The sequence below is a fragment of the Budorcas taxicolor genome, chromosome 24, assembly GCF_023091745.1.
Source record: "Budorcas taxicolor isolate Tak-1 chromosome 24, Takin1.1, whole genome shotgun sequence".
NCBI classification, from domain to species: domain Eukaryota; kingdom Metazoa; phylum Chordata; class Mammalia; order Artiodactyla; family Bovidae; genus Budorcas; species Budorcas taxicolor.
The window spans coordinates 21136011-21208099 of record NC_068933.1 but is presented as its reverse complement, the minus strand read 5'-3'; positions in this window follow the sequence as shown (position 1 = coordinate 21208099).

The window sequence follows — 72089 nt, the reverse complement described above, 5'->3', positions numbered from 1 at the left end:
AACAAAGAGTAAACACAAAGAAAGAATATTAAAAGCAGCAAGGAAGAAGCAACAAGTAACATACAAGAAAACCCCATATGCTTAACAGCTGATCTTTCAGCAGAAACTCTTCAGGCCAGAAGGGAATGGCAAGATACATTTAAAGTATTGAAAGGGAAAAATCTATAACCAGATTACTGTACCTGGTAAGGATCTCATTCAAAATTGATGGAGAAATCAAAAGCTTTTCAGAGAAGCAAAAGTTAAGAGAATTCAGTACCATCAAACCAGCTTTACATCAAATCTTAAATGGACTTATATAGTCAAGAAATACAAGAGAAGAGAAAAGATCTACAAAAGCAACCCCGAACAATTAAGAAAATGACAATAGGGACATATATATCAATAATTACTTTAAATGTAAATGGATTAAATGCTCTAACCAAAAGACAGAGACAGGATGAATGGATAAAAAAACACAACCCACATATATGCTATCTACAAAAAACCCACTTTAGACCTCAAGACACACATAGACTGAAAGTGAGGGGATGGAAAAATATATTCCATGCAAATGGGAAGCAAAAAACTGGAGTAGCAATCCTCATATCAGACAAAATATATCTTAAAATAAAGAAGATTACAAGAGATAAGGAAGAACACTGCATAATGATCAAGGGCTCAATCCAAGAGGAAGACATAACAATTGTAAATATCTATGCACCCAAAATAGGAGCACCTCAATACATAAGACAAACACTAACAGATATACAAGGAGAAATTGACAGTAACACAGTGATAGTAAGAGACTTTAACACCCCACTCACACTGATGGATAGATCATCAATATAGAAAATTAATAAGGAAACACAAGTATTAAATGATAATTAGATGAGATGGATCTCATTGATATCTTCAGGACATTCCATCCAAATGCAGAATACACCTTCTTCTTAAGTGCACATAGACCACATCTTGGGTCATAAATCAAATGTCGGTAATTTAAGAAAATTGAAATTGTATCAAGCATCTTCTCTGACCACAATGCTATGAGACTAGATATCAATTACAAGTAAGAAACTGTAAGAAACACAAACACATGGAGATTAAACAACACATTTCTAAATAATAAACGGGTTACTGAAGAACTCAAAAAAAGGGAAATCAAAAAATTTCTGGAAACAAATGACAATGAAAACATGACAACTCAAAACCTATGGGATGCAGCAAAAGCAGTTCTAAGAGGAAGTTTATAGTAATACAATCCTACCTCAAGAAACCAGAAAAAAAAACATCAAATAGACAGCCTAACTTTACACCTAAAACAACTGGAAAAAGAAGAATTAAAAAACCCAAAAAATTAGTAGAAGGAAAAAAATCATAAAGATTCAGCAGAAATAAATGGAAAAAAAAATGAAAGAAACAATAGTAAAGATTAATAAAACTAAAAGCTGGCTCTTTGAGAAGATAAACAAAATTGACAAACCTTTAGCCAGACTCATCAAGAAAAAAAGAGAGAAGAATCAAATCAACAAAATTAGAAATGAAAAAGGAGAGGTTACAACAGACAATGCAGAAATACAAAGGATTATAAGAGACTATTATGAACAACTATATGGCAATGGTTCTAATAGAGTTTTGCCAAGAAAATGCACTGGTCATAGCAAACACCCTCTTCCAACAACACAAGAGAAAACTCTACACATGGACATCACCAGATGGTCAACACCAAAATCAGATTATATTTTTGATTATATTCTTTGCAGCCAAAGATGGAGAAGCTCTATACAGTCAACAAAAACAAGACCGGGAGCTGACTGTGGCTCAGATCATGAACTCCTTATTGCCAAATTCAGACTTAAATTGAAGAAAGTAGGGAAAACCACTAGACCATTCAGGTATGACCACAATCAAATCCCTTATGATTATACAGTGGAAGTGAGAAATAGATTCAAGGGATTAGATCTGATAGATAGAGCGCCTGATGAACTATGGAATGAGGTTCGTGACATTGTACAGGAGACAGGGATCAAGACCATCCCCATGGAAAAGAAATGCAAAAAAGCAAAATGGCTCTCTGGGGAGGCCTTACAAATAGCTGCAAAAAGAAGAGAGGCGAAAAGCAAAGGAGAAAAGGAAAGATATAAGCATCTGAATGCAGAGTTCCAAAGAATAGCAAGAAGACATAAGAAAGCCTTCTTCAGCAATCAATGCAAAGAAATAGAGGAAAACAACAGAATGGGAAAGACTAGAGATCTCTTCAAGAAAATTACAGATACCAAGGGAATATTTCATGCAAAGATGGGCTCGATAAAGGACAGAAATGGTCTGGACCTAACAGAAGCAGAAGATATGAAGAAGAGGTGGCAAGAATACACGGAAGAAGTGTACAAAAAAGATCTTCATGACCCAGAAATCATGATGATGTGATCACTAATCTAGAGCCAGACATCCTGGAATGTGAAGTCAAGTGGGCCTTAGAAAGCATCACTACGAACAAAGCTAGTGGAGGTGATGGCATTCCAGTTGAGCTATTTCAAATCCTGAAAGAGGATGCTGTGAAAGTGCTCCACTCAATATGCCAGCAAATTTGGAAAACTCAGCAGTGGCCACAGGACTGGAAAAGGTCAGTTTTCATTCCAAACCCAAAGAAAGGCAATGCAAAAGAATGCTCAAACTACTGCACAATTGCACTCATCTCACATGCTAGTAAAGTAATGCTCAAAATTCTCCAAGCCAGACTTCAGCAATACATAAACTGTGAACTCCCTGATGTTCAAGCTGGTTTCAGAAAAGGCAGAAGAACCAGAGATCAAATTGTCAACATCCGCTGGATCATGGAAAAAGCAAGAGAGGTCCAGAAAAACATCTATTTCTGCTATGTTGACTATGCCAAAGCCTTTGACTGTGTGGATCACAATAAACTGTGGAAAATTCTGAGAGAGATGGGAATACCAGACCACCTGACCTGCCTCTTGAGAAATCTATATGCAGGCCAGGATGCAACAGTTAGAACTGGACATGGAACAACAGACTGGTTCCAAATAGGAAAAGGAGTACGTCAAGGCTGTATATTGTCACCCTGGTTATTTAACTTCTATGCCGAGTACATCATGAGAAACGCTGGGCTGGAAGAAGCACAAGCTGGAATCAAGATTGCTGGGAGAAATATCAATAACCTCAGATATGCAGATGATACTACCCTTATGGCAGAAAGTGAAGAGGAACTAAAAAGCCTCTTGATGAAAGTGAAAGAGGAGAGTGAAAAAGTTGGCTTAATGCTCAACATTCAGAAAACGAAGATCATGGCATCCAGTCCCATCACTTTATGGGAAATAGATGGGGAAACAGTGGAAACAGTGTCAGACTTTATATTTTTGGGCTCCAAAATCACTGCAGATGGTGATTGCAGCCATGAAATTAAAAGATGCTTACTCCTTGGAAGGAAAGTTATGACCAACCTAGACAGCATATTGAAAAGCAGAGACATTACTTTGCCGACTAAGGTCCGTCTAGTCAAGGCTATGGTTTTTTCTATGGTTATGTATGGATGTGAGAGTTGAACTGTGAAGAAGGCTGAGTGCCGAAGAATTGATGCGTTTGAACTGTGGTGTTGGAGAAGACTCCTGAGAGTCGCTTGGACTGCAAGGAGAGCCAACCAGTCCATTCTGAAGGAGATCAACCCTGGGATTTCTTTGGAAGGAATGATGCTGAAGATGAAGCTCTAGTACTTTGGACACCTCATGCGAAGAGTTGACTCATTGGAAAAGACTCTGATGCTGGGAGAGATTAGGGGCAGGAGGAGAAGGGGACGACCCTGGATGAGATGCCTGGATGGCATCACGGACTCGATGGACGTGAGTTTAAGTGATCCCCGGGAGATGGTGATGGACAGGGAGGCCTGGCATGCTGCGATTCATGGGGTCGTGAAGAGTCGGACACGACTGAGAGACTGAACTGAACTGAACTGATATGGCAATAAAATGGATAACCTGGAAGAAATGGACAGATTCTTAGAAACATTCAGTCTTTCAGGACTGAACTGGAAAGAAACAGAACAACCAGTTACAACCCAGTTACAAGCACTGAAATTGAAGCTGTGATTTAAAAAAAAAATCCCAGAAAACAAAAGCCCAGGACTAGATGGCCTCACAGGAGAATTCTATCAAACATTTAGAAAGAAGCTAATGCCTATCCTTCTAAAATTCAAAAAATTGCAGAGGAAGGAACACTTTCAAACTCATTTTATAAGGCCACCATCACCCTGAAACCAAAACCAAAGACAACACAAAAAAAGAAAACTATGGGCCAATATCACTGATGAACATAGATGCAAAAGTCCTCAACAAAATTTTAGCCAAGAGAACTCAGCAACACATTACAAAGCTCATACACCATGATCAAGCTGGGTTTATTCCAGGAAGGCAAGGATTCTTCAATATATGCAAATCAATCAATGTGATACACCATACTAACAAACTGAAATATAAAAACCACATGATAATCTCAATAGATGCATAGAAAGTCTTTGACAAAATTCAGCACCCATTGATGACTAAAACTCTTCAAAAAAATGGGCAGAGAAGGAACCTACCTCAACATAGTAAAGGCCATATATGATGAGCCTGCTACAGCAAACATTATTTTCAATGGTGAGAAACTGAAAGCATTCCCCCTAATATCAGGAACAAGACAAGGGTGTCTACTTTTCACCATTATTATTCAACATAGCCCTGGAAGTCCTAGTGACAGCAATCAGAGAAGAAAAAGAAAAAAAAGGAATCCAGATCAGAAAAGAAGAAGTAAAGCTTTCAGTGTCTGCAGATGACATGATACTGTACACAGAAAATTTTAAAGATAGTATTAGAAAGTTACTAGAGCTAATCTGTGAACTTAGCGAAGTTGCAGGATACAAAATCAATACACAGAAATCACTTGCATTTCCATATACTAACAATGAAAAATCAGAAAGAGCAATTAAGGAATCAATCCCATTCTCCATTGCAACAAAAAGAATTACATATCTAGGAGGAAACTTACCTAAGGAGCCAAAAGAACTATACACAGAAAATTATAAGACACTGATGAAAGAAATCGAAGATGACACAAACAGAGAGATATTCCATGTTCCTGGGTAGGAAGAATCAATATTATGAAAATGACTATACTACCAAATGCAATCTACAGATTAACTACAATCCCTATCAAATTACCAATGGCATTTTTCACAGAACTAGAACAAAAAAATTCACAATTAATATGGAAACACAAAAGACCCTTAATAGCCAAAGCAGTCCTGAGAAAGAAGAATGGAGGAATCAATCTTCCTGACTTCAGATTATACTACAAAGCTACAGTTATCAAGACAGTATGGTACTGGCACAAAAACAGAAATATAGGCCAATGGAACAAGATAGAAAGCCCAGAAATAAACCCATGTACCTATGGGTACCTTACTTGTGACAGAGGAGACAAGAATGTACAATGGGGCAAAGACAGCCTCTTCAATAAATGGTGCTGGGAAAACTGGACAGCTACATGTAAAAGAATGAAATTAGAACACTTCCTAACACCATACACAAAGATAAATTCAAAATGGATTAAAAACCTAAATGTAAAACCAGAAACTCTCTTAGAGGAAAACATAGGCAGAACACTCAGTGACATAAATCAAAGCAAGATCCTCACCTCCTGCTGCTGCTAAGTCGCTTCAGTAGTGTTCGACTCTGTGCGACCCCATAGACGGCAGCCCACCAAGCTCCCCTGTCCCTGGAATTCTCCAGGCAAGAACACTGGAGTGGGTTGCCGTTTCCTTCTCCGTGACCCACCTCCTAGAGTAATGGAAATAAAAACAAAAGTAAACAAGTGGGACCTGATTTTTTGCACAGCAAAGGAAACTATAAGCAAGGTGAAAAGACAACCCTCGGAATGGGAGAAAATAATAGCAAATGAAACAACTGACAAAGGATTAATTTTCAAAATATATAAACATCTGATACAACTCAATACCAGGAAAACAAACAACCCAATCAAACAGTGGGGAAAAAACCAAAACAGACATTTCTTCAAAGAAGACATACAGATGGCTAACAAACACATGAAAAGATGCTCAACATTGCTCATTACTAGAGAAATGCAAATCAAAACCACAGTGAGATATAACCTCACACCAGTCAGAATGGCCATCATCAAAAAGTCTACAAACAATAAATTCTGGAGAGGGCATGGAGAAAAGGGAACACTCTTGCACTGTTGGGAATGTAAATTGATACAGCCACTGTGGAAGATGGTATGGAAATTCCTTAAAAAACTAGGAATAAAAACACCATATGACCCAGCAATCCCACTCCTAGGCATATACCCTGAGGAAACCAGGGTTGAAAGACATATGTATCCCATTATTCATTGCAGCACTATTTACCATAGCTAGAACATGGAAGCAGCCTAGAGGCCCATCAACAGATGAATGGATAAAGAAGTTGTGGTACATATACCCAGTGGAATGTTACTTAGCCATAAAAAGGAATGCATTTGAGTCAATTCTGATGAGGTGGATGAACCTAGAACCTATTATACAGAGTGGAGTCAGAAAGAGAAAGATAAATATCATATTCTAGTGAAAATAAACAGAATCTAGAAAAATGGTTCTGAAGAATGTATTTATAGGACAGCAATGGAGAAACAGACAGAGAATAGACTTATGAACATGGGGAGAGGAGAGGAGAGGGTGAGATGTATGGAAAGAGTAACATGGAAACTTACATTCAGTTCAGTCGCTTAGTCGTGTCTGACTCTTTTCGACCCCATGAATCATAGCACGCCAGGCCTCCCTGTCCATCACCAACTCCCAGAGTTCACTCAGATTCACGTTCATCGAGTCCATGTTGCCATCCAGCCATTTCATCCTCGGTCGTCCCCTTCTCCTCCTGCCCCCAATCCCTTCCAGCAATAGGGTCTTTTCTAATGAGTCAACTCTTCGCATGAGGTGACCAAATATTGGAGTTTCAGCTTCAGCATCAGTCCTTCCAATCAACACCCAGGACTGATCTCCTCCAGGATGGACTGGTTGGATCTCCTTACAGTCCATGGGACTCTCAAGAGTCTTCTCTAACACCACAGTTCAAAAGCATCAATTCTTTGGCACTCAGCTTTCTTCACAGTCCAACTCTCACATCCATACATGACCATACATTACCACGTGTAAGATGGATAGCTAACCAGAATTTGCTGTATGGCTCAGGAAACTCAAACAGGGGTTCTGTAACAACCTAGAGGGGTGGGATGGGGAGGGAGATGAGAGGGAGGTTCAAAAGGGAGGGGGTATATGTATACCCTGATTATACCCATGGCTGATTCATGCTGAGGCTTGACAGAAAAGAACAAAGTTCTGTAAAACAATTATCCTTCAATTAAAAACTAAAAGAAGTTATCATCTTTTAAAAAAATGATGTATATTTCAACAAGACTCTCAGTTGAAATCAGAGAAGGCAATGGCTACCCACTCCAGTACTCCTGCCTGGAAAATCCCATGGACAGAAGAGCCTGGTAGGCTGCAGTCCATGGGGTCGGTAAGCGTCGAACACGACTGAGCGATTTCCCTTTCACTTTTCACTTTCATGCTTTGGAGCGGGAAATGGCAACCCACTCCAGTGTTCTTACCTGGAGAATCCCAAGGACAGCGGAGCCTGGTGGGCTGCCGTCTATGGGGTCGCACAGAGTCGGACACGACTGAAGTGACTTAGACTTAGCAGCTCAGTTGAAATATAAAAGCTAACTGTGTCTAGGAAACAGAGAAAAAGAGACAGAGGGAGGGAAGAAGAAAAGAAGGAAGAGAAAGGAAGAAAAGAAGGGAGGAAGGAAAAAAGGAAGGAAGAAAAAGGAGTTCAGTGGCCAAAAATTAGTCGAGAGGGCTGGAGAACCATGTTTAGCACTAAACTTCCAAAAGCAGGGAGTGCTCTGAGCTCCTCCACTGAAACCATCACAAGAACAGCATGGCCCCCGCACTGCTACTCATGATCTGTAGGGACCACAGGTGTTTTTAATTTGGTGCAAAGAGCTGGCGTCTCCTGCAAGGCTCCGGACACTTGCCAGAATGGACTCCTGACCAGGATCCAGACCAGACAACCACCACCGCCACCCAAGCCAGGGGCACTTGCTGTCCCTTCCACACAGAATGGACTCTGCCCAGCACATCCTTCCTGAGACCACTTACTTCCAAGTGGGAATCTCCAGCTGACACTCCTGGTGGACAGAAGGACACATGTCTGTGCTCCGGCTTCAAAGGAAGACAGGAAGCAAGTTCACTGGCATCTCCACGGGAAGGTAAGACTCCAACATGGGAGTCTTTTAGACTTTTAGTCTTTTAAAAGTATCTTAGTCTTTAAGACCGGAGAAGGCAATGGCAACCCATGCCAGTACTCTTGCCTGGAAAATCCCATGGACAGAGGAGCCTGGTAGGCTTCAGTCCATGGGGTCGAAAAGAGTCGGACACAACTGAGTGCTTTCACTTTCACTTTTCATTTTCATGCATTGGAGAAGGAAATGGCAACCCACTCCAGTGTTCTTGCCTGGAGAATCCCTGGGACGGGGGAGCCTGGTGGGCTGCCATCTATGGGGTCGCACAGAGTCAGACACGGACACGACTGAAGCGACTTAGCAGCAGCAGCAGGGGCCTTTAAGACATTTTTCAGACATGCAGGGTTATAACTCCGAAGTTCCTGGCAGCAAGAAACCGCAAAGCTCAAAGACATCGAGAACATTTCAAATGTATATACTGCCTTTTGGTTTCAAAACTCACAAGCTTCTCAGGTAAAATCTGAAAATGCCCCTGCCCCGCTCCAGGAGGGCAAGGAAGAACCAAAGAAAGACACAAACCGCGCCAGGCTGGCGGATGGCTGGTTTAATAGAAGAGGAAATTTACAAAAGAGGCTCATCCTGGCGCCACAAGCCTTTTAGGTCTCAGAACCAGCCGCCAAAGTCCTCAAAGTTTCTAGGGCGGGCTTCCCAGTGTTCAGTCTGGTAGACTGTGCAGGTGGTCTCAATAACACATCACTCTCCCTAGCCTGCATCCTGGAAAACGGCTCCAGGTGCGGCAAGGATGGGTAGAGTGTGCTTTCCAAGGAGTGGGAGTGGGGGGCAGGCGGTTAGTTCAGGGGTCGACGGGCAGTCACGTGCTGCCCTCTTAATGACCTCCTCCAACACCGCTGGCAATTCTAGAGCTCTGGCCCCATTTCTTAAAAGAAAAGAGTATAATATTTCAGTGTCCATGCTCCAGATTACATAAAACATGAAGAAGGTGGGGGAGGGGGGCGGGGAAATTGTTACACAAAAACTCACCACGGCTTCTTCTTAATGACTGCCCTTAAATTGCCTTTAACCAGCATAATGATGAAGTTACAGAAGAGTGGATACATAAAAGCACAGCATCCAATAGCTAAAGGCTGAAGGTATAAAATAATTCTTTGTCCACCTTTCTAGTACCAAACGTTTCACTGTGGATCAGTGTCTATGCGTTGAAACATTTACTTGCAGAAAAAATGTTTTTAAGAGTCAATAGGCAATGTACTTAGAGTACACAGGAAAACATTATATCTGTTTCATAAAAATGAGGGTTACATTCTTAGTCACAGGATCCAAACTGCTATTTCTGTTTCTTAATAGATATACTGTGGTCTCAAAAATTACATGCTGCTTTGAAAGGGGCTTAATTTATAATCAGAGATTATTTTCTGGTTTGAAAGAATCTGTTTCAGAAATGTAAAGTATCACAGATAGGCATGAAATATAAGGTTAATTGAGATATTTCTGTGTGAACTGCTAACTAGTTGGAGAACTTGAAACCTCACTGATAATAGATATTTACTAAATATGTGTTATGATGTCCTTAAGTAAACAAAATCTAGAAATCCTTCATATGATTGCAATATGGCATAAAATGAAACAAGGCCTTAAATGAAAACTGGATGAATTTCAAATCCATTCTGTTTCTTAAAAATATATGAGAGATTAATATAATATATAAATTTATTTTCCTAATCTAACTATAGTCCCATAATCCAATGATAGATTGGTTCTGACTTTATAAAGTTACCAGAAGTGTATGTCAAGGTCAATAAATTTTTTGAAACAAACCGACCTGATTTTCTCTATAACATCACTCAGATTTCAGGGCTGCAGGAGTATTAGTTTAACCAGACTGTGGTCACAGAACAGTTTATGACACACCCAAGCTGACAATCCTCAAAATCTCACAAAATGAGAATTTGTGCACTAATCAAACTGAATTTGTGTGTAGCAGAAAAACAATTATGTAAGTAAACTATAAAACAAGGAAAATAGGTTTGGTTTTTTTCCCCATTTTTAACGCTATTAGCAAAGGGACCTGTGTTATGATGAGCCGAATGCTCTAAGTGAATATAACAGTCTCTGGAAATAAATTAGGTGCATTGGGAAGCTATATTAACTCTTTCTGCACTCAGGAGTACCATTTGTTGCCGGGGGACATCCATACAGGATAACTTGGATACAAAAAGTGCTAGGGGACACACTGATTGTCACCATTAACCACTATCTTTCCATTATGGTATTTTTCTGGAGCAAATGTTCACTTTTCCATGTTGACAGTTTTTCATGTGTTATATTTTATTTGATTCTATAATAAAAACTTTTGGTCATCTAGGAGTTCAGAAAGTTCAGGGAACCCATACTGATGGAAAGAGTTGAAAATAATAGATAAAATTCTAGAAGAACTGATCAATTTACTCAAAAGATAAGAATGTTGAATGCAATTTTAGAACAGTCCTGAAATACCTGAGGTTGTAATGTATAGGTGATATTCTGCACAGAAATAGTAATTAGCTGTTCTTTATCTCCACTGTGGATACAAAAAAGGAAAAAAAAATCTTGACAGTAATATGAGGGGTTTGGTTTAAAAATACGGAAAAAATTTCTTGACAGTGTTTTCATGAAGCTGTTATTATTTTCTTCTCATCAAAAAAGATATATATAGTCTATGCAGAAAAGTTTTTAAAGTGGAAAAATAAAATCAAGGAATAAAAATCACACAAAATCTTATTACCTGAAGATAACCCTTCCCTTTTCGGTCAGCTGGTAAAGAATCCACCTGCAGTGTGGGAGACCTGGGTTCGATCCCTGGGTTGGGAAGATCCCCTGGAGAAGGGAATGGCTACCCATTCCAGTATTCTGGCCTGGAGACTTCCATGGACTGTATAGTCCATGGGGTTGCAAAGAGTCGAACACGACTGAGAGACTTGCACTTCACTTTGACCCTGATAAGATGAAACGTTGGTGTATATTTTTTCAGATATACACCTATGCATACACACATTTGTGACAGTTTGGTTGTGATTTTTTCATGGGAAGTGTCTTCAGATCTATAAATATGCTTCTGCATGTGTGCGTGCTCAGTCACTACTTCATGTCTGACCCTGTGACCCCGTGGACTGTGGCCTGCCAGGCTCCTCTGTCCATGAGATTCCCCAGGCAAGAATGATGGTTGCCATTCATTTCTCCATGAGATGGTCCCCACCTAGGGATTGAACCTGCATTTCCTGCATTAGCAGGTGGATCTTTACCATTGAGCCACCGAGGACATCCAAATATGCTTCTACAACATGATTTTTTTTTTTTTAGCTTTTTGTTTTTAAAAAATGTATTTGGCTGTGCCGGGTCTTAGTTGCTGCACCTGGGATCTTTTCGTTGTGCCATGTAGCATCTAGTGCCCTGACCAGGAATCAAAGCCAGTCCTCCAGCCTTAGCACCTCAGAGCCTTAACCACTGGACCATCAGGTAAGTCCCCAATGTGATGTTTTTGCTTCATCATTATATTTCATAGATGTGCCATAAAGAATATCATGTCACATATCTCACATTTCTGCTATATATTGTTTTGCTAATATTTAATACCATGATGAATAACCTCCTACAATAAAATGCTTGTGCACTTGTTTGAACTTTTTCCTTGGTGTAAATGCACAGAATATGCAGATTTGATGGGGATACATATTTTGTTTCATTCTATAAAGTTAACCTTTAGAATGAGTGTTCCAATTTAACTCCTAACAACAAATGTAGGAATATTCTTGGTCTACCTGGGCGTGTATTTCTTTAATCTTTGGTTTACTCTGTATTGTTTCAGTAGTTGTTTTAACTCTCTTTAGTAAACTGACCACTCATTTTGCCAATAGTGCTCTGATCCCATTGTTAGGATTTTGTAGATGTTCACTATGTATTTAATTTCCTAATTTATAGTTTACTTTTTCCTTTATTAATCATTTTAATATGTTTTTTCCCTGTTTGTAGATTCTTTCTCTTTTCTATTCTTTTCAGCCCATGTTCTAGTTAATATTCAGCTATATTTTCAAGTAATTCTATTCATTTTTAATATTGAATTATCATTGTGTTGAGAGACATGAAGCAGAGTTCTAACTTCATCTTTTCAAATAGCTAACTGCGGGGGACCGCCCGTAAAGGGTTAAGTCTTGGGAGCTGCTCAGCAGATATGCAGAGCCTTAGGCACGTTCCTAAGCTCCCTGTCCCGCCACCCTCAAGAATTTTTATAGCCCTTAAAGCCCCAAGATGTCTTGTTTCTGCAACATGTAAGACAGATAATCTTATAGTGCTCTGTACACAATGGTAAGGGTCTGGTGATTGTATCCTGAGGTTAAAAAATAATCCTGTGCATGTCTTAAGTCACGTATTTTATCCTATAAATATTGTAGCCTAATAAAGAAAGGCATCAGCCATTTGTGGTCTGATCCTCTCAACCCCATCTTTTGTCTCTATCTCTTATTTTTCTTAGCGGGGACGCTCCGTTCTCTCCCTGTGCAGGTGCAACTCTTGCTTGTGCTGGCCGCGGCAGGTGGCGCCCAACGTGGGGCAGATCGACAGTTTTCCTCGCCACTACTCTTATTAAGCTGAAAAGAGTGAGTATATAAGTATACAAGTGATTTAAATTAAGGAGGAGTAGTAAGGTATATAGTTGAGAGTATAAATATGGGACAGACGCATAGTCGTCAATTGTTTGCACATATGTTATCTGTAATGTTAAAACACCGGGGAATTACTATTTCCAAACCTAAATTAATCAATTTTCTTTCATTTATTGAAGAAGTCTGCCCTTGGTTCCCCAGAGAAGGCACAGTAAGTTTAGAGACGTGGAAAAAGGTAGGGGAACAAATTCGGACTCATTATACTTTACATGGCCCTGAAAAGGTTCCTGTAGAAACTTTATCTTTTTGGACACTAATTCGTGATTGCTTGGACTTTGATAATGATGAATTAAAACGTTTAGGAAATTTTTTAAAACAGGAAGAAAATCCTCTTCATGTTCCTGATTCGGAGCCCAAGTATGCTGTTCCCGAGGGAATTAAAGGTGACCCTCCATTTTGTAACTTATCGCGTCCTTCGGATAATGATGATTCACTTTCCTCCACAGATGAGGCGGAATTAGACGAAGGGGCTGCTAAATACCATCAAGAAGACTGGGGTTTTTTAGCACAAGAAAAGGGGGCGTTAACATCTAAAGATGAATTGGTTGAATGTTTAAAAAATCTCACTGTTGCTTTACAGAACTCAAGAATTAAGTTTCCTAATAACAATTTAAAATTTGCTTCTGCTCCGCCTCTTCCCCCTGCCTATGCTCCTTCTGTTGTTGCGGGTCTCGATCCCCCTCCGGGGCCTCCTCCTCCTCCGCCATCTGAAATTGTGTCTCCGCTACAAAAGGCATTAAGACAAGCACAACGACTTGGTGAGGTTGTCTCCGATTTTTCTCTTGCTTTTCCTGTCTTTGAACATAACAACCAGCGTTTCTATGAAGCGCTGCCTTTCAAACAATTAAAAGAGTTAAAGATTGCTTGCTCACAATACGGTCCTACCGCTCCATTCACTGTTGCTATGATAAAAAATTTGGGTACTCAGAATCTACCCCCAAATGATTAAAAACAAATAGCTAGAGCTTGTCTTTCGGGGGGAGATTATTTATTATAGAAATCTGAAAATGTTAAACAGTGTGCTCATATAGCCGATGTTAATCGGCAGCAAGGTATACAAACCTCCAGTGACACCTACAAATATATTGATCATGTTATTATTATTGTTACAGCAGATACAAAACGGAGAGGCTACGGCTTTTTGGGCATACATTCCTGACCCGCCTATGATTCAATCATTAGGATGGGATAAAGAAATAGTACCTGTCTATGTCAACGACACAAGTCTTTTAGGAGGAAAATCAGACACTCATATTTCCCCTCAGCAAGCCAATATCTCCTTTTATGGTCTTACTACGCAATATCCTATATGCTTTTCTTATCAATTACAACATCCTCACTGTATACAGGTGTCAGCTGATATATCCTATCCTCGAGTGACTATTTCTGGCATTGATGAAAAAACCGGAAAAAGATCGCACCGTGACGGAACTGGACCTCTCGACATTCCGTTTTGTGACAAACATCTAAGCATCCGCATAGGAATAGACACTCCTTGGACTTTATGTCGAGCCCGGGTTGCGTTGGTATACAACATCAACAATGCAAATACCACCTTTTTGTGGGATTGGGCACCTGGGGGAAAACCTGATTTTCCTGAGAATCGAGGACAGCATCCACCCATTCTCTCTGTAAACACTGCTAATGTATATCAAACAGAACTGTGGAAACTTTTGGCTGCCTTTGGTCATGGTAATAGTCTATATTTGCAACCCAATATCAGTGGGAGTAAATATGGTAATGTAGGAGTTACGGGGTTTTTATATCCCCGAGCTTGTGTCCCTTACCCATTCATGTTGATACAAGGCCATATAAAAATAACATTGTCATTAAATATTTATCATTTAAATTGTTCTAATTGCATACTTACCAATTGCATAAGAGGTGTTAAAAAAGGAAAACAAGTTATAATAGTAAAACAACCTGCTTTTGTAATGTTACCAGTTAAAATAACTGAAGCTTGGTATGACGAGACTGCTTTAAAATTGCTACAACGCATTAACACGGCTCTTAGCCGCCCTAAAAGAAGTGTAAGCCTGATTGTTCTGGGTATAGTATCTTTAATCACCCTTATAGCGACTGCTGTTACCGCTTCTGTATCTCTAGCACAATCCATTCAAGCTGCTCATACTATAGATTCCTTGTCATATAACGTTACTAAAGTAATGGGAACACAAAAAGATATAGATAAAAAAATAAAAGATAGATTATCAGCTTTATATGATGTGGTTAGAGTTCTAGGGGAACAAGTTCAGAGCATTAACTTTCGTACGAAAATTCAATGTCATGCTAATTATAAATGGATTTGTGTTACTAAAAAGGCCTATAATGCATCTGACTTTCCGTGGGATAAGGTGAAAAAACATCTACAAAAAATTTGGTTTAATACTAATGTTTCTCTAGATCTATTGCAATTACATAATGAAATCCTTAATATTGAAAATTCTCCTAAGGCTACTTTAAATATAGCTGATACTGTCAACAATTTTTTACAAAATTTATTTTCTAACTTCCCTAGCCTGCATTCACTGTGGCAAAGCATAATTGCTGTGGGCGTGGTTTTGACTGTTGTACTTATCGTGATTTGTTTGGCTCCTTGTTTTATTCGTAGTATTGTTAAAGAATTTTTACATGTAAAAATTCTGATACATAAAAACATGTTGCAACACCGACATCTTATGGAACTTTTAAAAAAATAATAAAGAGAGGGGAGCTGCGGGGGACCGCCCGTAAAGGGTTAAGTCTTGGGAGCTGCTCAGCAGATATGCAGAGCCTTAGGCACGTTCCTAAGCTCCCTGTCCCGCCACCCTCAAGAATTTTTATAGCCCTTAAAGCCCCAAGATGTCTTGTTTCTGCAACATGTAAGACAGATAATCTTATAGTGCTCTGTACACAATGGTAAGGGTCTGGTGATTGTATCCTGAGGTTAAAAAATAATCCTGTGCATGTCTTAAGTCACGTATTTTATCCTATAAATATTGTAGCCTAATAAAGAAAGGCATCAGCCATTTGTGGTCTGATCCTCTCAACCCCATCTTTTGTCTCTATCTCTTATTTTTCTTAGCGGGGACGCTCCGTTCTCTCCCTGTGCAGGTGCAACTCTTGCTTGTGCTGGCCGCGGCAGCTAACCAAATATATTCACTTATGAGTAACCCATATTTGTTCTGCTAACTGTAACTGCAACCAAGAATGTTTCCAAAATATTTCCATGGACATGAGTCTATGTCTGAGTTTTGCAGTTTGTTCTACTAATTTGTCTTTTTGTCAGTATTACATTATTATAATAACTAGATTTTGAAATACATTTTAATATCTAGCTATTCATGTTAATTCCGTTCTCCTGTTGTTTTTATTTTTTCAAAGTTACTTTGATTATATGTGTTGTATGTGAACTTTAGTTTCAAAAGTGTAATTCATTTAATATTCTTAGTGCAATTGAACTAGGAATATGCATCAACTTGGTGTTCATATTTCAAAGTGTCTTCTTTACACCCAACATGTTGTAACTACTGGGAAAAAAATGGAAAGACAACTGAAAATACATTAAAAAATATATATATAGTTGAAGCTAAGAATCTGCTCCACTTTGGACCCAGGGTCAGCTCTTGTGAGTTGAAGGTAACCAAAATGTTCCATTTGAGATGAGGGTCTGAAGTTAGGTTTGTAGTTTGAAGTTAAAATAGGGAAGTTAAAAAAGATAAAAGCAGGATGTTTTCCAGGAAATTTTCTGTGGGTGAGTGTTATGGATTGAGCTGTGTCCCCTCCCACAAAATGCATACTCTGAGGTGCTAAGCCCTGTGACCTTTAAAGAAGCAGTCAAGTTAAAATGAGGTCAAGGTGGGGTGTCCCTGATCTGACTCACGTCCCCATTAAAAAGGGGCAGACTTTGGAGACACATGCATGTGGGGAGAGCACCATGTGCAGATGAAAGCAGGGATGATCTGATGCTTGTGAAATTCAAGAAATGCCAAAGATTTCCAGGAAACCACAAGAAGCTAGGAAAGAGGCATGGGAGAGATTCTTCCCTAGAACCTTCCTAAAGAATCATCACTGTCAACATCTGGGTCTCAGACGTCTAGAACCCAGACCTGTGAGGCAATAAACCTCTGTTTACTTCACCTAATCTGTAGTAATTTTCTTAGGCAGCCCTAGTAAATAAATACGCTGTGATATAGAACAAATGAACAAAGCTAGTGGAGGTGACGGAATTCCAGTTGAGCTGTTTCAAATCCTAAAAGATGATAATATGCCAGCAAATTTGGAAAACTCAGCAGTGGCCACAGGACCGGAAAAGGTCAATTTTCATTCCAATCCCAAAGAAAAGCAATGCCAAAGAATGTTCAAGATACCGCACAATTGCACTTATCTCACACACTAGCAAAGTAATGCTCAAAATTCTCCAAGACAGGCTTCAACAGTACATAATATGAACTTCCAGATATTCAAGCTGGATTTCAAAAGGCAGAGGAGCTAGAGATCAAATTGCCAACATCCGTTGGATCACTGAAAAAGCAAGAGAGTTCCAGAAAAACATCTACTTCTGCTTTATTGACTACTCCAAAGCCTTTGACTGCGTGGATCACAACAAACTGTGGGAAATTCTTCAAGAGATGGGAATACCAGACCACCTGATCTGCCTCCTGATAAATATGTGTGCAGGTCAGGAAGCATCAGTTAGACCTGGACATGGAACAACAGACTGGTTCAAAATTTGGAAAGGAGTATCTCAAGGCTGTATATTGTCACCCTGTTCATTTAACTTCTATTCAGAGTACATCATGTGAAATGCCAAGCTGGATGAAGCACTAGCTGGAATCAAGATTGCTAGGAGAAATATCAACAACCTCAGATATGAAGATGATACCACTCTGATGGCAGAAATCAAAGAGAACTAAAGAGCCTCCTGATGAAGGTGAAAGAGGAGAGTGAAAAGGTGAGCTTAAAACTCAACATTCAGAAAACTAAGTTCATGGCAAATGGTCTGATTACTTCATGACAAATAGAAGGGAAAAAAGTGGAAACAATGACAGATTATATTTTGTTGGGCTCCATAATCACTGCGGATGGTGACAGCAGCCATGAAATTAAAAGACACTCATTCCTCAGAAGGAAAGCTATGACAAACCTAGACAGTGTATTAAAAAGCAGAGACATTACTTTGCTGACAAAGGTCCATATAGTCAAAGCTATGGCTTTCCCAATAGTCGTGTACGGATGTAAGAGTTAGACTGTAAAGAAAGCTTAGCACCAAAGAACTGACGCTTTTGAACTATGGCGTTGGAGAAGACTCTTGAGAGTCCCTTGGACTGCAAGGAGATCAAACCAGTCAGTCCTAAAGGAAATCAGTCCTGAATATTCATTGAAAGGACTGATGCTGAAGCTGAAGTTCCAATACTTTGGCCACCTGATGCAAAGGACTGACTCAATGGAAAAGATCCTGATGCTGGGAAAGGTTAAAGGCAGGAGGAGAAGGGGACGACAGAAGATGAGATGGTTGGATGCCATCACCTACTCATGGACATGAGTTTGAGCAAGCTCCAGAAGTTGGTGACGGACAGAGAAGCCTGGCGTGCTGCAGTCCATGAGGTCACAAAGAGTCAGACACAAAAGAGTGACTGAACTGAACTGATGACTGTAGAAAGCTAAACCTACAAAAGTTGGAAGACAAAGACATAGCCTATTGATCAGAAACCTAGCCAGGCCAGCTGAGAGTTTGGTGACTCTATTGATGATATACCCAGAGCCAGAAAATAGCGTTTATAAGATGAGACTCTAGCTTGAGGGTCAGAGGGGAAAGGGAGGAAGGGAAGCATACGCAAAACTAAAAACCAGCTAGATAGCTGAGAAAGCAGGAGAGAAGAAAATGAACACTCAAGATGACTCAACAAATGAAAACTTCAAAACGTTATACGATCAAAACCTGATAAAGACAGGTAAAAGAATTTAAAAATCAGATCATGAATTCTGCTCAACTGAAATGGAAATGTACATTACCATATGTAAAATAGATAGCCAGTGGGAATTTGCTGTATGATTCAGGGAACTCAAACCAGGGCTCTGTAACAACCTAGAGGGGTGGGGTGAAAAGGGGGTTGGGAGGGAGGCTCGGGGGGAGGGGACATATTTGTACCTTGGTTGATTCATGTTGATGTTTGGCAGAAACCAACATCATTTTGTAAAGCAATTATCCTTCAATTTAAAAAATTAATTCATTAAAAATTTTTTTAATATGTACATAAAACTCAACAAGATAAAATTAAGCCAAAATCCTTAAAAAGTCAACTTTAATGAAGAAACAAAAAATAGGTATAAAAATTTAGAAGTCTTAAATATGAATAACAATCTTTGAATTAAAGAACTATGTAAGGAAAAAATCTCTAAACTAGACTTGATTGAAGAGAGAAGAAAAACCAATAAAATATGTACTCCCAAATCAACTCACAGATAAACAGGTAATAAATATGAAAGGTCCAATTAGGATATATAGGTTACAAGACTGAAAGACTGCAAAGTATGTTCAACCAGGTTCAGAAGGAAAAAAGAGAATGGCAGAGAAACTGTACCTGTCAAGAGTGGAATTGAGAATTTCCAGAATTTTTAAAAAACATAACATCTCAGATCGAACATTTGCTACAGGAACTGAATGGCATAGAAGTGTAAATTCAGACTTAGGCACAACCTTGTAAAAATTCAAATCATCAAAGATTTTCATTAAAAAATTTTAAAATTTACCAGAGGGAAAAAGATTATCTACAAAGGATTGCAAATTAGCCTAAAGCTGACTTCTTAACAGTAGTAATAAAAGCTAAAAAATAATAGAACAATATTTTCAAAGTACGAAGAGAAAGAACACAGTGTTACACTCATCTAAATAGTCATTTTAGAGTAAAAGGCCAAAAAAAAGCATTTCAAATACATGAAGATAAGTAAGAGTTTACAGCTCACAGATCCTCATTCAAATAATTTTTTAATGATGTAAGCCCAGAGGGATAATAGAGACTAAAACAACATCAGTAAGTGAAGATGCTGATAAAATTATGTTAGAAATTTTAAGTAATAGTTGATACTAAAACTAATAATTTTTTGAAAAAAGTAAATCTCTAGGAAATAGTATATATATATAAGGATTTTAAACAGGGAGTTAAAGCTGCCTAAAAACTTTGTTGTGTTTAGTAAGGAGATAAAAACACTAAATGTTTGTAGATTTTTAATAATAATTTGTGTTGATGTTTGTAGCATGAAATAGAATGTAGGCAGGACAAACATTTAGGGAGCTATTCAATAATCTAGAGAAAATGGAGTGATAATAAGAATTTCTCTTTTAGTCCACAGTTGTACACATTCTACTAAGGTTCTGTCCTAAGGTGTCTTTTTCTCTTTTCATTTTCCCTTTGACAATTTATATTAAACAGCTTTAGATGGATGAGTTCTGAATGTTTATTCATAACCTTATCCTTTCCCAAGACATAATCCTTTATTATCAATTTCCTACTGGACATTTTCAACTAGATAACATATGAGCATCTCAAACTCTAAAGCACAGCTGATCCAACTTCACTGTAACTAATCAATATTAGTCATGAGTCTTTCAATCACCCAGTGTTGAACCCTGAGCATCAGTCTGAGCTTCCCCCTATTTGTTCTTCACATCCAATCAGATAACAAGCTCCTGCTGTATAATTCTACAATATCTCTTTTGCTATCTATTCCTTCATATTTCCATGGCTATCACTTATTTAAATTCTCATTTCATCTCCTCTAGGCAAGGTTTTAGCTCAAAAATCTTCATCCCTTGGTGTTGCACTGTTTACATTTTGTGACAAATTAGACTTTCCAGATGGAATTAAGGTGGTTAATGCACCATCCTTAAAGAAATGGCCTTGATTATATGAATGGACCCAACATGATCACATGGGCACTAAAAAACAGGAGAAAAAAAGCAGAAGAGTCAGTCAAAGAGATGTCATAGATAAGAAGCAGGACAGATTCAAACCATGAAAAAACTTGATCCACTATTACTATCTTTGAAGATAAAGTCAGGAAATGAAGTTGGGTTCCAGAAGATGAGAGTGACTGCCTGAGCAGCAGCCAGCAAGGAAACAGGGACCTCAGTCTTATAATCCCAAGAACTACAATTCTTGCCAACAACCTGAATGAGCCCAGAAGCAGACTTTTCACTGGATCCTGTGGAAAGAATGAAGCCTTGATGACACCTTGATTTTGATTAATGGAATTTCTGACCTACAAAATTGTGGGATAACAGATTAATGTTGCTTTAGGTTGATAAATACATTTGCTGTATTTGTTACAGCAGCAAAATTAAGCTAAATCTCCCAGCTTTTCTTATCCTCATGCTCTTCTGCCTTTAAGTCAATTTTCTCCACCAGTTCAAGATTAAACATACACACACACACACATACACACAAATCATAACATACTGCTACTCTGATTAAAACTTTATATTGCTTATCATATTTATTATTCCTCAGCCTCAATGAAAGCCATCAAAAAAAATGACAAAAACACTTCTTTTTACATTTCTCTTTGCCAAGAATATACATTCAGTTCAATTCAGTCGCTCAGTCGTGTCTGACTCTTTGTGACCCCATGAATCGCAGCATACCAGGCCTCCCTGTCCATCACCAACCCCGGAGTTCACTCAGACTCGAATCCATTGAGTCAGTGATGCCATCCAGCCATCTCATCCTCTGTCGTCCCCTTCTCCTCCTGCCCCCAATCCCTCCCAGCATCAGAGTCTTTTCCAATGACTCAACTTTTCGCACAAGGTGGCCAAAGTACTGGAGTTTCAGCTTTAGCATTCCTTCTAAAGAACACCCAGGACTGATCTCCTTTTGAATGGACTGGTTGGATCTCCTTGCAGTCCAAGGGACTCTCAAGAGTCTTCTCCAACACCACAGTTCATAAGCATCAGTTCTTCGGTGCTCAGATTTCTTCACAGTCTAACTCTCACATCCATACATGACCACTGGAAAAACCACAGCCTTGACTAGATGGACCTTTGTTGGCAAAGTACTGTCCCTGCTTTTGAATATGCTATCTAGGTTGCTCATAACTTTCCTTCCAAGGAGTAAGCGCCTTTTAATTTCATGGCTGCAGTCACCCAGCTAAAGGAAGAGACATATAGAGCCAAATCTAGGAGCATTCCAAGTGCAAAGCTCCAGTCAGCCTTAGGGTGAGTTATCTTCTGGCATTGAGGTGTGAGAATACACTCAGAGAACTAGCAAACCAGAGAGCTCCCAGGAACTTTAGTGTCCAGAGTTTTTATTGAGGCTTCATAATGCAGGCACAATTGACTGAATCATTGCCCGTGTCATTGAACTCAATCTCTAACCACCCCCGCCCCGTCTCTGGAGATCAGGCCAATAACATGTGCTCCCACGTAGAGAAGATCACCTGGAGAAAGAAATAACAATCCAGTCCAGTATTCTTGCCTGGAAACTCCCATGGACAGAGAAGCCTGGCCGGCTACAGTCCACGGAGTTGCAAGAGTCAGACACGACTTAGCAACTGAACAACAACAGCAACCAAGTCTCAACCCTCTAATCTCATTGTTGGGTTTTCTGGTGTGACAAGCCCCATCCTAAGTCATTTTCCGAGCATAAACTATCCAGGGACCTACTATAAGTTAACCCTTAGCATAAACTATCAAAAATGATCTACGAGACCCACCATGAATAGTAAAGACACTCCTTTTCAAGGGCTAGAGGTTACCTCCAGGAGCCATGGTAAAGATCATGCTTCTCTCTGGGGTCCAAATTTCTCACTACCCAGTCTCCCTCCACTCTTTGGCGCCCTACACTCTCACAGAACTGGAGTGCTCATTGCTCTGCACTTATCCTGACACCCACCTTTGACTCACGGTATTCCTCAATTTAGAATGACCTCCCTCTTATGTCTTTCCTAAAAATATGTATTTAAGTAGTCTTCAAGACCTAGATAAAATCCTCAGTTCTTCATCAATTGTTTCTAATGCTGACAATGAGAAGCATCACTGTCTCCTGTGTATCCCTACCACATTTTTCTGGCAATTCGTTAAGTAGCTTTCCCCTTCCCTTTTTTTTATTTTAGTGAACTCTGAACTTGTTTTATCTCGTCTCCTTTTACACCCACCTTATGTGTATACTGTAAGCTTTTCTAGTATATCAAGTTGGGATATATCTATCTTACTCATTTGTTTCCTATACAGTTGCTGCATAATTTATAGTTGTCGAATTGTATGCACAACATAGACACTGCTCAGGAGGCATGCCATTCTAATACCCACTAAAACAATTCATCATTGAATGGAGCAAGTTAGATTGCTGTCATCTTGAGAAGCGGAACTAAAAGATGTGGGGGTGGGGATGGTGTCACAAAAAAGAGGTGCTGAAAAGTCTGTAGAAAGATACTTCCACGGAAAGTTGATATCATGATAGACTAGCCTCTGGGGTATGAAGCCACTTAGCACACACCATGGTACACTGAGGTACACCAAGTGATGGGTGATGGCAGTGGAGGTTTTTGATGATTGTGGGGTATATGTGTCTCAAAGAAAAGGGGGAGAAACACTTTAAATGTGTTTGTCCAATGTCCTGTAGTTCACGATTTACCTGCAGTGTTCTGATAGTGCAAAATTATTTCCAAAGCATGCAAGTGAAAAAGTTTGCAAATGGTAAAAGTACTCCAGCATGACAGCTTTATGGAATTTCGTGAGTAGTATGGAGGGTATGGCAAAGCCAGCATCCTCATTCCTCTCCCGCATTTTACTGTCTGACCCACTCAGTCACAGCTGTTCTTGTGGAGGGGTGTTCTGGCCCCTCTGCAGACTGCACTGCCTAGTTCTGTATACAGCTGGGCGAATGTTAGGACCGAAAGCAACCAACAGACAACACGGCAGGACTTGCAAATATAATTTCAGAACAGCATTGTTTGTGGAGTCAATGAAGTGTTAGTTGCTAAGTTGTGTCTGACTCTTGTGACCCCACGGACTGCAGCCCACCAGGCTCTTCTGTCAGTGGGAATCTCCTGACAAGAATAATGGAGGGGGTTGCCATTTCCTTCACCAGGGGATCTTCCTGATCCAGGGATCAAACCCAGGTCTCCTGCATTGCAGTCAGTAATAGACACAATTAAATGTTCACTGTAACTGGAGATTAGCTAAACAAACTATGACAAATCTATTAAATAGAAAACTAGGCGTGATTAATAGAAGCTAGGGTCTATATCTGATAGAAACATTTTCCAAAACATATTGACAAGTTAAAAAAGGTAAGGAATATTATGTACACCCATGTGTGTAAAAGATATTTTGTATACTTGCATGTCAAATGTTTTGAAGCATTATAAATATGCTCTTAATAATGACTGTCCCCCGCAAAGCAGTGCAAGGGGACGTGGGACTGTGGAAGGTTTTCCCCTTTCTATATTTCTGTACTGTGTTGTTTTTAAATGATGAGTGTGCATTATTTTGCTTTGTAAAAGCTTTAGTCATTTTACAACTTCGCTTTATTGCACTAGCCCTTAATTTCCATTTTCCTCATTTTTCTGTATTTGACTAATTTGCCCATCAAAAATCCCCATATGAATTCTGTGGCAGCAAAGATGAAAACAAATTACTTAGGCATAATCTTATTTTACCTCTAAGGTGCTTGTAATAATGGAAATAGAAGGTGTGAAACATGTTAATACTGTATGTTTAAGATTCAAATCTTTTAGACAGAAATCTTTATGATTCCTTTAAATAGGTCCCTTCTAAGTTATGTGAAAGTATTTGTTTTGACAGATAATTTTCTGTTCATGTTTAAAATCTACTCCATTTCTAAGGTTTTTTTTTTTTTCTCTCAATCTGTGGAAAATGAGTCACTAAAAAAGTTCACCTAACATTTTCTTCTTGAACACATTGAAAGATTAATAATCTTTACTTTTGTCAAGTAAGAAAGTCAATCTAATTTAGATAACTTAGGATCATATTTCTTTCTATAGAATAACAGACCAAGTGATATTCTATAATTATGTTTAGAAAGTCCTCTACATTTACTAATAAATGTCTATATGATTAAAACTCCACTTTCAGAAAAAAAAAAAAAAAGTTACTCTAGAATTTTATCTGAGCCCAGTGGTGATTTGCTTAGGATGCCATTTGGTGGGGAAAAAAAGAATTTATCTTTTATTATGGTATTTATGCATCTTATAGCTTTTTTGCTTACTTTTCTCTCCCTGATATTGCTAGTATAAAATCAGATTTTATTAATAATAACATTAAGTGATTACAACATGAACAGTGTTAGCAGTAGTACTTAGTAGTAGAAACTGGTAAACAATGCAGATATATACCACTAAGCACTAAATGTTTTCTATCTCAATGAGTTTAAATGTGAGAAAGTGAAAAGAAAGTAACAGGTTCTGAGTATCTACATGTACTAGACATTCTGTCTGGCTCTTTTTAAAAATCTAACGTCTCTCTTTTATTTTATTGAAATATAATTGCTTTACAATGTTGCTGTTTCTGCTGTACAAGGACATGAATCAGCCATACATATATTCCCTCCCTTCTGAGCCTCCCTCTCAGTCCCTCATCCCACCCCACCCCTCTAGGGGATCACAGAGCATCAAGCTGAGCTCCCTGTGATATACAGCAGCTTCCCACTAGCCATCTGTTTTACTCATGGTAGTATATGGCTTCCCAGGTGACTCAGCGATAAAGAATCTGCCTTCATGTACACCCGTGGTGGATTCATGTCAATGTATGGCAAAACCAATACAGTATTGTAAAGTAAAATAAAGTAAAAATAAAAATTAAAAAATTAAAAAAATTAAAAAAAAAAAAAAAAAAAGAATCTGCCTTCCAATGTAGGAGACATGGGTTTGATCCATGGGTCAGGAAGATCTTCTGGAGAAGGAAATGGCAACCCACTCCAGTATTCTTGCTTGGGAAGTCCCATGGACAGGGAAGCCTGGCAGGGTACAGTCCATGCGATTACAAAAGTATCAGACACAACTGAGGAAATAAACAACTCCAACAAGTGTATACACGTCAAAGCTACTCTCTCTATCCTTCCCACCCTCTCCTCTCCCCACTGTGTCCGCAAGTCTGGTCTCTATGTCTGTGCCTCCTTTTCTGAGATGGGTATTTTAGCCATCCTCTCAGGTCATGGCAGGAGGCAGAGAGGGACTTAACAGCATTGTTGTTGTTGTTCAGTTGCTAAGTTGTTTCCGACTCTTTGCGACCCCATGCGCTGCAGCATGCCAGGCTTCCTTGTCTTTCACTGTCTCCTGGGGTTTGCTCAGACTCATGTCCACTGAGTCAATGATGCTATCTAAACATCTTCTCCTCTGTTGCCCCCTTCTCCTTTTCCCTTCAGTCTTTCCCAGCATTGGGGTCTTTTCCAATGAGTCAGTGCTTCACATCAGGTGGACAAACTATCAGAGCTTCAGCTTCCCCATCAATTCTTTCAATGACTATTCAGGGTTGTTTTTGTTTAGGAGTGACTGGTTTGATTTTCTTGCTATCCAAGGGACTCTCAAAAGTCTTCTCCAGCACCACAATATGAAAGCATCAATTCTTTGGTGCTCAGCCTTCTTTATGGTCCAACTCTCACATCCATACATGACTACTAGGGAAACCATATCTTTGACTATATGGCCCTTTGTCAGCAAAGTGATGTCTCTGCTTTTTAATACTCTGTCTAAGTTTCTGATAATTTTTAAGTCTCCAGTTTAGGGCATATAACTGAAAAGATACTAGGGTTCTTACTGATTGGCTTATTGGTTTGTGTTGAATTAGGATTTATTTTAGCTTATTCCATGTTGGAGTCATGAAATCCCCTACATACTCATTTCACCTCAGTAAGAGAGTAAAGAGGATATCAGAGGTCACCAGCATGCTTAGCAATAGCACCAACATCTATATCTACTCCTCAAAATTACCTACTCTCTGGCTGTCTATTCACAGACATGATTTCATGTAATGCCCATAGCAGCATGACCAGGATTTCACATGAGAAGATTCTGAAGCACAGAGAAGTGATTTCATGGTAGTTAGTGGAGTAATTGTGGCTGTGGTAAAGAAGCTGCCTACCGATGTAGGAGATGCTAGAGTTATGGGTTCGATCCTTAGGGGATCAGGAAGTGGCAACTTCCTGGGGAACAGGAAATGGCAACCCACTACTGTATCCTTGCCTGGAAAATTCCATGAACAGAAGAGCCTGGCGAGCTATAGTCCATAGGGTCACAAAGAATCAGATACAACTGAGTGACTGAGCACACCATGAATGGAGCAATTAGGATCCAAGCCTACCACTGACTGACCCCAAATCACCTTGTCTTTCTGTTCTGCCAGGATCGCCTGCCATTTTTCTTTAATTTGTAAGCAAGGGAAAGGGGAAAGTTCAGTGCTCTGCCTCCAGACAGCATTGCTTGGCTCTGCAGTGTCAGCTGCCACCTAGTTGGCTGGTTGCATACCACACATCTTGGAAATGAGGCATATCTTTAAGGACAAATCAATATAAAAGGACAAGGGAAGAATCTTGCTGGAGTTAAGAGCTAGTAAACCACCATGATGTCCCTTTCCTGATGCTTCAGAAAAAAAAATCACAACATATAATTTTATATAATGGTTACTACATGTCAGAAAAAGTAATTGTTATGTTTCCTTAAAGCTTTGTTAAACCTCAAGCAAACTTGGCAGGTGTCTGTAGCTTGGACCTACCACCTATGTACAAAATGCACTGTACAGAGTTTATGTCAGTTTCTGTGTCTCCTTGTTTTTCAGTTAGAATAGATATGTGTCTGCTTGATTTTGAGCCCCATATAAGATTTGAGAGTTTATGACACAGGGCCCTTACACTGGGCATAGAGCAAACATTTCAGCAAGTTGTAATTATATAGACATTCATGGAAAATTTGTGTAAGTTAGTGGATATAGTCAGTTAAGATTGCATCAAAAGAAAAAGAATTAGTGGAAGTATGTTGAATTGTACAGAACTCATGACTAATCAGAGAAATTTGGTTTATCTAGAAGGGCAAACTTCTTACTCGAGCTGAATTTCAAGGAGGAATGAATATTTTAAATAGGTCCCTTATATAAAAGGTTTCTTAACAAATTAATTAACAGACTTTCCACTAGGAATGAAGCCTAGAGCAGAGCAGATTCCGAATTCTTTGTTCTTAATATATTCTAGAATGCTAGTCATGAATTGATTACCAAAGGATATTTTCGGCGACAGTTGGAAAGTCAAGTAATAAACAGATCTGGTCCATTCCTGTCTAAAGACCCTTTGAGAATAATCTCAACCTGAGCCATTTATTGGCTTTAATAATGAGAAAAGTGAGTTGGGAAATAGCATATGTTAATGAAAACTTGTTCAAATCTCTGCCTTGAAAGGGAGGTTGACCAGTTTATTCAAGTCTAATTTAGCCTAGAGTTACATTATTTAATAATTATCCAACAAGCTCCCTCCAAAGTGTGCTATAGTAATATTCTGAATAATAATCTCTTTTCTAAGACTATACTTGTATGTTGACATCTTTAGAATAGCCTTTCCCCAGACTCCATTATTTCTGGGTAGTGTGGATTATATAGGAAATTTTATAGGCTGCAAACTTTTTCTTTTGGTCTGAAGGAAATCAAATACTGGATAATAGTAATCACAATAATCCTTTAAATTTGCATAGTATTAACTAGATACAAGGTACTTTTTCATGTATTATCTCAGTTGGTATTTACAATTTAAATATACTTTAAACCATGTTTCTTTGACATTTTAAAATGTGCCTTTTTTAATGAAAGTTGAGCCTTTGAGATTGTCTAGTGGTTCGATTACTTAGTCTTTTTCTCATATCTTCCACAAATATTTATTGGACACTATGCTAAGTTCTAGGAATACAGAAGTAAATAAGACAGAATTTTAGTTGGACAGACAACAGTGACTTGCAAAATTAATTATTTCATGATAATTATGATAAGTTCTCTGAAAAAGAAGGAGTTAACAACTAACAGGAAGGCTTGACCTAATCTTGTAAATTAAGGAAGACTTCCCCAGGGAAGTGGTGTTTTATAGGAACTCTGAAAGACAAGTAGTTATTAGGAAGTGGAAAGACCAGTCCAAGTAGATGAGAAGGCAAATATGAATGCCTTAAGACAGGGTAAAGTAGTCCAAGTTCCATGATCCAAGAATTTAATGAAAGCAGCTGTGGCTGGGCTAAAAATGTGTGTGTGTGTATATATATGTGGAAAGAATCTGGAGGAGTAGGGTTTACAGGAAAATCAAGATGAATTAAGTAGCGGCCAAATCACGCAAAATCTTGCATAGATTTTCACTGTGTCCACTTAACAACAATGCTTTTTAAGCACTTACTGCATACCCATCCTTATTTTACCAGGTGAATAGAGTGCAAAGAAGGTTAGGTCATTTGTCCAAGATTACACACCTGAGAACTATGCAAGTTGGTATATGACCCAGGTGGTCTTGCTCCAGAGTCTTGTCTCTGAACTCTAGACTGGGCATCAAACAACCAGTGAGGGCTTGGAGCAGGGAATGGACATATCCACTCCTGCACTGGGGTTACAGGTTCCTGTAAAGAACATTTATTGAACAGGTAGTATACAAAGCTGTAATATATGCTTTGATATCTTATATGTCCATTTGCACACCTTATTCTATCAGTGTGAACCCCTAAAGAAATCATCCAGACACCAAGATTAAAGGGACAGTGCATAAACATAAAGTTTACATAGAAATAAACTGTGACCAAGCAGTTTTAATTAAAGTGGTATTTGGATAGGCATGGAGTGGTCGAGACTGTGAAAGAGTTGTAAAACCATAATAACACTATGAAGACACATTTTCATAGTGTCTTAATTTACAAAGTGCAACAATTTCATTGGATCCTCACAATACTCGGTGATGTAGTCAGGCAGGACAGGGATTATTTCTACCTTATTTTAAAATTAATTTTTGCTGGAGTATAGTTTCTTTACTATGTCATGATAGTTTCTATTGAACAGCAAAGTGAATCAGCCATATATATACGTATATCCCCTCCCTTGTGGAGTTCCTCCCCATTCAGATCACCACAGAGTGTTAAGTAGAGTTCCCTGTGCCATGCAATAGGTTCTCATTAGTTATCTATTTTATTCATAGTATCAATTGCATATATGTGACAATCCCAATCTCCCAGTTTCTCCCACTTCCTCCCCTTATCCCTTCCTATCCATACATTTGTTCTGTATGTCTGTGGCTCTATTTTTACTTTGCAAATAAGAAGATCATCTACACAATTTTTCTAGATTACATATATATGTATTAACATAGGATATTTGTTTTTCTCTTTTTGACTTACCTCATTCCATGTGCCACTCTCTAGGTCTATCCACATCTATACAAATGTGCTTTTGTTCCTTTTTTGGCTGAGTAATATTGCATTGTATATGTGTAGCACATATATGTTCCCTTGCATTGTTGTTGTTCAGCAGCTAAGTTGTGTCCAACTCTTTGAGACCCCATGGAGTGCTATATTTGTGTGTATATATATATATATATATACACACACACACACAAATATATATATATGTGTGTATATACAAATACACACACACACACACACATATATATATGTATATATATACACACACACACACACACATACTCTCCAGGTCGGTATAGTTAAAGCTAAGGTTTTTCCAGTAGTCATGTACCTATGTGAGAGTTGGACCATAAAGAAGGCTGAGCACCAAAGAATTGATACTTTCAAACAGTGGTGCTGGAGAAGACTCTTGAGAGTCCCTTGGACTGCAAAGAGATCCAGCCAGTCAATCCTAAAGGAAATCAACCAAAATATTCATTGGCAGAATGAATCTGAAGCTCCAGTACTTTGGCCACCTGATGCAAAGAGCCAACTCGTTGGAAAAGCCCCTGATGATGGGTAAGATTGAGGGCGGGAGGAGAAGGGGCAACAGAGGATGAGATGGTTGGCTGGCATCATCAACCCGATGGACATGAGTTTGAGCAGACTCTGGGAGATACTGAAGGACAGGGAAGCCTGGCACACTGCAGTCCATAGGGTTGCAAAGAGTCAGACACAGCTGAGCAACTGAAGAGCAACAACAAATATAAATGTATATAGCCTTACAGACTAGGGAACTAAAATTAGGAAAGAATGAAATACGACTGCCAAACCAGACTGCCCTGAAATCTGCTTTTACACAGTGTTGTCTAAACAGAAGGAAGAATCTGTGGAGACCTACAGAGGAAGGAAACACAAAATGCTGTATGTGACAAATAGAGCAAAATATTTATAAACCTTTTGTAAACTAAAGGAAATAAAGAGTTAAAAACAATGTTGTGCATTTCATTTTCTCTTCTAGTAAACATATGCTTAAAAGATCCTTTACAGAATAACTGTTATGGCCCCTAACTGAAAACCTGCTCTTAAAAACATATCTCTTGGTTTCTTTTATTTCCCTACCATATGCAAGTATTATGAGATTATCAGAGATTATGAAGAAGGAGTAATCTATATTTTTAGATTAAAAGCTAAGTAAGTTAGTTGAGTTAGTAAATACAATTAGTTGCCTCTGCTTGATTTAATTTTTTTTCTGTAGAGAAGTAACTAATTATTTGAGAGTGTCAAGAAAAATTGAGTCATTTTTCAAATGTCTTTTTTTCTACCATGACTCATAAAAAGGAAAGTGTAATCAATCTTGGATTGCAACTCTTGGGCCAATATACTAGTAAGAGACAGGAAGTTGGCTGCAGCTAGGCTAGGCCAATGTCACTATCAAGAAATTACTGTGTGTGTGTGTGTGTGTGTGTGTGTGTGTGTTTGTAATTTATTTTCTATCTGAGTTGCTGATGTGGATAATGCCCAAGGTGACACCTCTGCTTTGGACTTGACCCACCCCAATTTCGGTCTCAAGTTCTGATATCTCAGGGTTATGAACACTATGAATAAAATCAATTAAAGGACATGCAGTTGCCCCTTTTGAATTATTGTTCCTTTTGGCCCACCTTCTTTTTCCTTCATTAGTCCTAGGCATAAAGCCAACCGGAGATTTATTGCTCACTCATGGCCTGCCTTTTCTCAGTTGTCTTTCTGTTATTTATGGACAGTAAAACTAATGCCTGAACAAATGTTGAATTCCACTTAAACCCTTATTCACCTAGAAAAACAGATGATCAAGTCACCTGACAGCTTCAGCACACATTTCAAATGAGATTATGACCACTCACCTGTGTTGAAACAACTTTCTAAGTCCAAGATAAAGCTGCTCCTGCTTGGGGTGGCAGGTCAGCAAACCAGAACTTAGAAAACGGTTGTGTCCCTGTAAATGCTTCCCTTGATCAGAAACACATGTCCAGGTAGCTAATCCCCCCAGTGCCAAACCAACTCTGGGCCTTCTCACCCAAAACAAGGTTGACTCTGTGATCCCAGCCCATTGGACATTTACTATTTGTCTCTTTCTTTTCCTTGATTCTTTACCCTATAAGGGTATCCTGCCTTCCACTTCATTTTTCAGTTTTCCACAGGAGACTGTCCACTTCATGAAGTGTTAATGTTTGTTTGTATCACCTAAATTGCTTCCTTTTTTTTTTTTTTTTTTTTACAGTTTTTGGCAAATGTTTTGAAGAATGGCATTCAAATCTGACTGTTAACAGCCTATGACACCTGGGCAAGATCTCTTTGAGTTCACAGTTCCTCTCATCATTTTGGAGGGCTGGGGTAAGTCACTCAGATTTGAGTTCTGCTCCTTTGCATGATGTTCTCTTATCCAAAAACCTTTATTTAAAAAAAAATATGTATCTACTTATTTCTCAAGAAGTTTCTGGGGCTCCAAAAAGATTCTAGGGTTTGTTAAAATTTCCAGCAAAGTTCTGGGAGAGTTGTATGGGAAGTTCACAATGGGTGTCAGTCCTTAGGGGACTCACAAAGCCTCAGAGTTAGGTCCATAACATAAACTGCTGGGAAACTGGGAAAATAAGAAATGAAATTCAGACTGTTTTGACAATCAAATCCTAAGTACATACAAGTCAGTCTATAAAAGCCATCAGGGCATCCACCATCATAAAGAAATCCCCTGAAAGAAATATTAGATGTCCTGCTAATGGGAATCTTCAAAACCAAAGCTGTAAAATTGGTGAACACAGATTGAGCACTTAAAGCTGTTGGAGGGCTCAGCACCTGAATCCAAGACTCTCACACTCAAATATGTTGGACACAGAGTGGGTTAGATCAACGGGTTGGTCACCCTCCGACCTTAAGGAAATTTCATGCAATGACTTATACTGTAAAGCCCCACAAAAATCCCCAACCCAGTGGTACATCCCTTTCAGGTATTAATTTGGCTCCAAGACTCAACACTTAGCCAAAGAAATAGGATTCTCGGGTTTCAAAGAGGTGACTATGCCACCTTCTGGCACACCTGCTTATTTTATGTCAAAGAACTGTGGTCCAGGAAGCTATAGATAACATCAACAACAAAAATGGCAAAATTTTACTAAGACAGTCCAGAATTACAACAGCCATTATGGGAAACATCCCAATTAGATAAGATTATTCATTTAAAAAGTACACTTGAAAGTGAGTTTGCCCAAGGTAAACAGAGAGAATATTTTATTTGGCATGCAGAAGCTTCCAGTAGGCTTCAAGATTCCAAAATAGTTTCACTGAAAGTTTTATTACAAAGACTAATGAAAAAGATGCAAGAGGGACCTAAAACACAAAACTCTAAGAGCAACCTGTCTCCAAGTTCTCCCTCTCTCCTTCTTTACTTGATGTTCATCCTACTGGTCCTCTATCTGAATTGCCTTCCCACTTTGAAGAGACCCTAAGATTGAAACAAGGGTCCCCCCTGTAGTGGCCCAAAAAACCACAACAGCTCCAAGGCTAGAAACCTAGAACACTTGCCTCCCCTGTTCACCCTTTCAGGGCTCCATCATCAAAACACTGGACCAGAAATTGGCCTTTCAGCTTCAAATGACCAGGACACAGGAAGAAAGATTGTCCTCAAAGGTTTTGTCAAATTCTTCCTTGAATGCCCCCATATGAGCTCCTCCCAGGGTTGATGGAACTCCATGGGATCCCCTAGCAACTGGTTAAATAGTCAAAGGGAAACTAAAATTAGTATTAAAGGAAAATCTTATTCTGGAAGGTACCAGAGTTACACTCTCCACTTTAAATCCCACTCTCTCCAGAGCCTACATGGGATCCTGGGAAAACTGGCAGAAGCTGGCAAAGGGTGAGAATTCTCATCAAAGTCAGCTCTCCCAGATATCTGTGGTGTCCCATTAAGACAGGAAGGTAAAATTTCACATTGTTTCCTCCTTTCTCAATCCAGACTCCTGTGCATTTGGTTTTGGGCTACCCAGTCCTTTGAGAAGGTTGCCGATCCTTTCTCTCCTAGGGAAGGCTGCTGCCTTTTTGTTTAGCTCCTTTTGTGTCCTGAGAGCTCGGCTTGGGTTTCTGCCTGCCTGGGACATGCAGGTTGTCATGCATGTTATGTCTTTATGTATACAGGTAGCTCACCTGTCATGTTGGGGGTCCAAAAATTTGGTTGAATAGAAGTGTGGGTTCCACTCCATTTGTGGTTAAGGTCCTACCAGCTCTCAGGGAAATCATCTAAGTCTTTCCTTTCCCTGTTTGGGGGAATGGCTCTGGATCTTAGGAGAGTAGTCTTTTGAATTCTTTTGAGGAATGCCTCTTTGGCCCATAAGCTCATTGAGTGCTTCCATGAATATCTACTATTTGTACTGGCTAAAACCTAACAAGATACTTAAAAGGATTTTTTAAAAGCAGCTCTATGGTCAGAGTTGGCCATTTTGAAAGGTGATATTCAGAACCTGATAGGAATGTGTCTGTGGCCCTTCACCCCAAACTAAATGAAGTCATGTACCCAGAGAATAAGAAAATGTTTACTAACAGCTCTAATTCTAGAATGTAGGAATCTTGATTTCAGTCTTAGTTGAAGAACTCTCTTGATAAAAAAAAAGCAAATTGAAGATAATGTAGTTGGATGGATGGGTCAGTGCCTTAATATTATTCAGGCTACAACCCAGTTCTTTGAGGATTTGAAAACAGCTGTCCTACAAATAGAGGAGAATTAGTACAACTTGACTTACAAATTGAGCCTTTATAAGAATGCAAGAAGTCCACCTACTCTTTTTACCAACCCCAATACCTCCCCTATTCATATCAAAAGGTTTGTAGGTATTGTATGCCAAGTAAGTCTGGACTGTATCCTGGACATTCTAAACATTATGTTTTGAGGCTTGTTTTAATCCTCTAGAGAATGTTGATATTTTTGTTTAAGCCAACCGTAAACGCAGTTTGGTTCCAGCCACAGATTCAAATCAGTCCTTTCTGTGGAATATTGTTTCCATGTCATTTCTATTTTGGATGGCTTTGAACGGTTTTACAATCTGTCCCATGTGTGCACCACCTGTGGCCATTCTGAGGCTTGAGTGTGAGTCTATTGCTTATTACAGTTCTCAAAGGCTTTGGTACATTGTGTGCAATTAGATCCATGCATGGGTAGCTCTGACTGAGCACAAAAGTTCATTAACAACTTTATTGGGTCACTTCTCTGAGTTCTCTGATCACCCTGGTATTTTTGTTTCCCTTAGGGCTCCCCCTTTTGGGCCTTTGGTCCAAAAGCTGGGACTTGATTTACCTTGCTCTGCTATGCACTTAGCTTAAATGTACTCATGTCTGAAGCCAAGGAGCAGCACAGAGGAAAAAAAAAAATAATTGCATTCCTGTCATCTTGGACCACAGCTTCTCTGAATGGAGTGGCTGCTTCCTTTCCTTCAGAATCGTAGATGACTGCTGCCCTGCTGCCCCCATTGGCATGGGCAGAGGACCCCTTTCCTGCTCCCCAAGTGTAAACTAGAGGGCTTCACTTAGACATCCTTTAGTCCACACAGAAGTCCCCTTCAGGGGTCCACGTGCCTTGTTCAGGCCAGTAGTCACAGAATGAATGAAAATGGTAAACTCCCAGCTAGTTCAGTGGTCCTTTGAGTCTGGCCTTCTTCCCCAATCCATCTGGTACTGTTTACTTTCAAGAAATCTCCAGTAGCTGCTCCATGCATTCTGCCGTATTGTTGAAGCTACATTCAGCAAAGAGAGACAGGATGGGAGTGCTCACATTCACACCCAGAACCCACACACCCGCTCACTAGCATTTTAAAAGTTCTAAGTCCTGCAAGAGACCACTTTCACTTTTTTAACCCATGCTTTCTCAAACATATTTATCCTCAGAATCCAGTTCTCACCTAATGTTTACTAGAATAACAACTTACAGAATCATTATTCCTCAAGAATTACATTTTCAAAACCACTGTTCTGAAATAAGACTAATACTTTTTTTTAAATCCATAAACTATCAGTAGTTGTCTTTTACTTAATGGCTGGGAAAATAAATACATAGAGATCATGTGACATTATCCACATATTCTGTTCTTTCTATGTTTAGCAAAGTAATGCCTTCAGATAGAGGCTCTATTTGCATCCCAACAGTGCATGTCATTTATCTATGAGCCACTTATTATAATCCTCATTTTCTAAACTCAAAATGGATGTAGGATCATTAATTATTTATCTCTCTCTGTTACTTCTACAGATTTAATGTACAACCTCCACCTGACTCATTTAATCATGTTATATGAATCTTATTTATGTAGAGACTACTATGGTCTGAGCATTTGCGTCCTCCCAAAATTAATATGTTGAAACCTTAATCCCAATGTAATGATACTAGGAATTGGGAGGTGATCTGGTCAAGAAGCAAGTATTCCTCATGATGGCAAGTATTCCCTTGAAACAGAGGTTTCAGAGATCCCTCACTCCTACCATGGGACATTATAGTAAGAAGATGGTCATCGCGGATATCAGGTCTGCTAGTGGCTTGATCTTGGATTTCCTATCCTTCAGAACTGTGAGAAATAAGTTTCTGTTACTTGTAAGCCTCCCACTTTATAGTTTTTGTTTCAGCATCCCAAATGGACTAATATAGGGTTATAGTGACAGATTTAGTGCTAAAATCTAATGAAGAAAAGCAAGACCATAAATCCGTACATTTAAATGGGTACACCCAGGGTGGTCTTAAATGTGTGTAAACAGTGGATTCTCTAATTTTAGGTCTCTACGATACAGGGGGGCCTATCAATAGACCCCAATAGTTTGTTCCATTTTATGATGTAACACATACAAAGACAGATAAGCAGACATCATTTAAATGAACAACACGAATTACTGAATGACTTCTGTTGACCAAGACACGTAAAATAGCCCTTGCCTTCTTTTGACAAACCCTGCAAACATCTGCTGCATTGATTCCCTTACTGACCTCTCCAGAAACGTCATTGTTTGACTTGGGCCAATTTGTGGTTATAATTATCAGTTCAGGAATGGTGACATAAAATATGGCTTTATGTAATATCATTTCACCATAAATCATGAGCCATAATTCCTCTCTTTGGCAACTAAACATCTGTTAATACCAGATGGATTCACTCAGATGCAGTGTATAAGGCGATAGCACATAGCAAGTGTTTTCTTCAAGTGGTTTTGTAAAACTTGGTAGCTTCTTGGATGTTCTTATTTTAGAGCACTTGAATAGTAAAAATTCTACTTTTGTATTATGCTGGAGATTTTAAATTTTGCATTTCTGTCTCTTTAAGAAATACTGATGTCCAGTTTTCTTGTCCCTCTTTTTGGAATTCTAACTATACAAAACACAATTTGCATGTGCACTTGTGCATGGTATGTCTGTGAGAGAGTATGAAGCATTTTTTAAAAAGTATTCAGATTAAAGTGAATAGCAGGATAATTGTTTATACAGGAAAGCTTCTTCATTGGTGGACCATAGGTCATCTCTTATTAACCCTACTTTTCCTTGGCTTATACTGAAACATAGAGAAAAACAAAAGAGGAAATAAAATACTTAAGACTTATCACAACATTCTTTACCACATCTTGCAGTATGATTGGAAAATACTGTCTGTGTGATGACATAAAAATCTTTAGAGTTTAGGTACACTTATATTCATATCTAATCTGGCACTAATTTGTATGCGTTTTAGTGTCTTGTTATGTCTAATGAAGATAACAATATTTTCATTGGAAAGTTGAGATATTAGCGATAGATAAGTAAAGCATTTGGTAGCACTTATAACTCATTAATATAAGGTATGTAATATAAAATACTAAGAAAAGTGCCTGATACAGAGTAGAACCTCAAATATTTAATATTATTTTAGTATTTCTCTTTGTTATTTTGTTGTTGTTCAGTTGCTAAGTTGTGTCTGACCCATATTTTTTTGTTGTTCAGTTGCTAAGTAGTGTCCCACCCTTTTGCGACCGCATGGACTGTAACCTGCCGGGCTCTTCTGTCTATGGGATTCTTCAGGCAGGAATACTGAAATGAATAGCCATTTCCTTCTCCAGGGGATCTTCCCAACCCAGGGATTGAACCTGAGTCTCTTGTGTCTTCTGTGTTGGCAGGTAGATTTTTTTTTTTTACCACTGAGCTACTAAGGAAGTATTACTTTTTAGCATGTGTCTAAACTGAGATTAGAAATAATATAAAATTTTGCTTGTCAAGAGGGATATTTTTATTAAATCTTGGGGCTTGAAACAAGTTCATAGATACTTTTTATTACTATTTCCTTAATAACATGTCACTTAAGATAAGTCTCTTTTATATTTTTTCCTAGACTTGCCTTTTGATGGATATCAATTTTTTAAAGAATAAAATGAAATATTGGCTGAGGTATTTTGTCAAATATATCATTTTGTCTGTTAACAAAACAACCCTTATAAGGCATAAATTTTCCTTTAATAAGAATTTTAAGCAACCAGCTATACTTACTCATATTTTCTTCATTTCTCTCCTTAAGATCTCATTATATTCACCAAAGAAAAGTAATTTAAAAGTTAGAGCACTCTAGTGTCTAGAATAAAACTACACTCCATTGTTGATGATTAAAATTATGATTTTCCAGGCTTCAATATTCTAATAAGTAAGAGAGAAGGATACGATATTTTGTTAAATAATTCTCAGAATGAAGTATGAAATTATGGTATCTGCCCCCAAGCCTTATAAATGAAGAGGATCTTACTTTATATTCAAGTAGGAAAAATTCCCCTAATTCTGTAATTAAGGAAACTATGTGGAACTTTATTTTTTAATCCAAATTGCCTATTCATTCAATCATAATAGAAATTTCTTTAGTCTCAACTATGTACCATAAGGGCTTCCCAGGTGGCACCATGGTAAAGAATGATGCCAATGCAAGAAACACAGGAGACGCTGGCTTGATCCCTGAGTCGGGAAGATACCTCAAAGCAGGAAATGAAACCTGCTCTAGTATTCTTGAGTGGAAGATTCGTGAACAGAGGAACCTGGAGGGCTACAGCCCATAGGGTCACAAAGACTTAGGCACAACCGAGCAGCTGAGCACACACACACGTATGCTAAATGATGTGACCTGGGAGATGCAGTAATGAGTAATACTTGCCTTCAAAACGTTTATCAAGGACTTCCCTGGTGGGTCAGTGGTTAAAAGGGGACTCAGGTATCATACCTGGTTGGGAAACCAAGATCCCATATGCCTTGTGGCCCAGCCAAAACAAACAAAGTTTTTCATTTTGTATAGAGGATAATGTGCCCTCGGGAGTATTTTGACTTTTGAGGGGTGGGGGGAGAATTGAGTGTGTGTGGGGAGAGGGGGTTGCACACTTTTAATCTATGACCATTACACCTTCACTAAGATTTGGATATGTTCCCTGCTATGAAGATGCTACTGACCCATTCCTGTCTCAACCAGTGAGAATCCCTGCCATGATGGGTCACTGATGGTAAATTAAGATATCAGAATTTTTTACTCTATTATTGTAAAAATGGGAGGCAGGGGGATGAAAACAAGGATGACGCAGTTAACCAGGATTCAAGACAAGACATCAACATCATCTCTGTTGCATTATTTAGTTTACTGCTTTCTCATATTTATTACCAATACAATAGAAGTAACTGCCCCCATTTAGTATTTAGTTTCTTATGTTTGGGCTTCCCTTGTGGCTCACCTGGTAAAGAATCCACCTGCAATGCAGGAGACTTCAGTTTGATTCCTGGGTTGGGAATATCCCCTGGAGGAGGGAAAGGCTACCCACTGCAGTATTCTGGCCTGGAAAATTCCATGGACTGTATAGTACATGGGGTGACAGAGTCAGACACAACAGAGTGACTTTCACTCACTCATCTTATGTTTGCGAGATCAGTAATTGACCTTCAGTTCAGTCGCTCAGTCATGTCTGACTCTTTGCGACCCCATGAATTGCAGCACGCCAGGCCTCCCTGTCCATCACCAACACCCGGAGTTCACTCAAACTCATATCCATCGAGTCAGTGATGCCATCCAGCCATCTCATCATCTGTCGTCCCCTTCTCCTCCTGCCCCCAATCCCTCCCAGCATCAGAGTCTTTTCCAGTGAGTCAACTCTTCGCATGAGGTGGCCAAAGTACTGGAGTTTCAGCTTTAGCATTGTTCCTTCCAAAGAACACCCAGGGCTGATCTCCTTTAGGATGGACTGATTGGATCTCCTTGCAGTCCAAGGGACTCTCAAGAGGCTTCTCCAACACCACAGTTCAAAAGCATCAATTCTTCGTTGCTCAGCTTTCTTCACAGTCCAACTCTCACATCCATACATGACCACTGGGAAAACCATAGCCTTGACTAGATGGACCTTTGTTGGCAAAGTAATGCCTCTGCTTTTTAATATGCTATCTAGGTTGGTCATAACCCTCCTTCCAAGGAGTAAGCGTCTTTTTAATTTCATGGCTGCAATCACCATCTGCAGTGATTTTGGAGCTCAAAAAAATAAAGTCTGACACTGTTTCCACTGTTTCCCCATCTATTTCCCATGAAGTGATGGGACTAGATGCCATGATCTTCGTTTTCTGAATATTGAGCTTAAAGCCAACTTTTCCACTCTCCTGTTTCACTTTCATCAAGAGGCTGTTTAGTTCCTCTTCACTTTCGGCCATAAGGGTGGTGTCATCTGCATATCTGAGGTTATTGATATTTCTCCCGGCAATCTTGATTCCAGCTTGTGCTTCTTCCAGCCCAGTGTTTCTCATGATGTACTTTGCATAGAAGTTAAATAAGCAGCGTGACAATATACAGCCTTGATGTACTCCTTTTCCTATTTGGAACCAGTCTGTTGTTCCATGTCCAGTTCTAACTGTTGCTTCCTGACCTGCATATAGGTTTCTCAAGAGGCAGGTCAGGTGGTCTGGTATTCCCATCTCTCTCAGAATTTTCCACAGTTTATTGTGATCCACACAGTCAAAGGCTTTGGCATAGTTAATAAAGCAGAATAGATGTTTTTCTGGATCTCTCTTGCTTTTTCGATGATCCAGCAGATATTGACCTTGATTTTACCATTTATCCTTCCAGATCAGATGATCACCCAGTTTACCAGTCAGCATATCTCTAGTTTCTGCCTTGCTTTTCATTAGAAAGTGGCTTTTTCAAGAGAGGCAAACACAGTTTCAGAAGTCAGGAGAAAACAGGGAGGGCTCCACACAGAAGGGTATTTTTTAAATTTCAGTAAATAGAGACAGAAAACAAAATGTACCAGACAGAGGAAATTGTATAAGAAATTAACAAATGAGTATGTTTCAAAAAATGAAAGGAGTATTTAGACTTTGATGCACATTGTAATGTGAATGGAAAATACGCGCATACACACAAAAGAAGTAATGGGAAGTAAGCTTGGAAAGGAAAGTTGAAATCATAATTTGGATTGGATGTATTTAATTTAATTTATTATGAAATAGAAAACCATTTTGATTTGGAGAATTATGTGCAAAAAATTGGAATGGATATAAAAATTATATCATGAAGTTATGGGAATATCAAATATAACCCAGGAAGCAGTGCAAACATTCAAGCTAGAGGGACTAGCAATTGGCAAAGATAATAGACAGGCAAGACAACATCCAGAGGTAAAGATGAAAGGACTGTGAATCTTAAAAAGTGGCCACTTGTTGGTGAAATGACTAGAAAGTGTGAGCAACAGCTAAAAACACAACTGTGTCTCCAACAGTTTCTGACCCAAATCACTGGAAGAATGATGCTGTCATAAATCAAAATTTCAAAGTCAAGAGAAAGAATTAGTTTGGGGAAAATAGAATGAGTTCACTTCTATATCTGTTCACTTTAATGTACTAGAAAAAAAATCCAGCAGAATATAGAAATAGATCTGACGGCTGGAAATGCAAGATAAGCACTCCACAGAGAACAGGTCTGAGAAGAGGAGACCTCGAGGGTGAACAGATTGTGAACAGAGAAAAGAGAAGATAATGATGACGACAGCAACAGTCACAGTTAAACTTCAGCAAAACAGAATAGAGTAGAAAAGTAAGATCAAGCAGAAGAAAGAAACAGTGGAAAATACAGCTTACTGTTCTGGAAACGAGCGAAACTTAAGAAGGAAGCGAAGGTGGTTACCAGGCGTACGAAGGAAGGAGGAGGAAAACGTGGAAAACTAGGGGAGATTCGGGGAGATGAGGGAGATTGAAGTGACAGGAGGTGGAAAGGTGGCAAGGAAGTGCAGGCAGCAAGCTGTAATCTACTTTTTCAAGATGTGTGGCAAGGAAGACAAGAGGTGAGGAAGGGTGCCTTGAAGGAGAGATTATTTCCAGAGAGAGGACTACTTGTGTTTGCAGGCAGAGGGTGGCAATACTCGTACAAAAAATACACACATATATATATATATACATACTAGACATGAGATCTGCAAGAGTCATTCACAAAGCACATTACTAAGAAAAAATAAAAGATTGGAAATATACGTGCATGGGTTGAAACTGGTCAAAAAGAAAGAATACCAAAAGAATGGAAGGATTTGAATGGAAGACACAAAAAGTTATAAGAGTCAGAAGAAATGTTGTCATGATCAGATTAAAACAGAAGCAATATCTTCTTCTGAGAGTGAGAGAACAGGTAATTGAGACGGAGCTAAAAAATAGTAGGATGTATCTTTGGAAAATGACATTGATTGGTAGCATTGACAACTAACTGATAAGAGGGAAATAGAAAACTGCCTAGAAATGGACAGAGCTCACACTTCAAGTTCATCAGTTATGTTCAGATACCATGTATTGGTATGGGCGCTCCAGGATGCTATTATGAATTACTGCAGGAATGCTCATCAGTTTAGGAACAGTGAAATCAAGTGATAAAACTCATCCAGAGCTGAGGACTCTGGGGCTGCACAAGAGAAATTCAGGAGTCAGGAAGTCTCCATTTCTGATAAAGGTATTGTTGTGATCATGCCCAGAGGGAGGCGAGACAAACTAGAAGATAACATGAAAACCATTAGTAATGGAGAGAAACCAAGAGCTAAAACATTATGAAAATGGTGGAAAATTCATGAGGGGTGATCTTGTGAGTGAGCTTGAACCTTGATAAGTTGCAGTTAGAAGTAGGGTCTTCCCACTCCTGGGCCAAGACCCAAAGTGATATCACAATGCAATTGGGAAAAAGTGAAGAGAGAAGGGGTGATGCTACTCAACTCCTTTGCTGGCTGCATCCACTTCTACTTAACTACTAAATGTTGAAGTGACCCCAGGCATGGTCCTATGCCACTTTTGCTTGCCTATATCACTTTCCCTTTAAATAATATCCAATGCTAAAGCTTTGCATATCATCTATTTGGACATAACTCTCAAAGCTATTTCTCCAGTGCTTTCATCACCTCTTCATTTCATTATTTATATGTTCAAATGTATATCTGTCATCTCCATTTCAAAACCCACCCTTTGATCCTGCTCCTTCCCTGAATTCCCTGCCATCCCAAGCTGCTCAAGCCAAGAGTCTAAGAACCATCCTCAATACCTCTTCCCTCTTCTCCCTGCATCACCCACATCTAATTCATCCACAGATCCCACATAGCAACTATTCTGCAGCTGAAAACAACATCTCTACTTCTATCCTCATGTTTCAACTCGATTATGGCAATAGCATCCTGATTCTGGTTCTGTTTCCACTCGTCCCCCCAACAAACTATTCTTCTCAAAGAGTCAAAACAATCTTTTTAAAGCCTAAATCAAAATTTGTTTCTCTTTGGATGAAACCTCTGCAGTGAATCCCTTTGAATTAATAATAAAATCCAAACTCCTCACCATATTCTGAATAATCCTCGGGGATGGTTCCCTTGATGACACACCCAGCCTCATTGATGACCATTCACCCCTCGTCCATTTCTTACAACTCCCACTGCCCGTCTTCCTCATACTAGGTGTTTCTAGGGGATTGTTGTACCATTTTGCCCCCACTTCAGCAAGCAAGCCACGCAGAAGGAGGGCAAGTGAGCCTGGGGCTGGGCCACCAGCCCTTCCCAACTCAGCTTGAGGTGACAGTGTTTGTGAGAGTCTCCATGGGATGTACTGAAATCTCAGTATGCTGTGATGCAAAGCTTACCTTTGATGATATTGAATGTGATGAATAACTATAGAGAAGTACTTCCTTGCCTTATGTGAGGAGGGTAAGCTTATTTAAATTGTGTAGACAAATCAAAGTGGCATTGCTTAATTTTTAACAGGTGTAATAAGTAGGTTAACAGTAAAAATGCAAAATGTAACAAGTCACGTTGAAAATGCAAGCCAAAGTTCCTTGACCTTATTAGAAATAGGAAATTATGGACTTGAGAATTGGACATTCCCTGTTTACATATAAAAAGTTCAGAGCTGAGATCATGATTTAAAAAAAGAAACATTTTATAACTGTGGATCTTATGGGTACAATTTGAAATCATTTTTCAGCATCTCACCAGACTGAACTAAGCATATACCAAACCTATCTTTGATGAAAAGTTGGGGTTTATTTTTTATATATAAGAATGTTATCACTATTACATAAACATACCCAGGACAAAGAACTTCGCTCAGGGAACATACTGTAAAATAATTGTTGTTTCTTTACGGAATAGTCTACAGTCCTTCTTACCCGAAACAAACCAAATGACTTAGACCTTTATGTAAGTATTATGAATTGATGTTAGTAATAACTACCTCTGAGTTTGACACAGATCAAAGTGTCCAAATATCAATTATCAGCTCTTCTTTTCAAATTTTGGGCTTCCCTTGTGGCTCAGATGGTAAAGCGTCTGCCTGCAATGCAGGAGACCCAGGTTTGATCCCTGGGTCAGAAAGATCCCCTGGAGAAGGAAATGGCAGCCCACTCCAGTACTCTTGTCTGGAAAAATTCCATGGACTGAGGAGTCTCGTAGGCTACAGTCCATGGGGTTGCAAAGAGTCAGACACAACTGAGCAACTTCACTTTCACTTTCTAGGATCTTCAACCTTATAGTCTTTATACCATCCAGTCCTCCAGGAAGTCCCATTCACTGCTGTTCCTCTTGACTGTTCAGGTGTCAAATTAAGCATGTTTCAGGATCATTACGACTCAATCTTAAAGCTGCCTCCTGGTCACATTTACTTCATTACATTCTGTTACTTCTCTGCAGATACCCTTCTTAGTACCTGACATTTTACCATTTATTTATTTACTTATTTTTCTATCTCACACACTAGGTTTTAAGCTTTGTCAGCCTTATTATTCTATCCTTAGCACCTAACATATTGCTGGATATGTAAAATGTACTCAATATCAATTTTTCAAGTATATAATCAAATGATTAAAACCATTAAAGTTGAATTTGTCATTACATGTTATCTTCATTCAGTACATAGTGACAAAAGGTCATTGCCACTGTATCTTATTCAGACCAGCCCGTGCTTTGTCCCTCAACTGTGGTGCAAAGGGAGGACATGCTTGCTTTCTTTCAGAATAGATTCAGCTAACAATGCAGTCTGTTCATAAGACTTACACTTCAATAATCTGTTATTTTGTTTTCTTGAAAGAGTTATTTTTTATCCAAAGATGGAGAAGCTCTATACAGTCAACAAAAAAAAGACCAGGAGCTGACTGTGACTCAGATCATGAACTCCTTATTGCCAAATTCAGACTTAAATTGAAGAAAGTAGGGAGAACCACTAGACCATTCAGGTATGACCTCAATCAAATCCCTTATGATTATACAGTGGAAGTGAGGAATAGATTTAAGGGCCTAGATCTGATAGATAGAGTGCCTGATGAATTATGGAATGAGGTTCGTGACATTGTACAGAAGACAGGGATCAAGACCATCCCCATGGAAAAGAAATGTAAAAAAGCAAAATGGCTGTCTGGAGAGGCCTTACAAATAGCTGTGAAAAGAAGAGAAGCGAAAAGCAAAGGAGAAAAGGAAAGATACAAGCATCTGAATGCAGAGTTCCAAAGAATAGCAAGAAGAGATAAGAAGGCCTTCTTCAGCGATCAATGCAAAGAATTAGAGGAAAAGAACAGAATGGGAAAGACTAGAGATCTCTTCAAGAAAATTAGAGATACCAAGGGAACATTTCATGCAAAGATGGGCTCGATAAAGGACAGAAATGGTATGGACCTAACAGAAGCAGAAGATATTAAGAAAAGGTGGCAAGAATACACAGAAGAACTGTACAAAAAAGATCTTCACAACCCAGATAATCACAATGGTGTGATCACTCATCTAGAGCGAGACATCCTGAAATGTGAGGTCAAGTGGGCCTTAGAAGGCATCACTATGAACAAAGCTAGTGGAGGTGATGGAATTCTAGTTGAGCTGTTTCAAATCCTGAAAGATGATGCTGTGAAAGTGCTGTACTAAATATGCCAGAAAATTTGGAAAACTCAGCAGTGGCCACAGGACTGGAAAAGGTCAGTTTTCATTCCAATCCCAAAGAAAGGCAAAGCCAAAGAACGCTCAAACTACCGCACAATTGCACTCATCTCACATGCTAGTAAAGTAATGCTCAAAATTCTCCAAGCCAGGCTTCAGCAATACGTGAACCATGGACTTCCTGATGTTCAAGCTGGTTTTCGAAAAGGCAGAGGAATCAGAGATCAAATTGCCAACATCCGCTGGATCATGGGAAAAGCAAGAGAGTTCCAGAAAAACATCTATTTCTGCTTTATTGACTATGCCAAAGCCTTTGACTGTGTGGATCACAATAAACTGTGGAAAATTCTGAAAGAGATGGGAATACCAGACCACCTAACCTGCCTCTCGAGAAATCTGTATGCAGGTCAGGAAGCAACAGTTAGACCTGGACATGAGACAACAGACTGCTTCCAAATAGGAAAAGGAGTACGTCAAGGCTGTATATTGTCACCCTGGTTATTTAACTTCTATACAGAGTACATCATGAGAAATGCTGGACTGGAAGAAACACAAGCTGGAATCAAGATTGCCGGGAGAAATATCAATAACCTCAGATAAGCAGATGATACCACCCTTATGGCCGAAAGTGAAGAGGAACTAAAAAGCCTCTTGATGAAAGTGAAAGAGGAGAGTGAAAAAGTTGGCTTAAAGCTCAACATTCAGAAAACGAAGATCATGGCATCCAGTCCCATCACTTCATGGGAAATAGATGGGGAAACACTGTAAACAGTATCAGACTTTATTTTGGGGGGGCTCCAAAATTACTGCAGATGGTGACTGCAGCCATGAAATTAAAAGATGCTTACTCCTTGGAAGAAAAATTATGAGCAACCTAGATAGCATATTCAAAAGCAGAGACATTACTTTGCCGACAAAGGTCCGTCTAGTTAAGGCTATGGTTTTTCCAGTAGTCATGTATGGATGTGAGAGTTGGTCTGTGAAGAAAGCTGAGCGCAGAAGAACTGATGCTTTTGAGCTGTGGTGTTGGAGAAGACTCTTGAGAGTCCCCTGGACTGCAAGGAGAGCCAACCAGTCCATTCTGAAGGAGATCAGCCCTGGGATTTCTTTGGAAGGAATGATGCTAAAGCTGAAACTCCAGTACTTTGGCCACCTCATGCGAAGAGTTGACTCATTGGAAAAGACTCTGATGCTGGGAGGGATTGGGGGCAGGAGGAGAAGGGGACAACAGAGGATGAGATGGCTGGATGGCATCACTGACTCAATGGATTCGAGTCTGAGTGAACTCCGGGAGTTGGTGATGGACAGGGAGGCCTGGCGTGCTGCAATTCATGGGGTTGCAAAGAGTCAGACACGACTGAGCAACTGAACTGAACAGTTTTTTATTTATTTATCATTATCTGGCCATGCCTTGTGGCATGTGGGAACTTAGTTCTCCACCCAGGGATGGAATCCATGCCCCCTGCAGTGCAAACTCTGAGTCTTAACCATTGGACCACCAAAGAAGTCCCTCAATCACCTGTTACTAATTTTCTGATCCATTTACTTATATTGGGGCTTCCCTAGTGGCTCAGACAGTAAAGAATTTTCTGGCAATGCAGGAGACCAGGGTTCAATCCCTGGGCTGGGAAGATCCCCTTGAGAAGAAAATGGCAACCCACTCCAGCATTCTCGCCTGGAGAATTCCATGGACAGAGAAGCCTGGTGGGCTACAGTCTATGGGGTCGCAAAGAATTGGGCATGAATGAGTGACTGACACTTACTACTTAACTTATTTATATTGCTTTTTGGATGATACAGCTTCTTTTAGTAATGGAACCATGTCTACTCTTTAGCACACGGTTCTCCACCTGGAAAGTTCTTGATAACCATCCCAACAGTGATGCTTTCATAATGAATAGTCATATATATTTGTCACCAGCTTATCTCTGACTTCTCTACTGCTTCCTGAAAGGTAAAGCACCACAAGTAATAAAATATATGGTACAGAGTAAATGCCAACATTTTATTATTCACTCTCTACTTTTTGATAAATGCTTGAAACCTAAAGGTCCTCGGATACTTGTGTCAGACACACAACTAGCGGTGATGCCATTCCTGACACTATACTTCTAAAACTGGAAGAAATAAGAATGCGAGAACTAGACCAAAATTTTATTTGACGGAATTTTTTATGGCTGGAGAAAGTGTTGTCTCTCTGTATGGGCTTATTTTGCCTTTTCCCCAAATAACATCTGCTATCTCCTGGGGTTTCCATAGAGCAGAAGGCTCATAAATAAAGTGGCTGGATTGGAACTCTTAAGTATTTAAATCAGTCATGAGAACAAATTGCATGAAATTTGATTTTGTGTTATATGTTCTAGAAATTTATTTTTTAAATCGACTCTTCCTTCTGAGGGTTTCCACTTACAAGAAAATATATTTTTTATATTGGAAAAGTTTCCTCCATCCTCTTGCATAATATAGCTTTGAGAATGGCCTTGGGGACATTTGCAATTAAATCATTCTAGCAAATTGGTTAAAATTGTCAGAATCATCTATTACTGAAATTTATTATCACTTTATTTTATTTGTGATAATAAATGCTTCCTAAAAGGTAGAATTTAATCTACAAAATTCGCAAGTGTATACATCATTTATATTGTTAGCTATCCATGGTATAACCTTTGCTACAACTGCAACGGACTCACCATTGCAAGGAGAACAGCACGTAGACATCTGCACAGGTTGTTGTCAGCAGATGGCATGCTAAAGAGATCACGCAATATGCCATCATTTCAAATTCGCCATATCATGAACTCCTTGTAGGACTAAGACAGTGGGTAGTAGCCACAATCATGACAGACATATCACACCATTTGTTTTGCTGGATACGCATAAGGGGTTTGTCAGTATCCATATAAGGGGTTTGTAGTGTCCATGGATGTGGTTTTCTGCAAAAATGGAAGTGCAGAAGGCAATATTTTGATGTGTCAATTAATCATTCATCATCAGTCTCTCTAGGGCCCTGAAAGTTTGGCTTGCCATAATCTTTGCTAATATCATCAAGGACTGTTCAGTTGTCTTCCTAACTTGTTCTCTTCACCGACAGGATGATACTTAAGTCCCATTTACTTCATATATTTACTTACAAGGACTGATGCTAAAGCTGAAACTCCAGTACTTTGACCACCTCATGCGAAGAGTTGACTCATTGGAAAAGACTCTGATGCTGGGAGGGATTGAGGGCAGGAGGAGAAGGGGACGACAGAGGATGAGATGGCTGGATGGCATCACTGACTCAATGGACGCGAGTCTGAGTGAACTCCGGGGTTGGTGATGGACAGGGAGGCCTTGCGTGCTGCGATTCATGGGGCCACAAAGAGTTGGACACGACTGAGCGACTGAACTGACTGACTGAATTTTCTTCCAAAACATAACAAGGAACTGCAAAACTATTCCCCCCATATAATGAAAAGTTATTTTGCACTCTGTAAGCTTTGAATTTGATTGAGGTTCTGTGATGGACATTCAGGAACTCTTAATGCCGATGTTTCTAAACATGAACCTTCCAAAAATTTCTACATCTTCACATTGTCATGTTAACTGATGCTATTTCTTAAGAAGACATTGATCATACACAGCCAGGGGGTCAGAGAAGCATTGAGCAACACACTGGATTTTCTTCAGAAGTATACAATGTGGTCCCCAGGTTTTTCTAGCTAAACCATGTAAGTTAACAATGATTGAAAAACAAAGTCCAGAAGACTCTATCATTTTAAAATATGTCACAGTTTAAGTCTTTAAAGTAGAATTTTCATTCAGATCTAAAAAGTAAGTTAAACAGTGTTTATATCCAAATTTTGATACAACTTAATTGTAAGCAGATAAAGTACTGAATTGAGAATCAAGTATTATGGCTCCAGTGTTTATTCTGACACATCCTACTAACTGAATTTAGAGAAAATACTTAATTTGTTAGTAAATTAGGAGGATTCATGTGTTCAGCAGTATCTATTGAGCAGATAGTATGGGGCAGTCATTCAAAGAGGAGAAGGGTGTTGTCTCTTAAGATCCTCTCAGCTTCAGCAGTCTACACTTGAAAATAACTACATGATTTGGAGTAGGTTTTTTATTTTTATTTTTTTAACAATCGTTACCACTTTGGTTTTATTCTCTCTTTCCTTGGGTGTTGAACTTCCTTAGAGACAAATCAATCCACTTCTTAAATGTTTCTCATTTTTAGCTTTAAAGATTTTGCTTCTTTTATTTAAAAATCTCAAGCTTGTGAGATTTAAAGCAAAGTTATTTTCTTGGTCTGCTCTTCCGCCTTCATCCCCATCTCTCACACACACTCCTCCCTGCACTCACCCATGAGGCATTGGAGCAGAGAGATTTCTCCTTAGGAGACTGTCCATGGTTACATCACTGTGTCTTCGATGTATTCATGTCTGTTGAGGAAGAGCAGGGCTCAAGAGGCCCTGTTGTCCAGCCAGGGACTCAATCTTAATCAGCACCCCCAGATCCTGAGCGTGCCCAGGAGGTCTCAGGCTGATCCTCTTTGGGCAGCCCATTCTTTTGAGGGGGCAGTGTCCTGTCATCCTACAGTGCTTAGTCGTTCAGTCATGTCCCGCTCTTTGTGGCCCCATGGACTGTTGCCTGCCAGGCTCCTCTGTCCATGGAATTTTCCAGGCAAGACTACTGGAGTAATTGCCACTTCCTACTCCAGGGGATCTTCCTGCCCAAGCTAGGGACTGAACCCACATATCTTGCCTCTCCTGCCTTGGTGGGCGGGATTCTTTACCACAAGCACCACCTGGGAAGTCCCAGGTGGGATTATAGTGTTCCCATGCAGAATAGTATTCCCTTCCTATAGTGTTCCCATGCAGAATGCCAGCCTCCAATTTCATCATCCTGGGGCCTGTGTCACAAGCAGGAGCCATCTTCCACCTGCCTCAGAGCCTGAGAACTATAAGAGGTAGTCCTTCCGTTCCTCTCTGACTTGGCATCCCATTGTGCCATCTCTCTGCATCTGTCACTCCTCCAGCAGGGGCAAACCAGCAGCCTTGGGGCCAAGCGGCTTAAATGGATGACAACATATCCATTTAAGAATGATTCTTTGATGCCTCAATCCCTTAACTTGAGGGAAGAAAGTCAGGTGATTGCATCTCTCTTCCTCTCATCACCCCTACCCCTGCACCCCCTGGACCCCCACCGCCTACCCCCTCCACCACCAGGAGGGAAGGCAAAGAGACAGGCTGTCCCCATGAGCACTGCACTCTCTCCTTGCTCTATGTCCTTCTCCCTGACTCTAAATGGTAAAAGCTGCCATTCCATTATTCCAGAAGAGTCTATCTCAGCCCCCATGGGGAATGGAAGTCTTGTATTGAGAAAAGGGTTCTCTTTCTATGCAAATTAAGAAAATCTAGTAACTGAGTCTCAAAACCCCTGTACATCTTGACACTGTCCACTAACACTAGGGAAAACAAAGAATCCAAGTAGTACTTTCGGTTGCATACAGTTCCTTGGAAATGTTCACTAAAGGTGGCCATAGTTTCATAGCTGCACTGAAATAAGAGAAATACCCGATTTATACTATTGGCCTTTGGCTAGCAATACTATTTGTAAATGTTTAATATCATAAGAAAATTAAAAATAATGCAAGCCAAGAACAAGATAAAAATTGATCTTCAAATTGTTGCAAATATTATGAAATAGATTCAGTTCAGTTCAGTTCAGCCACTCAGTCGTCTCTGACTCTGCGATCCCAGGAATCGCAGCACGCCAGGCCTCCCTGTCCATCACCAACTCCCAGAGTTCACTCAAACTCACGTCCATCAAGTTGGTGATACCATCGAGCCATCTCGTCCTCTGTCGTCCCCTTCTCCTCCTGCCCCCAGTCCATCTAGCATCAGAGTCTTTTCCAATGAGTCAACTCTTCACATGAGGTGGCCAAAGTATTGGAGTTTCAGCTTTAGCATCATTCCTTCCAAAGGACACCCAGGGCTGATCTCCTTTAAAATGGACTGGTTGGATCTCCTTGCAGTCCAAGGGACTCTCAAGAGTCTTCTCCAACACCACAGTTCAAAAGCATCGATTCTTCATTGCTCAGCTTTCTTCACAGTCCAACTCTCACATCCATACATGACCACTGGAAAAACCATAGCCTTGACTAGACGGACCTTTGTTGGCAAAGTAAGGTCTCTGCTTTTCAATATGCTATCTAGTTTGGTCATAACTTTTCTTCCAAGGAGTAAGCGTCATTTAATGTCATGGCTGTGAAATAGATTAGTAACTTCAAATTTACATTGAAACCATGAATTTGAGTGGTAAAATGTAAAAGTATCCTTGGAAGTGTCCTTGGAAATTTTAAAGTACAACATTTAAGAATTATCTGAAAGTTAAGAGATTGCTGAATCTTAAACCTGACCTAGCAAAGTAGGGAATTACTGTGGTTGTCCAGATTGGCTACTAAATGTTTTTGTTTGTTCTGTTTTTACTATGAAAGTGCACAGAAGACGTGACTTTTCTAAATAATTTCTTTGATTTTGGCATTGTTTAACTCTACTTATTATATTGATGATTAAGATTGAATTTCTTTCAATTTTTTGCCACGGGTAGGTGGTTAAAACTGTACATTATTATTTTTAGGTTATTCTTTATCAAATAAAGAGGAAGTCATTTATCAAGAGTGAGCTGTTTTGTTAACAGTGTAAAAGAAAACTTGTACAAAATTATCACAGAAAACCAATTAATGTATATTTTAAACAGCTTTCTAAAGCAAACCATAGTGAAAATAGGAGTAAAATGTTTACATATTAAACTCTAGTACAGAGCTAATTAATCACAGTTTATATAAACTCTATACACACACATAACATATTCATACATATATGCATAATTCTATTAGCAAATCACTTAAAATATGAGTGAGAATATTCTTTATAAAAGTTTCTTAGAAGACAGTATCTTTAGAAATAATTTCCTTAAATATCAACCTTTTAAGACACTACTGTTTTTTATTGCATGTACTGTACCTCTGGATTCCATATCTAGCATGTGAGATAGGGAACATTTTTAGCAGAATAATTTTTTTTCCTGTAGAAAAAGCAGAAAACTCAGCTATCAGAATTTTCAGGCTATTAGGGCCACAAATGCCATTTTAGCACTTGAGAAAAATGGAGTAGAAACTCTTGAGGTCTTAGCTCTGCATTTGTCAAACCCACCAGTAAAGATTCTGTGAGAGACAAAAGAAGAAGCTATACAGTCACAACTTAACAACAGGACGTCATGGATAAGTAATTTAACAGTTTAATGTTTAGCTGAGACAACTTCAAAGAAGCAAAATTTATATAATTCTTGTAATCTAGATGTGGTTGAAGATTTTGGTAGCATTAAGAAAAATGTCTCAGAATTACAGAGTATATCATTTCATTATAGCTTTATGAAAGTAAGTTTGTTAGTAATAGGTTAATACAAATGTCTCACTGTATTTTGTCTGGAGATAATATTACAACTAAAAACTATCCTTGAATGCAGGTGCTTCTGGCAGATAGAAGTAATCTGTAAACATTCTGAACACATAAAGACTCTCTGTTTGGGATTTTACATTCAATTGCAATATTTTTCCAAAATGATCAGGGGACATGCATGCTTAAAGAATGCATGCAAATATTTGGCACATAATAAAGTGCTTATTAAACAAATATAAGAAATGAGCAGATAAATAAGAGAGGATTCTGATACGCTGAGCATTAACTCTGCCTTCAAAAACAATATTGGTTTCGTGACTATACAAGCCATGCCACTTGTTAACTTTGTATTTTGCCCAAAATGTTTTTATTCCATTTAGCCATGTATTGTACTCAAAATTGACTTCAAATTTCTTATGACCAATTCAAAGGGTTAAAAAAGAAAGTACTGTGATAGATTCTGAGGGCTTTCCTGGTGACTCAGTTGGTAAATAATCTGCCTGCATTGCAGGAGACCCAGGGTCGATCCCTGGGTTCTAGAGTCTTCTCTAGAAGACTCTCTAGAGAAGGGAATGGCAACCTACTTCAGTAATGTTGCTTGGAGAATTCCATGAACAAAGGAGCCTAAAGGGCTACAGTCCATGGGTTCACAAAGAGTGGGACACAACTGACTGACTAACACACACAAATTCCAAGGAAAACATTTCAGGGTCTGAACACAGTGTCAAAGTCAGATTTTTCAAAAATATTTTTCAATAGTGAAGATACCAGTTTACACTTTTAATACGAGAAACAAGTGCATACTGAGTTCTCTTTCCTCAGCACAAAATCCTGAAAATAATTGAAAAATAGTTTTAAAAAATAGCTATAATAGTTATATTTCTGGGGCCGAGAAAGCACATGAACTACACACAATACTAAGAGCAGAGAGTAATAAAGAGGAAAGCAGTAAGATGCCTGTAATAAGAATCTAGAAAGTAGAGCCCACAAGAGTAGAAGCAACTCCATTAGACCCCCAGGAGCCATGAACACAAAGACAGTGGGGGATCAGTATACAAAGTATACTTGTATACAGTATACAGTATACTTGTATACAGACAGTATACAAAGATGCCTTTCAGTCCCTCAGCAGGAGCGGCCAAGTGGGTGGACACTTCAGCCCTCTGCCTCCCTTTATCAGTAGAAGTGGCCTCTGCACATCTGTGGGGCTCCAGAAGCAAGTGGTGCCCTATTGTTTTGTTCAAATACTGTTTCATCTGAACCAAGGACAGTTGGCTCAGAAAATGGTGAATGGATAAATGAAAGCATTTTCGCTCATCATAGAAAGATTTGAGCTTTCATGTGAATGCCTGCCAAATAAATTTGGGGAACAAAATCTATTTACCTATCTATTTTTCATTTATCTGTCTATCCATCTATCTATATCCACCTCACATTATGTCCCGGAAGCCCAAATAGTGGATAAAATCTTTCCACATTAAATTATCACAGCTGCTGATTTGCCACGGGCAAGATGCTTTTGGATCCTCTTCTCTGTGGTTCACGTGGAGTAATCAAGTCTGACCACATCGGTGAAACCACCCGGAGAATGTCTTTGATTTCTGCCAAGCTATACTTTAACCCGTGAACTGTCAGAGAAAGTATCACAGTGTTTTTTGGTGCGTCACTCACAGAACTAGAAGCAATATTAATTGCAATATACAGAAATAATCTTAGAGCATTAAAGAGATGTCATAGTCATTAAGAGTGCAAGTCCTGGAGCCAGGTTGCCTAAGTAGCTCTACATTCAGCCTCAGACAAGATGCATAGTTTCATTTCCCTCAGTTGTCTCATCTGTAAAGTGGGGGGAAATTACAATGGCTACCTCTTGGAATTTAAGCAGATTACATGAGTTGATATGAGTAAAGCTCTTAAAATAGTGCCTGTGACATAATAAATAGTAGTATCTATCATTTGTTAAAATGAATTTCAGTAAAAATAGGAAAAGGTTTCTAAATAGAATTTCAGTCACTGTATTTTGAATCATACACTCCTTTCCTCTCTTTTTATTTTTCCTGTTTTCACTAATCTAGGCTTCAGCTCATATGCCTTCCCTCCGTATGAAATGCTGTCCAATAAAACTAGGGATCCAAGAAAGAAAGGTGTCTCCTTCTGATCTTCAGTTGTTTTATTTCCAAAACAAGACTAAAAACCAATTTTTCTGAAAATAGCTAACTGTCCATTTGCCTATCTATACTGCCCATCTATAAATTCCCATTTGGTCTTTACCTCTTCTCTATAAATTATAGCATGCTAAAATTTAGGGAGAAGAAAGAGCTTCACAGAAATATGGAGAAAGGAAATCATGTAAATATCATTTTCTTTCCTGAGCTGACCTACATCTCCAGTTATTGCTTGCTTCTCTGGATTCCCAGAGACCTTAGAAACAGACTGGAGAGAGCACCAGGGGACTCATTCAAACAGAAGAACAAGTTGAGTTTCCTTAATTGAGTGTCCACACCAATTGCCTGAGGTTGTATAAGCATTTTTTTTTCTTTCCCACTTCATCATCGGTCATTCTGCCTCAAATTCTTTCACTTTTAAGAGAATAATATCAGTATCCTAGCTCACAGGGATTTGGGGAAAATTAATGAGATTATATAACTGTTTAAAAAGAGAGTTGAACATCTCAGGAGAAAGACAGCCAGACCACATTAAATCTGACATTCCAGCAAATGATAGGTAAGAACCTCCAGACCCTTCTGACAGTATTTTGCCACATTCTTGACTGAAAAAGGAGGATTGTATATTGGGAGAGGGGTGCTTAGAAGCCCTTCTAAATTCCTCCTACAAACACTTTTTGGATAGTTATTTCTCACTCATACACTAAAATCATTGAAAACAATGACAGGAAGCTGTGCTCTTGCCATTTTTGTAAACAAAAGAATCTTACAAAAAATGACAACTGATGTGAAAAGTGTTTTAGGTCATCTAGTTTATCCACTAACAGCATGCAAGCCTGATGCAATTATTTTCTATTCTCAGGTTCTTTTCCCAAAATACCTGAATTTTTTTAGGGATAAATATTTCCAACTGATCTTGTAGACTCCTGTCCTCCAGCACATTTTTCTACTCTGTTTTAAATAATACAAAACATTTTCCCTTATCTAATGCTCTCAATGGTCTTTCTGAAGAGCTTCTGAGGAGGGCACCATTCCAATATTTACAGAAGAGTGTTTATATACATATGAGTTGGATTCCCAGTGTTCAGACCACCCAAAGTCTCAGTTTGGAAGTCAGTGCTGTTCTGTATCAGATACAGTAAAATAAACAAACCTTTTTAAAGGCTTCGGTTTTAGACTTTTCCACCTTCTTAGTATCACCATGGTAGCTACAGTGAAACAAGGTGACTTTTACTTAACGTTCAATGAGAACTCTGTAGGATTTAACTGAAAATAATAGTGTTGACCTTGATATCTGATAGGAATGAAGTAAACTTTGGTGCACTCCCAAACAATAAATGAGCCCAGGAAGTGCTAACATTTCTATTAGGTAAAGATACTTTCCCATAACACTAAGAGGTCTTTTCACAGACTATTCGAATCATATCCACTTCATCACTTAATAACTTGTGCTGTGTTTGTAAAGGGAACTTTTAACAGCTACCCAACAACAACTCTGAACTGTTTAGAAAACATTTTTTTTTTCTTCACTGTAGAAAACATTTTTTTTTCTTCACTGAACAAAACCTACAATAAACATGCAGTTTTCTAGAATTTTTTTCAGTATTTATATAGAAACCTACTTACAATTTTGACATTTTTTTCAACTCATTTTTTAAATAATGAGTTTTTAAATTGTAAACTAAATGTTTGTTTTTTAACCAGGATTTTTAAAATACAAAAATGCATGCATTAAAAACATCCAAAATGCCAAACCTGCATACATTGGGAATACATGCAGAATCTGGGTGACCAGATTCTCTGCTTAGGTGCTCAGTGGGAGTGGTTTAGTCCTAAGTTGTGTCTGACTCTTGTGGCCCCATGGAGTGCAGCCCACCAGGCTCCACTGTCCATGGGATTCTCCAGGCAAGAATACTGGAGTGGGTTGACATTTCCTTCTCCAGGGAATCTTCCCAACCCAGAAATCAAACCCTGGTCTCCTGCATTGCAGGCAGAGTTGTTTACTGACTAAGCTTCAAGGGAAGTTCACTTAGGTGCTTACATCCTTGTAATTCAAGGCTTTTTAAAGATGTTTTTACTGGTACATTTTTTTTTTCTAGAGCAGAGAGACCCCTTTCAACCTAATTGAAGAAATCAGTATTCTTTCACATTTATTATCATTTTTTCTCCTTTCTCTGTTCCATTTTTTCTATACATTCAATTTACTGATTCCAATGTGGGTTTCAATTGTTTTCATATTTGGGTGGAGCATCCTTAAAATGCTTCCCTTGCTATCTAATAGAAGCCATGTCTCATCGCACTTTAAAACATCAAGTGTTTTCTCATAGAATAGTACCTCGATTATTTTCCAGATTACTACACATGATAATAAGTTCTTCCGTGCTCAGTAGTACTTTTCTCCATATGATTTCTTTTCCTCTTCATTCTTTTTTCATTCATTTGTACTATGACCCGATCCACCCAGAATATATGTTAACCAGTAAACAATGCTGATTCTTTTGGCCTCATTTTCCATCAATTTGAGTGATGATCCACCCTCCAGCGAGTCTGCTCATTCAGCCTTGTCCCACATCCCTAGCTGGAGATGTTGAGCGTTAGTGCTCTCACCTTCCCATTTCTCCTCCTGTTACTTCCCCACCACCCAGTAAAACCAGTATGCCTCTCCGGGCCTCTCCATCTCTCCCTGCCACAGTCTACTTTTCCTCCTTCATGTCCAACTACTAAACTCCTAGAACTCCACCTCATTTATGACAATGTAGCACCTGGTTCTCTGATTTTCTGTTCACCCCAAAGCACCAGTGAACACACGGGGTGCTATCACCCCTGGGCCATCTCTTCTATTCTCTGCCTTTTAACTTCTTGCACAGCCCACCTCCACTCACCTTTAGCATTGCTCACTCATGGCTGCATTCTGGATCATGCCATCTCACAGAACTGCCGCGGCTGTGAAGGGCTAAATTCCACATTTTGCCCCCAGATTCCTCATCTTGCAGGTCTCTAAGTTGTGCAGCCATACTTACTCCTTCACCACCTCTGAATCTACCATTTTAACTGCCTTAAATTTCTCCTCGTTATTCAACTGTCTTTTCTGTTCACCTTCTTCCCTTTGTAACATAAATTGCATAGAACATCATTCAACTGGCAAATTTTGTATCTTCATTTTTCCAACTGTCTCCTTGATGCCCACATCAAAAAAGGGGAAAACTGCTTGTGAACATAACAAAAGCTTGAGACTAATGAAAACTACACATTAGCATTGTTAATATCCACAAGACCCTCACATTTTTCACAGTAAGTATTTTTCATCTCTTCAAACTTCTGACACACAACTATAGCTCATTCACAATAGATGAACAACCTCTTATTTCACAAAAGAAGAGGCAATCATCAGATAAGGAGTTCCTCATCATCTTGTTATGCAAAGTAAAAATTAAACTGTACAGATGGATCTAAGAAGCTCAGCCCTTTAGTGAAAGAAATATGAAGATTAAGATACCAAGATGAATCAACATCAAATTGCTCAAAACCAAGAAATCTCTAAAGCATATAAAAGAAAAAGACATATTATGTAGGGAAAAACAAAGATAATGACAGCATAGATTTCTTTTTGGGAAAAAAAAAAAAAGTGCCTAAAAGAATAGAAAACATCTTTAAAGAACTGAAAGAAAAAGTTTTCAACCTAGAATTTTAAACTCAGTGAAAGTATATTTCTATAATAAAATCATAAGATATTTTCAGACATTTAAAAGCTTCCTGCAAGGATGAGCCATCATCAGTCTACACTGTTAGAATTGTTTAAGGAAGTCCTTCAGGCACAAGTAAATGGATATCAGATGGAAAAATGGATTTAGAAAAAAGAAAGAGGCATGCTGGAAATACAATCCCATGGAAATGATGGAAGAATATTTTTTTAATGTGAAAGTAGTGAAAAGTGGAAAGAGTTTTATTTGAAAATTGACAAATATCTATAAGATAGAAGCCCATAGACTCATATAATGCTGCAAATACCACCTAATGTAGGTGGATAAAATGCCTGCCTCCCCAGAATTCCATTTCACTCCAGATCAGAGAGACCTGGCACAGAGAGTGGCAGTGGACCAAGGTGGCTGGCAAAAGATTAAAGCGTTATGAGCTCCCAAGGCCAGATCCATCATTTGTCCTTAAACTAAGTTGCCTTTAGGGAAATCTCATTGTAGCCTCAGAGACTATACCAGAATGTAGATAGAAATTAAGTAATTCCTGTTCCCCATGATGGGAGAAGGAAATAGCAATCCACTCCAGTACTACTGTCTGGAAAATCCCTTGGACAGAGGAGCCTGGTAGGCTACATCATCACGCAAGGTCAATGCAAACTTTGAGCGTTGACTTCCCTATGAAACGCTCTCTCCATTTGAATACATGACAGGACACTCCTAGTTTTCTTCCCTTCTAAGTAATTCTAAACCGCCTAGTAGCAATATCCTTTTTTAAGCAATTAAAGACTAATTCTCTGGACGTCTCCAACAGAATGAAACAGTTATGAAACATGGGTACATCAAAGACAACATTTTTAGCAAACTCAGTTTGACAAAGCGGCAAATAGAGAATTGTACGTATAGAATCAATGACTTACTGTTCTGTGAAGTGATATTTGGTAAGTGGGTCTAGGTGAATTTGATCAATTATTGGCAAATAGTTGTCAGTGAACACAGCTTCCGCTTTCTCTGTCTACCCTTACTTGATGACTTGCCTTGGGATCGCATTCTAGGTTCCCTTCTTCACTCTAGAACAAGGTCCTGAACAGATGCCTTTGGGCTAAATCCATTTCCACAGTTTTGTATAATTAGCACAGTGACCGTCGTTCTCCATGCTCAACATTAAACTCTTTTTCACTTTCCTTCTGTGTCACAACTCTTCCAGCCTAGATAGCCTTGTCATTATTATTTATCCCTAAACTTTCTACCTTCGAATTTTATTGATGAGCATGTGTTTAATCATTTTACCTTGGATATTTCTTCTCCATTTGACCCCTTGTATTCACTACTAATTTCTTTAGCTCAGGTCACCATAATATACCAACTAGATTTCTGTCAGTGTTCAAAATCGGTCTCCTTTCTTCTGGTGGTTTTCCTAACCTGCATCCATAGCATACTTTTCTAAAATGAAAATGTACACACCTTTGTGAGCCACAAATGACTCCAAACAATCCTAAAATAAAATAGAAACATTTAATCTTTATATAAAAGTTCTCTCGGGATCTCCCACCTATTGACCTATGTTTGATTCATGATATTGTCTCACAGTCACAAAGGGGCTTTACAATGACTAGTTGTGATAGGCTGCTAGTTAATCCCCAGTCCCTTCTGCCCTTCTTCTGTTATTCTGTTCTTCTATTCCCAGAGTTTTAGCTGAGCACAGAGCCATCCTCAGAGAGGCAACACATTCTAGCCTCCCTTGCAGCTAAGTGTAACCATCTGACCATGAGATTACTAATGGAAAATGGTGCATAAAACCTCTGTATCATTTCCTCCAAAGAAAATAGTTTGCCACAATCTTTATCTTTCTTCCTGTGAACTAGAAGGAGCTGAATTAGTGGTAAACAGGCAGATAAAGACAGTATTCTGGGGCTAATAAGATGGAAGAAACTAGATCACTGAAAAGCTTGTGGAATCAGAGCTACTTTCCTGTACTTCTCTGGAGGTCCAGTGGTTAAGACTCTGCAATTCCACTGCAAGGGACACAGGTTCAATCCCTGGTCAGGAAACTGAGATTCTACAAGCCATGAGGTAGAGCAAGAAAAAGAGATGCTCCTTGCTCTAAATCACCACCAAATTCCAGACTAATAAATATGAAATAAATACATTTTTATCTCTTTAAGCCATTGTATTTTGTCTTTTTGTTATACTAGCTTAGCCTGCAATTTAATCAATAGAGCAGTTGAAGAGAAAAGGCTTATACATTTCCAATGTATAAAATACATTAAGAAGAAATTGCAAATGTACTTGCAAATGAAAAAAAAATGAGTATTTCTATATCTTGAGCACTTAAAGTCTTATGCAAGTCTATACAAATTTCATTTAGCTAAAAAACCAACACAGTATAATTTCTAGGCCCATGTACATGTTATTTCCTGTTATTGGAACATGGTTAAAATCTGCTTTTCAAGGAAAAGTCTTATGAATATTTCAAGTTTTAACATGAAGTTTTTGCTAAATTCCATACAATATTCAAATCTGGGACCACTCCTATAGCTTCTCATGTACACAGATCCTACTGTTTTGTAGTGACCTGTTTAGTTGACACTCTAACTACTAGATTATACCATCCTTGATGATAAGGATAGTCTCTGTCAACTGTGATGTCCTAAATCCAAATTCTGGTTCAATGTATGGTACATAGTAGATTCTCAAGGAAAATAAAAGTGTTGAGTCTAAGTTACGTAGCTGAAGTAATTATATGTAAATACTCCATTATTGTAACCTCTGCCTATAAAATTATATTAAAAGGTTCAATTGAACAGGAATATATCAACATCCAAGAAGCTCTACTTATGGCTTCTCAGTCATAACCCGCATGACCTGCAAAGATGACCACTAACTTGAGTTCTAACACCATAGACTGGCTATATTTGTTTTGATCTTTAGTAAATGGAATCATTCAATATGAATACATCTTATTCAGTTCAAGCTGCCACAACCAAATGCCATAAATTGGATGGTTTATAAACAATGGAAATTTATTCCTCATAGTTCTGGAGACCAGAAGTCTGATCAGGGTGCCAGCATGGTCAGGTTCTGACGAGAGTCTTCTGGTTGCAAGCTGTGGACTTCGTGTTGTGCTTTCACATGGCAGGAAGAAAGCAAGCTACCTCTCTGGTGTCCCTTTGATGAGGGCACTAATCCCATTCATGAAATTTCCACCCTCATAATCTAATAACTTCCAGAAGTCTACACTCCCAAATATCATCACATTAAAGATTAGGATTTTAATATATGAATTTTGGAGGAACACAATCAACCCCTTGCAAATTATAAATTATAGAAGGAAGGGGAGAAGGAAGAAAAAAGGAAAAAATATCACCTGATAATGAATAAGTGTTGTAAATCTGGATAATTTAGTTAGCTCACTTATATATGAATAATTAACTTACTTTAAAAATATAAGAATATTGCCTATTCACATATGATTTTACTGTCTTCAGATTACCTACTTTTAGCACTATTGCTCACTTTTTAAAATATTTGACCTCTTGCTCATAGTAAGAAAATAAAAGCAAATACCTAGTCTTTGAATGTTTTTTAATTATGGGCTTCACAGATTAAGTTAACAAGTCTTAAATATTGAGCCTTGCCAATGTTATTTCTTATAAAACTCTTTTAAGTGAATTTTCTCAAAAGATCGCTTTCCATTGTTTTAAATATAATACTGGATAGTCACAAACTTAATAAAAATTAATTATCATAGTTTATATTCAACTTGTAGGTAGTACTGTACACTTTTTACCCCTTCTTTAGATCAGGTTATTTATCAGCATAAGAGACTGACCTACACAAAATGATTTCCTTGACTACAGTCTTCTAGAAATAGCTTTTCCCCTGTCAGTTCTTTTCCACTCAAGCTTAAGCCTAGATAATAAGGTCTTCACTACTGATATATTTATATACCATTCCAGAATCCCATTAGGATTATAATTCACATTATCTAAATGCTTTAATCTTCTTTTAAACATACAGATCTCTATTTCCCTTGGAATAAGAAGAAAACAAGCATATGTTTTAAAAATGGAGTGCTTCCAAATATCTCTCCTCTTCCTTTAACTTTTATGTCATTAATCCAGTGGACAATATTCAGCTTTTGTATGTTTATTATGCAGAAGTAGATTTTTACTATTGTGAACTCTATGTATCTCCATGCTCTTGGTATTTGACTTTAAAAGACTATGAATGGATTTGAAAATACTTTTTTTTCTTAAACTATTGATTGGAGAGATACATTTTATATTACTCCATTTCTTTCTACCTTTAAGTATATGTATATGTACACAGTGACACACATATATAAATATATATACATACAAGTAAAATGTACATATGGCTATATAAATATAGATACAAGTATAGATATAGACAGCTATTTTCTTATTCAAGATATTTTTCCTTAAGTCATTGGTAACCAGATTAGAGGGCTTGCCAGATGTCTATGCCCTGGAGAAGAAAATGGTAACCCTCTCCAGTATTCCTGTCTGGAAAACTCCATGGGCAGAGGAACCTGGCAGGCTACAATTCATGGGGGTCACAAAAAGTCAGACACGACTGAGCACACACAAAGAGCCAATCTGTATTATTAAAAATAACTATTTTATGATAATTAACTTGAAAAGTTAAGACTTGTCCTCTGAAACTATTGATTTTGTGTAACTTGGGATAATCTTCTTTTGTCATAAGATTTCCTGAGAAGAATAATGCTGAAACCTGAAAATTGATGTATTAGTATTAAGTCAGAGACTTTTACCTCAATATTGGTAAACTTAATTTTAAAGTAACATGAGCAAAAAAACTAACTTCACCAAAAAGAATATTTCTTGAAAAACTGAACAGACTCAATATATTTTAAGAGATTTAAGAAAAAGTAGCTCTCTGTCACAGGAATGTGTGGTATATTTAGAGACCATTTAATAAATTCCACTCCACCCAACTTTTAATAAACTACAACCCAGTCTATCCATCCTAAAGGAAATCAGTCCTGGGTGTTCATTGAAAGGACTGATGCTTTTGAACTGTGGTGTTGGAGAAGACTCTTGAGAGTCCCTTAGACAGCAAGGAGATCCAACCAGTCCATTCTGAAGGAGATCAGCCCTGGGATTTCTTTGGAAGGAATGATGCTAAAGCTGAAACTCCAATACTTTGGCCACCTCATGTGAAGAGTTGACTCATTGGAAAAGACCCTGATGCTGGGAGGGATTGGGGGCAGGAGGAGAAGGGACGACAGAGGATGAGATGGCTGGATGGCGTCACTGACTCGATGGACGCGAATCTGAGTGAACTCTGGGAGTTGGTGATGGACAGGGAGGCCTGGCATGCTGCGATTCATGGGGTCGCAAACAGTTGGAAACAACTGAGCGACTGAACTGAACTGAACTGAACCCAGCCTATATCGGGCTTTCCTGATAGCTCAGTTGGTAAAGAATCCGCCTGCAATGCAGGAGACCCTGGTTCATTTCCTGGGTTGGAAAGATCCCCTGGAGAAAGGAAAGGCTACTCACTCAAGTATTTGACCTAAAGAATTCCATGGGCTATATAGTCTCTGGGGTCACAAAGAGTGGGACACGACTGAGCGACTTTCACTTTCAGCCTACATCTGAAAATATATGAGGTATGTATTTCTTTAAAATATTACAGAGAAAATATATAGACTTCCACTTACATACATAGTATAGTATGAGGAAATAGAAATAATCTAGTTACTATTATCTGATAAAGAGCAATCAAATCATTCCCCAGCCTTCTTTCTTCAGGCCAAATTTTCCAAATTTCTTTCTTTTTTTTATTAGTTGAATTTTAATCACCTTTTTGGCACTCAACTGCAGTGCTATAATGTATAGCCTCTGAGAAAAGATAAGAAGTTACTCCAAACTGTATGTGGATGAAATCCAAGCCATAGCAAGCTTTTCATGGTTCTTATTCATTGTAAAATCCAATACATAATAAGAAAGTTCACCACAATATATTTAAATTCAATATTACAGTTTTCCCATACTCAGTTCTCTTGCTAGTTTTCTTAGCTGTGAGTTATTCACTGTAGTTTTATGTTCTTCATTTTATACCTGCTAGGTTCTTGTGTTATATCTGTGCATTGTCAGCTATCCCTAGAATTGTGGGCTTCCCTGGTAGCTCGGCTGTAAAGAATCCACCTGCAGTGCAGGAGACCCTGGTTTGATTCCTGGCTCAGGAAGATCCTCTGGAGAAGGGATCGGCTACCCACTCCAGTATTCTTGGACTTCCTTGGTGACTCAGATAGTAAAGAACCCACCTGCAATGCGGAAGACCTGGGTTCAATCCCTCAGTTGGGGAGATCCCCTGGGGGAGGACATGGCAACCCATTCCAGTATTCTTGCCTGGAAAATCCCCATGGAGAGAGGAGCCTGGTGGACTGCAGTCCATGGGGTCACAGAGTCGGACATGACTGAGTAACTAAGCACAGCATAGCATAGTGTCTTTCAGGGGCTTACCTGGTGGCTCAGAAGATAAAGAGTCTGCCTGCAACGTAGGAGACCTGAGTTCGATCCCTTGCTCAGAAAGATCCCCTGGAGAAGGAAATGGCAATCCATTCCAGTATGCTCGCCTGGAGTGTTCCATGGACAGAGTAGCCTAGCAGGCTGTAGTCCATGGGGTCCCAAACAGTTGGACATGATTTCCTGACTAACACTAGTCATTAGTTTATTTTCCAATTAAATCTTTAGCTCTAGATTTATTTAGATTTCCCATTTGACCACTTGACATGTTCACAATGATTGATTAAGGACAGAGGCGCCTAGCAGGCTACAGTCCACAGGGTCACAGAATCAGACACTACTGAAGCTACTGGCACTCATGCACGTAATCATGCCTTTAACTATGTTCGTACGGGCTTATTTTGCCCATGTCTATAGTTTAATTATCTGTCGATTCATTTATGTTTACAAAAATGGTCAACATTAACCATGTAGGCCAATGAATCAGAGGGGAAAGCCATCTCTCAGACCAAGTCAGAACAAATGTGAAGGTGAAGTCGCTCACTCATGTCCGACTCTTTGCGACCCCACGGACTGTAGCCCACAGGCTCCTCTGTCCATGGGATTTTCCAGGCGAGAATACTGGAGTGTTTGCCATTTCCTTCTCCAGAGGATCTTCCCGACCCAGGGATCAAACCCAGATCTCCCGCATTGTAGGCAGATGCTTTACCGTCTGAGCCTACTGTGTACACAGTCAGAACAAAGCTTTTACTATATTTGGGTGGAGTCAGAACAAAGAACCCACCCAAATATAGTAAGAGCTGGTAATATTGTGAATCAGTTTAAGAACAACTTCTTGGTTGTCAAAGGCTGCAAAGTCAGAGATCCCTTCCTACTCTCATTGCAGAGATTTGCATTATTTCATTATAGATTTCATGGTAAATTTAATGGATATTAAATTTATAGTTTCAAAAATGGCTATTTTAAAGAACATTTGACCCCACTGTTTCTTCCACCCAGGGTATTCTTCCCTTAGATGTCTGCTTGGTTAAATCCTTCTCCTTAAGTCTTTGTTCAAAATTCATCTTTTCAGTGGGAAAATGCCTGCTGTGACACCCACCCCCACTTACTACTTACTACCCACTGCCCAGCAAACCACCCACAAGAATGTACTTGTCCTCCTGACTGCCTTAACCCTGATTAACTTTGTCTTATAGCTAAAGCACTTACCACCTTCTAGTATATAAATCAGTTAACCTATTTATTCTGTTTTCTTAGTGTATGTTATCCCTCTCTCATCCCCTAAATATAAGAACTGCCAAGTGTTTGTCTGTTTCATTCATTGCTGTAGCCTAAATTCCTAGTAGAGTTCTGGACCCATAGTATGTGCTCAAGAAATATGTGTTGAATAAAACAAAGCTTGATTAATACATCAGATGTTATTATGCTTAATAGGAAAGGGCAGATAACAAGAGAAAAGCAAAACATTCCTTTCATTCTGCTGTGTTATTGGGACTAGGAAGGTAGGAAATGATAATGGGTAATAATAATAAAGGAAAAGACAGGAGAGGATGAAATTAAAGAGGATTTGCATTCTTTGTAAAATGACCTAATTATAGCTACCTTTTTTGACAGTGTCATCTCTCCAAACAACATATGCATGATCGTCCTCATTCCCCTCTCCATCTGTGACTTAGGACTTAACTTTTTTCCCCAAATCATCAATATATAAAGTCATAATAAATTGCAGTAATATAACTACACTGTGATAACCTTATTAACTTATTCCTGTGGATGTGGATAAAGAAAATACTGCCAGTTGCTGGTCTCAATACTCTGTTTCATTAATACAATATGTACCAGATAATGTACAGGTCTTAAACTTCACAGAAGCACAGATTCTCCGAGTTTGAATAAATGTTAGAGTCGATCTAATCCTATTTCCTGTCTGCTTCTTAAATCCCTTCAATTCACTATCTTGCAAAGCAGGCTATTCTATTTTCAGATATTTTGACTCTTCCTCTTGTTGAAACAATCCATCAGCCACACTGGTGGCTTCACACAGGGGCTTGAGTTCTGCCCTTGAGGCATTATAGATAAAGTCTCTTCTGTTTTCCCAAAGAATAGCTCTTCTCTTATTTGAAGACAGCTCCCATTTTGGCTTTAAATCTCCTCTTTTGCACTGTAGTTTCTTTAGAATGCTTTCTATAATTAAAAGCTTTCTCAACTTTCTGAAAGACCTTTTCTATAAGCTTAAATTTGGCAAGTCTTGCTGATCAGCACACAATTGACCGAGACTGCCACTCTTATTCTAAATATTTTACATCTTTAAATATATGCTATATCCTACTGTATGTGTGTGCATTCTAAGTTGTTTCAGTCATATCTGACTCTTTTGTGACCCCACGGACTGTAGCCAGCCAGACTCCTCTGTCCACGAGATTCTCCAGGCAAGAATACTGGAGTGGGTTGCCGTTCCCTCCTCCAGGGGATCTTCCCAAGCCAGAGACTGAACCTACATCTCTTATGTCTCCTGCATTGGCAGGCAGGTTCTTTACCATTAATGCTACCTGGGAAAACCCACTATATCCTTCTACTTCTCTGTATATTCGGTTAATTTTTGAGAGTTTGATATTGAAACTTAATTTATCTACTTAAAAAATGTAATATATAGTGCAACTATTTGTAACCTTGTTCTGTATTTTCCAAGTCTCCTGTAAATATGTTAGCATACTTTCATAATTTAAAGAAAATTTTAAAGTTATAACCAGGAAAGAAATCCAAATTCCAATCATATATCATGGTTAAGTCCATAAGAACACTGTGGTCCTAAAGAGACACAATGTATAAAAAAGAAAAAAATTCAGGTTTACATCAGGTAATAGTTGATCACAATTAAATAGAAAAGAATAAAGAACCCAGAAGCCCATAAGTATAGTCAACTGATCTTTGGCAAAGGAGCCAAGAAAACACAATGAAGCAAAGTCTCTTCAACAAACAGCTCTGTGACAATAGGTCGTCCCCAGGCAAAAAATGAATTTAAACTTTACATCCTTCACAAAAAGCAACTCAATGTGTATCTTACACCTAAATGCCAAACACAGAAATAAAACTTCTTGGAAGATAACATAAGTGAAAACCTATATTACCTTGGGCCTCTATGGATAAAACACCAAAGACATAATCCATGAAAGAAAGAATTAAAAAATTGGCCTTCATTAAAATTAGAATTTTCTAATTTGTAAGAATAGCAACACACATTGCTATTTTTTCCATCTTTCTCTACTCGGTGTTGGAGAAGGGAATGGCAATCCACTCCAGTATTCTTACCTGAAGAATCCCATGGACAAAGGAGCCTGCTGGGTTACAGTCCGTGGGGTCGCAGGAGTTGGACACAACTTAGTAACTAAACCACCAACACCACCACCTGCTCAGCGTTGATTTCAAAGGATACTTAAGCTTTTACGTGAGACAGACTTCACTTTATATTTATTCTTAATGGGTTATCATTTTTGACAAAGTATTATTTCATTATACCAAACATGGTTATTCTAATATAACTCATGCAATAATCAGATTTTAGAGACTGATGACTAATTTATGCATATGTATTATATAAACAGAACTATATTTGTGTATATAAAGTTAATAAAACTATTGTAACCAATTGCTTTATATGCAAACCTGCACATAATTGTGTCAAGAAAACGGCATGGATTATATAAAATAGACATCCTAGAATCATATTTGACTAAAAGTGTAATTATTTTCATTTTGTTTCTGACACTTAGTTATACTGAAAACTAGCAGTAAATTCATGAAACTGGTGGTCTATATTTAGCCTGCTGTGAATAATGTACGTGTAGGATGTAGTTTGTTCATCTTTATTTTCTGTGCAGTGTCTTATATGTTCATACATACTTGGTTAACTTTAAATGACATTGCTCAGGCAATTAAGGCGACTGCATCACCCTAGTGTTATTAAAATGAATTTCCTCATGCCTGATAAAGGGGTTACCCAACTCCTTATTAATGCTCATTACAAGTTTGCATAATTTTTGTTGGGTTCACAAAGGTCCTGACAGGATGGATAATTGGATCCTCCCAAACAGTTAAACACAATGGCAATTTCTCAAATTGCAGAATTTAGAATTGGAATGATTTAAAGAGATCATCTGGCTTAACCTTCCACACAATGATAAATTGCTTCTTCAACATCTGAACATTTAAACATAGATTTTTTTTTGGCTTGAACTTATTTTTATTTAATTCATAAAGTGTATTTAGTTCTTCAGTCTTTTCATTGCATGCATGAAGCTGGAAAAAATTAACTGGAGTCATATAAAAAATAGCTCCTTTAATTTGGTGGTTATATACAACAAGAATAATTTCTTCAAAGATGCATTCATCTGTTGAAGATAAAATCATGCATAAAATGCCTGGTCTTTTTAGTGTTTTCTTACCTTGGCAAAAAATAGCTTATTTTTTTAAAAAATCAAAAGAACTGTGGTTGACTTCATCCATTATTTCAAATGATGACCATTTGGGATTTTATGACAGTCCAATGACATAGAGAAAATATTTTCTCAATTGTTCATTGTTTGACAAACTACTCAGTGTGTGCAGTAAGATGGCCAAGCCCCTAAAAAATTAAGATAACAACTCCCCATACAATGGTATCCAAAAGAATAAATTTAACCAGGAGGCAAAAACTTGCTGCACTGAAAAATATAAAACATTGCTGAAATAAAGGAAACATAAATAAGTGGAAAGACATCCTGTGTATATGTAAGGGAAGACCTAATATTTTTAAGATGACAATATTACCCAAATCAGTCTACAGATTCCATGAAATTCCTGTCAAAACCCAAATGGCATCTATTTATTTTATAAACTTTTTATTTTGTATTTGCATATAGCAGATTAACAATGCTGTGATAATTTCAAGTGAATAGCAAAGGGACTCAGCTATACCTGTACACGTGTCCACTGTCCCCCCAAACTCCCCTCCCATCCAGACTGCCAGTGGCATTTCTTTGCAGAAATAGAAAAACCTATCCTAAACCAGAATTGAAAGAGACACGTGTACCCCAATGTTCATTACAGTGCAGCACTGTTTACAACAGCCAGGACGTGGCAGCAACCTAGATGTCCATCAGCCAATGCATGGATAAGAAAGCTGTGGTACATATACACAGTGGAGTATTACTCAGCCATTAAAAAGAATGCATTTGAATCAGTTCTAATGAAGTGGATGAAACTGGAGCCTATTGTACAGAGTGAAGTCAGTCAGAAAGAAAAACACCAATACAATATATTAATGCATATATATGGAATTTAGAAAGATGGTAATGATGACCCTATATGTGAGACAGCAAAAGAGACACAGATGTAAAGAACAGTCTTTTGGACTCTGTGGGAGAAGGTGAGGGTGGGATGATTTGAGAGAATAGCATTGAAACATGTATATTACCATATGCGAAATAAGATCACCTATTCCAGGCTCAGTGCATGAGGACAGAGCGCTCAGCGCCAGTGC